Here is a 70322-nt window from a genome sequence, read left to right as displayed (position 1 = left end):
GGGTTTGGGGCAAAACTCTGGGAAAGAAACTGCAGGACAGGGCCAATCTGAGGATACAGTTTTAGCGAAGCTTCAAGCAAAGGGTGACCAAAGGTGCCTCTTGCCCTTTTGTGGGCGGGTTTTGTCTAAGTTATTCATGCGAGTGGATTTTTGCCACACGGGATGGGAACGTTCGCTTCCCGGGATAGCTGATGCCCCTGGATAACCACTGCCCGCGAAGCACTGCGAAACCCCGTGTTCAAAAATGAGAACAAAGGCCGGGTTTTGCCTCTCGGAAGGATCTCTAAGCACCGTCTCCACGTTATTTTCAGTACCTTTCTGGTAGTTTTCTTTCCCCCCACCCCTGTGATGTCCGTCGGGGGGGCTGGCGGAGCTCTGCAGGCGGATGTCATTTTGGAGAAGGCTGGGCTGGTTTCGGGCGGTCCCGGCTGATTTTGGGGAGGGCAGAGATGGTTTCGAACTCGCAGTGCCCGGTGCGGGGCTGCGGCGGGGCCCGGCCCCCTCGTTCTCCTCGGCGCGGCCCCGCCCCTCTCGCCCGCTTTCGCCGCGGCGACGCTGGGGGGCGTGGCCCGGGTTGGCCCTTCGGCGCGTGCGCGGTTGGGCGGAAGCGAAGGAGAACGTTTCCGGTGTGCGTCGGCGGTCGGTACCTGCGACGGTCGGTACCGGGGGAGACGGGGGGGACCGGCGCCGAGGAGAGCAGGAGCGGGAGAGGGAGAGTGGGCGGGCGGGGCAGCGGCGGCGGCGGCAGGAGCGGTGGTGCGGAGGTGTCCAGGGCCAGTTCGGGGGATTGTGGGGTGGCGGGACCAGGCTGGGGGGCTTGGGGGGCGGCCTGGGCCTCTTTGGGGGGGACAGAGCCGAGTAGGGGGTCCTCGGGGAGAACAGGGCCGATTCAGGCTCCCCCGTCCCCCACTGCCGCCCTCTCACCCCGCGCTCGCTCCCCGCAGGTGGCGGCAGCCCCGGCCGCAGCGCAGGGTGCCCGGGGCCGGCCTGGCCGGGCGCTTGGCTCCGCGCTGGGCTCCGCTCTCAGCCCCCCCCCGGCAGGTCAGCCCGGCCGTGCCCCCTTCGCCCGCCTCCAGCCCGCGGCCGAGCCCCCCCAGGTACCCCCGAGATGGGTCGGGGGGTGTCGGCGCTGGGCCCCCTGAAGCGGGGGTGGGTGGTGGGCACGGGCATTGCTGGGAGCCCGTGGGCAGCCCTGGGACCCCCTTAAAGCCCACGGAGACCCCCGGGGCTCCCTTGTCTCCCCCAGAGCCGACGGGGAGCCGTAGCTGTGGAGTCAGCTTAAGGAGTCTGCCCTAAGGACTGCTGCTTTTTGGAGCGTTGGGGGAGGGGGAGGGTTGTCGGTGTGGGGAGTGGAGGTGTGTGGGAGGAGTCCCGTATCTTTGGGGAGCTTTGGGGATGTTGGGGGCAGATTTGGGGGAGTGGGGGAGGGGTCCCCTCCTTTGGAGCTCCCTGGTTCTTTTCTTCTAGACTGTGGGAGGCAGCGGGCGAAGGGGGAAGGCAATAGAGTGGGTTGCTGTACTTCAGTCCTTGGTTGAGAGTCAGCGACTCTGCTCCCTTGCTGCTCAGCAGACTCTTAGCTCCGTGGGGCTCTTTCTCCAGGCAGGCTACGACTACAGAAACGGCCCCACTTCCTCAGAAGAGTTGTCAGCGGTGACATCTCTCCTGGGAACATACTGCCTGACGTTGGATAGACCTGGCACCACGCAGCAGCTCAGAGCTCCACAGCGTATGCTTCCACACTCAGTCCCGTCCCCTGTCTGGGAACCTGCTCTTTCTCGGTCCCTGCTGGCAGCTCCTGTGGAGGCTCCTGGCCCAGGACCGGCCCCGGTTTCCCCACTGCCCCACCAGCAGCCATGGGAGAGCGGGGGTGTCCTGAGTGTGTGAGCACCACTAGCTCTGTTGCTGCACTGGGCCAGGCCTCCAGGATGTCGTAGAGGGAGCTCTGGGAAGAGGAGCTGCTCCTCAACAGGCTGCTGCAGTCCTCCGAGTTGGCCAGCAAGCACAGGCTGCAGGGTGCAGCCGCGCAACCCTGGGGTGCCCGCCGTGGGAAATGTTAAAGAAATAAAATGTTGGTCTCTATCCCTGGTGCTGTAGTTCATCCTGCCATCCCGCGGCTGGGGCTGTGCCCCCCTCAGTGCCCGACCCAGTGGGACAGGCTGGCACTGCGGGCACCCACCAACCTGCTGTTACTCACCCACCAAAGCCTAACCACTACAACTGGCCCTTTCACAACCATGCCTGATGGCAGAAGAAAACTGAAATATCCCCATTCCCGGTTCAAATACAAGGTTTGGAGCTGCCCAGACCCCACGTGTGGGCTGGGCAGACGGGGGGCTCTTCTTCTCAAAACCCGCAGGAAGAGAAAGGGCAGGAGTGTTTTCCCAGCCCTGGAAGAGCTGTGGGGAGAAGGTGGGAGGGAGGAAAAGGCTGCCCAGGAGTGGGGGGTGGGGGAAGAGAGGCTCAAGCAGTCTTTGATGGAGCCCTCCTCCACTGGTTCACCACGGGGTCTTCCCTCATTGTCCCATTGGCCAGGGTTGAGCCAATCAGTGGAGCCAGTGTTGGCCTGTCAGTCACAGCCAGGCAGGGGCGGGGCTGAGGGGCCTGAGGAGAAGAGCGGCTGAGGTGAGAAATGGGTGTGGGGGAAAGGGGGTAAGGGGGTGGCAGTGGCAGTGGCAGTGGCAGTGGCAGTGGCAGTGGCAGTGGCAGTGGCAGTGGCAGTGGCAGTGGCGGTGCTTCAGGCCACAGGAGCTTGACCTGGAATTGCTTGGGTTCACTTGATCCATAACTGCTTCCTGTGTAGAATGGTCCATTAATTTAATCTTGTGTGTATAGGCAGGGCCTTGAGAGTGCTACTGTGCAGGCCCCAAGTCTGCGGGTGTCTGCTTTTCTGCATGTTTGTGAGTGACCTTTCTTCTTTCTTTTAGTCAGGAAAATCTTGATATGCACTCCGGAGGGAACAAAGAAATACAAAGAACTGAGAAAGACAGTGCTGCCAATCAAAGGGGGAGTGTAGGTTAGTTCTGGTTTTAAATTGTCTCAACTGTCTTCTAGCCACAAGCCTTGTCTTAAATAATTGAAAGGTGTTGAACCGCGGGGTATTTTTCATGCCTGCATAATTCTGTATCGCTGTGGGCTTTACCAGCCACAGCCACGGCCTCTGGGCCTGTCCTGTAGGGAGGTCAGAGCAGGTCTTCGGAAGAAATAGGGTGCTTTTCCCAAATGCTGGTGAGAGAGAGGGCAAGAGCTGCTGTAGGCAGGTGGGAATACACAGGGCCGGGCAGTGTCCCTGGGGATGAAGAACAGGGATGCGGGTGCAGGCGCAGCGTGACCGCTGTCATGGCCTTGAGCAGCACGTCAGGGATTCTCGGGCAGCAAGGGGTGTGTGAGCAGCTCCTCCTGAGTGAGCCTGGAGATGGGCAGTGGAGAGGATAGGGCTGTTCCTCTTGCTATGAGCAGGGGACAGTGGGTGGAAGCTGCTCTCCAGACGTACTGTGAAGAGCTGCCATCTTGGTACTCAGTGGGAAGTCCCTCGAGGAAGGAGGCTGCCTCAAAAAAGGCCGTATTAACTGCATGTGTGCAGTGACAGAAACAGCTTCAGGGTGCTGAGGCCACCACTAGTTGTGATTAAGGCGGTGAGCGAGATGATCCTTTTGAGCACTTTCCGAGTGGCTCAGAATGGGGCATGACTGCTCGTAAGGACAGAAAAGGCTGTGGCAGTGGTTGAGCTGCTCAGATCTCAACAGTCCTACTCTTGTGGTTTTTGTTCTCCTTAAAAGAGCAGATGTGTGTTTTTTCACTTGTGCTGGGCAGTGATTAAAAAAAAAAATGAAAAACTCTGGAAACTTCCTGTGAAATGAGGGGTGCCTGAGACACATCACATTTCTCACCTCTTTCACTAACTATCCTGCTTTCTCTGAAACTTGTTTGTATTATTCTTCTAAATGGTTTGCCTTCAGTAGAGCCAGGACACACTAAGATCCTGTTTTGGGGCCGATCGTCTCTTGTCAGGCAGAGATGTCCATGTAGACATTGGTGAGTGGTGGTTTGGAGGGGTTTCAGACTGGTGGTAATGACAGTATAATCGTATAATTATTACTGCTGTAGTCTGAGGGTAGGAGGGAAACAAAGATTTGGGGAGGAAAAAATACTTTGTATTAGCTGTCAGATTTCTTTGTGTTTGTGGGTTGCTGACAAGAGGCTCCTGGAGGTGTTGGCTGAGATTCTGTAATGGCAATTCTTTTGTTCTGGGACTGAAGCCCAAATCGCCCTCTCATGGTCTGCGACTACGTAAGCTCTTCTTAAAAGGGAAGATCATTGCGGTAGCGGGAGAGCCTGTTTGGAAGGTGTAGTAGTTTGGGGACAGAGGCGTGCTGGGGGCTGGGCCTTTGGGGGTGGGGGCTGTTTGTGCCCCGTGCCCTTGCCCCGGCACTCACAGCTGGAACGGGCTCTCCAAAATCCTGCTGGAAGGGGCCAGGTGTGGGACTTGTGGCCAAACCGGGGGAGAGGGAGAACCCCTGGAGCGGCCTGGGGACCTGAGGCAAACCTGCCTTCAAATCAGCTGTTCCCAGGAGTCACTGAGTGCTGTGGTTCTCCTTCAGGAAGCATGGTATGTACCAAGCACGGCCAGAGCTATTCCTGTGCCAGGAGAAGACTTCCCACCGTGCTGGGGCTGATGGTGACAGTTCCCACCAGCTGTCCAGTTCAGGAAGAGGCCGGTAAGATGCCACAGAGGGACCACCGCCTGGCTGTCACTTCTCTCGCAGGTTTAAGAGCAGAAGAGAGGCAGGATGAGAGGGTGCATGAGGTGCAAAAGCTCATCAGACAGCTGGCGCAGTAATGATGAGAGCAGAAGGAGATGCAGGTGATGTGGCTGAGACAATGCTTCTGAGGTACCATCTGCCACACAAACACAGCAACAGCCGGAGACGTTGGGAGGTCATGGAGTGGGTCAGAAAGGTGCCTGGGAGAGGGGAGAGTACGGGGAAGTGGGAGACGGAGATAGAGAGGGATATGGAGGGGCAAAAGCCGGGGGTTGGCAGTAAGGGTGCTCCTGCTGTGCAGGTGCTTGTGAGGTCACTGGTGGATGAGCAGGATTTAAGGCAGGAGAAGGCCTTGGCTTGTGCAGCTGCTTGTGCTGCCACAGCTGGGCGAGTAGGTGATAGTGTAGAAGGACACACCTGGCTTTTTCATGTGCTTGTGCTGTCCCATGTGCCTGAAGAGGTGCCTGCCTGAGGGCAGGAGCAGGACCTGGCTTGCACAGCTGCTTGTAATGTCATCTGTGTTTGAGTAGGTGTTAGGGCAGGAGAAGCCTCTGGCTTGTTGTTTCAGGAATTACGCAGCCGCCAGCGAGACTCTGGTAGGAATTATGTGGGTGCCACCCCAACAGGGCTCGGCCCCAGATTCCCGCTCGCAGAAGACGAGTCGCCAGTCTGCTGAGTAACTCAGTGGTTTATTTACCCGACACGCAGAGCAGCTCGAGCTGTTGCCTCCAGGGAGGGCCCCCTACTGCAGATGTGCACCCCAGTTATACCCTTACAGACAAATTCCCCAGAATATACCGCCCATCACCCAATGCCTGAGTCCAATTGCTTCATTCTGGTTGGTGGTCTCTTGATTTCTTATTGGTTTTCTTCGTTGCTGGGTGGCCTTCTTCTGAAGTTACCTCATTCTCTCAGAAATGTCTCCTTGCTCCTTTTGTGGAAGGAATCACTGATGTTCCCTTCCTCAGCCGGGGTCAAAGGCTTCTTTCCAGCAGTGTCATTTCTCCTACCAGGAAAACAACTGGGCATGAGAATTGCCTTGCCTTGTCCCATCGTTAGGCAGGACACCTGGACAGTGCCAGGGAGAGATCTCCTTTACCCCTGAGGAGGGAAGGGATTCAGCTGAGTCAATTGAGGCACCTTCTCTAGTGTTTTCAGTCCTGGGGACAGGAGGGAACTCGGTTCCCTCCCATGCACACCACAAGAGGTGGGATTCCTCTTGCCTCAGCTCAGGTGTGCACAACACAGCCGCCCTGGTGGAAGCTCCTTGTCTGGGCTCTGCTGCTAATGACTGGAGGTGGAGGGCAGTGGTGAGCTGCTCAGACACAAACACCTGGTGACATGGGAGGTACTGCAGTTGGTCCAGGATAGGTGCAGGTAACTGCAAGCTCTAAGGGAGCAACTCTGAGAGACCGGGCAACATCTGGGGGCATCTCCTTGGAGGTTGTTGGCCTTTGGCCAACTGAGATGACAGCAGATGCCAAAATTTAGAGCAACTGCACCTTTTGCTACTCATTATGTTCAGGGCTCCATCATGTATAACAGTCACTTGGAAGGACAAACGCCATAGCCTTCAACAGACCCCCCCTAACACCTTGCTCCTTCTTTCCCCAACTTTTATTGCTTAGCATGATGTCCTATGGCACAGGATATCCCTTTGGTCAGTTGGGGTCAGCGGTCCCGGCTGTGTCCTCTCCCAGTTTCTTGCCCACCCCCAGCCTAGTTGCTGGTGGGTCAGTATGAGACACAGAGAAGGCCTTGCTGCTGTGCAAGCACTGTTCAGCAACAGCTAAAACTGCGTTGTGTTATCAGGACTGTTTTGGTCACGGATCCAAAACAGGGCACCATTTGGGCTACTGTGTAGAAAATTAACTCTGTCCCAAACAAAAGCAGTGCCGTAAAGCCCATCCTACTTCCACCGCACCAGCCACACACAGCGGAGTGTTGAGGCATGCTGGAGGGGCTGATGCATCCCACAGGCCTTCGATGCCATCTCTCGTAACTGCCCAGCCGCAGCCCACCCCTAAACCCCGGACGGGCTGCCAGTGGCAGAAACATGCTGGTGCAGGGGGCAGATAGGATTTTCAGAAAAGGACTAGGAAGAAAGGGGATGGCTGATTCCCAGGACAAGATGGGAAACCTGTCTCCTCTCTGCCCAGCTGTGCTGCCTCCGTGCAGGTGTCATAAGCCGCCTTCAGGTGATGCAGGCTGATGTCACAGGGAGGTCTTCCCAGCGACGCAGCAGTGCCGGCACTTCCCGGCGAGGCCTGGGCGCTGCTGGGCACTGCTCAGGGGCTCCCCACTGCTGCCCTTTGGAGCTGTTGCACAGCCAGGAGCAGGGTCGGGAGGCAGCAGGGCTGCGCTGGGGGACCCTCGCTGACAGGCAGAGCAGGAGCACGTCAGAGAGGAGTTTTGGGCGAGGAGCTGCAAAAAGCATCCCTTTCCCTGAGCTGAGGGCAAGCGGCAAGCGCGATGGAGGGCTGCTGCACTGTGGCCGTCAGCTGGGAGCTGAGCCGCTTGTTCCCCACGCTCCTGCAGCTCTCCACCAAGGGTGAGGATTCTGGGAGCTCTTTCGTGAGGGGTCGCACCGGGGCTGTCCACTGTGAAAAGCTGTGGCTGCTGGGCTGTGGGGGTGGCTGGACAGGGCTGGGGGCTGCCACCAGAGCCCTCCCTGAGGATCCCATGGGGCCAGGGGGACACTGTGGCCACCAGAACTCCCGGGTCATGGTGCTGGGGCTGCCAAGAGCCCTGTGGCTCCTGTGGGAATTGCTCAGTCCCCTCGCAAGGGGGGCCATCCAGTGCCAGCTCTCCCTGGGAGCTGGTACCTCTCAGGGTTCTGTCTCTGGGATGAAAAGGGGTCCTGCTGGCCAGGGTCTAAGGTGTCCTGCAGTTCTGCCAGACCTCTCACGAGCCGGCTAGAAATGCCTGAAATCAGTCCTTTCGCTTGAACTTGTCTCCTTTGGGAGGACCTCTGTTCCTTCCCACAGGATCCTCTTGTGCCAGCAGGCTGGCAGATCATGTTCTGGGCCCTGGGGTGCCATCCCTTTCTAGGGGTTAGATGGCCACAGCGTTGGTCCGGAGCCCTTCCCACATCCCTGTTTTGCTCCAGCCCTGCCGCGGGAGCAGAGTAAGGCTGGTGGGCGGAAGCTGGGGCACGGCCCAGCTCCACAGCCATGATGGTGGTGTTTGCCTGGGCTGTTTGTGGGTGCCTGGGCGAGGAGCTTGCCGAGAGGCTGTGAGCTGGCTGGCCATGAGCCTGACACCTCTCTCCCTTGTTTTTTAGAGGTTGTGGCTATCTGGGATGCTGTGTCTGCGTACATCCTGGGACAGCTGAAGCTGGACAAGGTGGGCTGGCATCTTAGTCCCCCTTTGCCCTGCAGAGCCTGGGCCCTGGGGAGTGATCCCTCCCTGAGCATCATGGCAGCACACTGAGACAACCCTGTCTGCTGAGAGCTGCTTCTTGGTCAGCCAGGGGAGAAACCAAGTCCAGATCTAGTCCAAGAAAGCATTCAGCACACGATAGGGCTTCAGCCTTTGCTGTGGTCAGAGTGGAGAGACCAAGCAGAGAGACAGGGGATTATGCTGGGTCTGTGCCAAGGTTAATTGCTGGGAATCAGTCCCAGACGTTTTGCCTGTGCTGGAAATGCCTGGGATCTTCTCTAGCCAAGGGCTGTTAGCAAATGTTCTGAGGAGGGGAAGAAACCAAAAGGAGATTGTGGGCCTTTCCAAAAGCTTTCACTTTTGCCGTGGCTGAAGGACTCACTCATCAGCTTCTTTGTCGTTTTCCCGAGCAGGGTGTGCTGCTCACAGGACTCGGGACCTTCGCTATGGTCCAAGAGCGATTCCATGGTGGAGAAGAGGTGTATATAGTTCAAAGGCCAGTCTTCCAGCCGGACAGCGATGCGTTCTGTCTGCAGGAGCTCGTGTTCCCCACAGTGGTTATCCCTGGTGAGAAGGCAGCAGCCACCCTCTACTTACCCGCTCCGTGTCTGGGGAGGTGCCTGGTCTCCACTCTTTGGAAAGTAGAGAGTAGAGTGCCTCCAAAGGTTGGGGGACAGCTTGAGCTCCCCCCAGACAAGCAACTCCCCAATAGCTGTTTTTGTAAATGACCTTTTCTGTGGCATTTTGTTATGAATCTTACATGGAAGTTTAGCCTGCTGTGGTAGTGACGATGTTCCTCCTCCTTGCAGACGATGTCAAGATCAAGCCGCTGAACTACAGGTGGCTATCGCAAGCCACCTCCTTCCCGCGGCACGTGGTGGAGGACTGTGTGCAAGAGACCATCCTCTTGTACTCTTTCCAACTGAGGAACAGGCAGCGCCTCGCCTTTGCCTTCAAGGACATTGGCGTTCTGTCCTGCAGAGATGATGTCCTGTGCATGCGATTTTTTTACGAATGCGTCACAGGGCTGGAGAGCAAGGCCAGCCACATTGCACTGCTTCACACCGTAAGTTGCTGAGGTTTTGAGGCTGCTCCAGTGTTTTTGGGAAGCCTATGGAAGGGTGAGCAGCCCAGTCGCCGTTGGCCAGCCTGGACGTGGCAGGCCAGTCAAATGCCTTTCCCCATGCTCACCCCCACTGACTTCTCCATCAGCAAAGAAAGTTTCTTCTCAGTTCCTGGGTCCTTGCCTTACAAAAAGCCTGGCAGTGTTATTGTGCAATCTCAGTGTTTGCTGGGCAGCTTCTCCAGAGCAGGGCAAGAGCTCTGCAGTGTTCCTGGAGGAGGGTTTGGCAGAGGGGTTTAGAGAAATGGCTTTATTTTGGAGAAGGAGACAGGTCTGCTTCCTTTGGGAGCCAAGAGAAAACTGCCTTGGAAACCTTCTCAGAGCCCTGTGTCACTTTGCAGAGGCTGTGGATGCCAGGTGCAGCAGTCTCCGATGGAGCCACCACCGCTCGTGGGATGCAGGCTGCTCCTGACCACGCGTTCCCGAAGTGAGTGGGGTTCCTCTGCAGCCCTCGACTGAGCGAGCAGACGGCTTGCCAGGTCCTGCTCAGGAGCATGTGTTGTTGGGGCTCAACACTAGGCGTCAAGTCAGGGATCAGCCCCGAAGGGACTGGTTTCTGGTTAACTATTGCTGAGTTTGGGCTGCGCGTGTATTCTCCTGGAGTGACCAGGCATTGTGATTGTGTTTCTCGTGGCCAGCCTGCTGTCATTCCCACCAGAGCGAACCAACTGCACACGGAGAGGACATGGAGAGCCGCGTTTTCTGGTGTTGGGGGGAGATTGCCAATAAAACGCGTGCATGGCCACAAAGGCAGAGGGATGCCACACCTCACACAACAGCCAGGACGATTAGTGCTGGGGAGCTGCAGAGGGTAGGGTTCACCCCTCTTCAAGCCTGTGTCATTTGCTTTCCAGGTTTAAGTTCCTGGTGATCAGCAGAGGGGTCGCCGAGGCTTTTTCCATCTGGCATCACAAGGCTGCAGAAAAGCACAGGATGAGAAGAGGTACAGGAATGGGGCTCTGCTGCCCAGGGGGGTTGTGCCCCACACTGGCTGACCACAGCCCTGTTAAAATGCACTCCCCATGGGGCTGCTCTGAAGAGCTTCCTCCTTTCCCAGGTACAGAGGGGCATCCTGAGAAGCTGATGCAGAGGGGGATGAGGTTTTCCCTCCCCATGCTGCCAAGCCAGAGTCCAGGCACAAGGCAGCAAGACACGGGGAAGAAGCCTTCTGCCAGGTGAGGCCCTTGTGGGACGGGATGAGAGGGATCCTTGCACCCATGTAGGAGAGCCATCCTCTTTGGACACTGCGGCTGTAGGGTCTTGGGAGGTCCCCGACACGTGCCATACGGTTTTCATGAGTTTGTTTATCTCATCGCAGGCCCCTTAGTGGGGAAGGCGGCAGATGCTGAGTGCTCCCCGCATCACTTTGCTTGCCCTAACAGCAGACCTGAGGTGCAGTCCTCTCCCATCCACCTGATGGGGCTCAGGGCTTATCCCCCCTTGCCATGGCAAAAGGTCCCACCTCCCCTGCTTCTTCTGCCAGCCTGGGGAGCTTTGATCCCAGATGTAAACAAGAGGCCAACCTGCCCCGTGCTCACGCCACCTCCTCCTGGTGTCTCTTTGCAGTGCGCTTCCCCCGTGTCCAGGCAGCTCCCCCAGGACCAAGGAGGCAGGCAGGCAGGAGCCAGCTCCTCCAGCCAGGCCCACCGCGGCCCTCCCGTCCTCTGAAGGCTGCAAGAGAGCTCTGCAGGTACGTGCCCTGCCTTGCTTTCACTACTGTGCTGTCTGAGACTCGGTAAACGCCTCTTTGTGCAGAGAGCCATTCTGAAAGCATCCCTTGGCCTGCGTTCATTGTCACCTCCTTCAGACCTGCTTCACGACAAGGAAGGTGCTGCACGCCCTTCCCGCCTTTTATTGCCCCCTGGGTGGTCAGGGAACACCTTACTCTGGACAGGGGAATGGAAAATGTGCAAGTCATTTCCAGGTGGTTGGCAGTGGAGGTCTTGGGTCACTCCGCTGTGTTTGCCAGGACTTGAGGAGCCTGGCATGACTCCACGGCCCCTGATCTGTCAGGGGCAAAGCGCTGCCGACCGAGCGGCTGAGGCAAGGGGCACAACGTGGGTCAGAGCCGAAGGAAGCCCCTCCAGGAGCTGAGACTAATCCCGCCTCCTGCTGTGTTTTCCTCCCCTCCAGGAGGTCTGGCAGCTGTCTGCAGAGTGGGACGGGTTAAAGACCCGGTGGCAGGAGCGGCAGGAACAAGCAAGGGCAGAATGGGCAGCGTGGGAAGCCTGGTCTGCAGGGGAGGACCGACAGCCACCCCAGGTACAGGCAGCCATTGACAGCACTGAGACAGCAGCCACCCTCTCTGTCGCGGCAGCTGGGGTGGCAGGTCTCCGGGGGCAGGAGCAGGACTGACCCCCAGCTGCAGGGCAGGGCTTTGCCTGCTCAGCCCCGTGCGGGAGAGGTGGGCGGCAGTGTGCGACGGGCAAAGCAGCCACCAGCCGTGAGGACAGGCATGTGGTGCCAAGTCTGCCGGCTCCCAGGTCCCGCTGCAGGCTCCTTCCAGGAGGTCCTCTGGGAAACAGCACCTCTGTTTGCTGTCTGGTTTGCTGAGAGCTTCTCCTCCTTGGCAGGCACTCAGCACTGGAGGCACTTGGACTCCCCGCCCTCCAGCCCAGCCCAGGAGAAAGGAGGCCAGCCAGAGGTGGAGGAAGGCTGAAAACCCTCTCCCCGCAGAGGAGATGGCAGCAGCAGCCCAGCTGCAGAGACTCCAACCTGAGTAAGTGTGCGCTGACTCGGGCCACAGTCTGGGGCAGTCGAGTAGCTGCGACCCTGCAAAGATGCTCAGGGGGTCCCTGCGTCCTGGGGTTGCACAGGACACCCTCTGGTGTCTCCTACCACAGGCATGACCTGGGTTGCCCTCCCAGCCAAGGCCCCAGATTTACCCACAGGGTGAAAGGATGGGCGGATGTGGGACCCGGTGGGCACGGGGACTTGAGGTGGCAAGAAGGGGTCTCCAGCAGAGGCTGAGGGATGATGTTGCCCTCTTGTTGCAGCCACCTTTCTCCACGAGCCGCCCAGGTCCTCAGAAGGCTGGAGCCGCATCAGGCACGGAGGAACATATTCCAGCACGTCACCGAGAACAACAGGCGGCGTCAAGAGCAGCAGAGGCAGCTCCCCTGGTAAATGTCTCCAAGAAGGGATGGTGCTTCCCCTGGATACAGGGCCCATCCCTCCACTGAGCGCAGCCCTGGGGGAAGGAGGGGATGTCTCTGACACCACTCGTCAGACAGAAGGAGGTTTTGGAGGCCAGCTTTGGGCTGGACCTCCCTGACCCCCAAGGGGACTGCCTGGGCACCCAGAATTGGCTTTCCATGGGGGCTGTAGAAGTCCTGGCTGAAGGCAGAGGGATCCCTCTGATGGCTGGCTCTCCCCTTTCCAAACCGGAGAGCATGTCATTCCCTTGCAGCATCCTGCCCCAAGATGCCTTGCCCCAAGAGGCACACCTCTATGGGACAGCCAAGGTCTCAGCCCCACCTGACTCAGCCCCAGGCTGACCAGCTGCACCTGGACCTTCTCCTGGGCTTGGGCATCAGGGGCCTCTCCCACTTCACAGACACCTTGAGGCTTCCTTGCAAGCAGATTCCTCCCACCATAGGTGGCCTGAGTGATGCCTGCGGGATTTCTCTGACTTCTCTCTCTCCATACGATCATATGCTTTCCTTTCTTCCTCCCTAGCACTAGATGCTGGTACCGCAGCAGAGGGGAAGACGCTGGGAGCGGCGGGTGTAGCGGTGGCTGTTAGCCAAGGGGCTCAGTGGCTTCTTAGCTGCCGATGTCCACCTAGAAATACAAAATAAAGAGCTCTGGGACTGTTCCCAGCTGGACTGACTGGCCTGTGTCTGGTGTGGATCAGTCTAAAGGGATTATACACACCCCATGTGTGATCCCAGAACTGCTCGTAGGGGCAGGAGGGAGTCGAGTCCACACACACCCCACAGCGTGAACACATGCAGACCCACTCCTGCACATGCCAACATGGCAGAGGAGGCTCTCACACCCTTCCCGGGACACCAGCCCAGCCGGTGCCTCCCTGACAGGCCTGGCACGCTCCTGCACGCTGCGTGGCGGACCACCAGCAGGGCCAGAAGTCTGCGCGTGATTACCAGGCTGTGACCACACTGGGACCATAGAGGTGTGGTGGGTAAATGGCACAGCTGGAGAGCTGCGGTGGAGACACGTGGGCTCTTCAGGAAGGACCATGTGGGAAGGCAAGGAGGTGGACTTGCCTCCTGCTCGGGGTGGGACAGGAGCTGGTTTAGGGGCCAGGGTCAGTAGGCAGACCAACGTGGGTGCTGTGCTAGCAGGTGTCTTCTAGAGACCCTCCTGTTCAGGAGGAGGATGTAGATGAGGCCTTCTTCAGACAAGTGAAAGAAGCCTCACCTTCACAGGGCCTGGTCCTCATGGGGGACCTGAACCAGCCTGGTACCTGCTGGAAGGACAATCCTGCAGCGCTCAAGCGATCGAGGAGATTTCTAGCGTGCATTTCCTGGCACGGGTGATGGAGAGGGGCTCTGCTGGACCTTGCCCTGGTGAAGAAGGAAGAACTGGTTGGGCATTTGAAAGTCAGCGGCAGCCTTGGCTGCAGTGACCCTGAGATGGTGTAGTTGAGGATGTGGAAGGGAGGGAACGAGGCATGAGAAGGGCCACAGCCCCGGCTTTCAGCAGAGCAAATTCCAGTGGTCAGAGGTCTGTGTGGAAGAATCCCTCAGGATATGGCCTCGGCGAGAAGAGAGACAGAGAGGGCCAGAGGCATTGGGAGGTCGTGGAATGGGTGAGAAAGGTGCCCGGGGAAGTGGGAGATGGAGACGGAGATGGAGACGGAGATGGAGATGGAAAAGCCGGGGTGTTGGCACTGAGGATGGCCCTTGCGAGGTCCCATGTTCCTGAAGAGGTGACGGGGCAGGAGCAGGACCTGGCTTGCGCAGCTGCTCGTGATGTCACATGTAGCTGAGATAGTGAAAGGGCTGGAGCAGGAATCTTCCTTGTGCAGCTGCTGATGGTGTGTTGCGTTAAGTGGCAAAGTAATTTTGGCAGGAAATAAACCCCCTTGCGTTCTCACACTCCTCACCGAGGTGGGAGGCGAGGTGCAGCGAGGTTTGAATTCTGAGTGATGCCCAATTCACCACTATCAGCCCAGGCGCGTTTAATATATATTAATCTGTTACGATTCTGCATACACTAATAGTGGACTGCACCTTCAGCCCCGTCGTGCTCATGAACTAACACGGCCACGCTTCGGTAGCGTTCCGTGAGAAACCCAAACGACGAGCTGCCTACACAGTGCAGTTTATTTAAACAACAGAGACACGAGTTCTTTTGGATTGCCGGTGACAGTGACTGTCTGCAAAGCCCGTGCAAATACTACAGATGTCAGTAATATAGCTCGGTTACAAACATGCTAAGCTATAAAACCACTCTATAAAGAGATTTCTAAGTTTCCCGGGAAGCACTTGGTATAGCCAAGTGTTCGAATCTTACCCACGAGCGTCCCTATGGGGGGGAAGAGAGGCTCAGCCCATCGACTGGTCCCAGAAGTCCACAATGGTGTCTTCCCTCACATCCCCCTTTTCTTGGGCTATTTTTATACTATTTTTCATCTTCAAGATGGAGTTTGAGTGACTCTAGTCATAAATACCTTCATTATGATTGCTGTAAAATTTTCTTGCCTTACATTTAAAGGTATAGTTTACAAAAAATTCAGGGCGCAGACTCAAGGACGAGTGGTCGCACCTTGGAGGCGGGTAGCTTTTGAGATGGGGGTGTGTTTTGGTATTATAATGACACTTTAATGAGCGAAGTTCACTAATGGACAGCATTTCATCAAAAGAATGACAGAGTGTTGGTTCAGGGTAACAAGTGGGCAGTTTATCAGTTCCATAAGACCTTCGAGGGCTCCTTTGGTCCCCAAGTTCACAGTTTATCACAGAGTTTTAGCCGTGGTGTCTCCACTCCATCCTTCGCACTGTTTTTCTTCCCTGGTGCCATCTCGTTCCCATGTTTGCTGGATTATCACAGGGTTTGGCCTTGGAGTCTCCACCCCACTCCACTCCCCGTGTTGCTCTGCAAGCAGTATTGTACAGGGAATCGCAGATGTAGCGGATTCTTCACATACCAGCTGCGGCTGTATTCTACCCTAGAAACCTTTTGAGTTTATACCTTTCCTTAATGTGTGACCAATGCTGTATTATTGATCGTTTTTAGTAATCATTCCGTAGTCCCCCACAACCCCCTTAGCCCCCCCATCCGCTATGGCACCCAGAGACCGCCCCATGGGCCCCATGGGTGCTCCTGTCCCCCCCGTTCCCCCCGCCATCAGTAGGGCCCAGAGTGAACGCTCCCCCCCCGTCCCCGCAGAGCTGGTACGCGCCATGAGTGACGGCATTGAGTGGGGGCTCGATGGGGTTGTGCCCCACCTCGGCCCCACGGCGCTGCAGGAAGTTGAGACCCTCCTGGGGGAGGTGACCCTGCCCTAGGCCCCACCCCTCCCCTCCCATTGGCTGTCTCCCACTGGCTGTCTCCCACATGAGCCCCGCCCACCACCCACCTCTGCCTGCCTCCAGGCCCCGCCCCTCTCACCCCCCCCACTCCACCGGCGTGGGAGGGGCCCTGCCCTTCCTCATTGGTTGGCTGAGGGGCAGCGGTGCCAATGCCTGTAGCCCCGCCTACCCCTCCAGTGAGGGGGAGGAGACATGTTAATCGATAGCAATAATCCCGCCCCCCTTGGGGTAGAGCCTTTTAAGCACAAACCCTGCCTCCTCTGCCCTGCCCATCCCCCAATCTCAGCTCTTCCTGTGCCACGCTTGGCCCCGCCCCCTCCCCCTCCTCCTCCCCCCCCCCCCTCGGGTGGGTGGGGCAATAAAGTGGATTTTCCCACGGTGGGGGGAGGGGCTGTGGCCTCGTGTTTGGGGTGGGAGGGGCGGGGATGGGATTGGTGTTGGGGGGGTAATTTTGGGGTATCATGGGGTGGGGGATGGGTTTGGGGGGGTGCAGGGTGTATTTGGGGGGGCATCACGGGTTTACCTCTGCAGGATTATTTTTGCCCTGTTCAAAGACCCTCCCCCACCCCCCCCAGACAGTCCACAACAGCCAAATCCGTGTCACGGTGGGGGGAGGGCGGGGGAGGAGGGAGGAATGTGGGGCCGCTGAGGGGATGTGGGGGGGAGGAAATAGTAAAATAAAGTCAAATAAATAGAATAGGATAGAATAAAATAACGTATAATAAAGTAAAATAGAATAAAATTAAACTAAAAGAAAAATAAAGAATATAATATAAAATAACATAAAATAAAATAACGTAAAGGAAAAAACAAAATAAAATAAAGAGATGAAATAATACAATAGGATGAGACACCATAACGCAGCAGCACACGCCCCACTCATGGCACTACTTTTATTCTCGGCCACTGCAGTGATGGGGGGGGTTGGACTGGATGGACCTTCCAAGGTCCCCTCCCACCCAAACCAGTCTGTGGGTCCATGACTGGAAGTGTCCGAGGTAAGGCTGGATGGGACTGTGTTGTGGTTTGTCCTCAGCCAGCAACAAAGAACCACCCAGCCACTCACTCAACTCCCACAGCTGTGGGAAAAATCAGCAGAAAAAGGCAAAAATCATGGGTTAAAGGAGTGGCAACTGCCCCCCCCACCGCCACTCTGCTAGCTCCTCTTATAGCCAGGCATGCATCACCTGCTATGGAATACCTGCCTCCCCTGCTGGATCCTTGGGGAAATTAACCCCATCCTTGCTGGAACCAGGACAGACTGGGACCAACCTGCTCTACTGGAACTCAAAGCTTCCAACCCAAAAATCCAACTCAACCAACCCAAACCTTCCATGAGTCTGATTGGAGGTGTTCAAGGTCAGGTTGGACGGGGCTGGGACCAACCTGGTCTGTTGGAATCCAAACCACCCAAAAATCCAACTCAACCAACACAAACCGTTCTATGGGTCTGAGTGGACATGTCCAAGGTCTGGTTGGATGGGGCATTGAGTAACCTGCTCTACTGGAAGGTGTCCCTGCCAATGACAGGGGAGGTTGGACAAGATGGACCTTCAAATGTCCCCTCCAACCCAAACCAGTCTGTGGGTCCATGACTGGAAGTGTCTGAGGTCAGGTTGGACGGGGCTTGGAGCACCCTGAGCTGCTTGAAGCTCTCCCTGCTAATGGCCGCCCCACCAGAGGGCAGCAGGTTGGCGGTTGCCGTGTCAGCACGGTCAGTCAATCAGAGATGACCATGTCACCCTGATGTCACAACAGGTGCGTGGCACGCCCACTCAGAGTGGGGGGTACAAAAGGGCCCATGGGGTGGTGGGTCCCACACTTTGGAGGAATGTTCATAAGATGACCTCCAACATGGCTGTTCCCACCAAGAACCGACCCGCCAGTGTGAGGCGGACCAAGATGGACTTCTGGGATGGGATGGAGCACACCTTCGCTATGTCCAGCGTCACAGCTGAAGGTACAGCCAACCGCAGCAACCTGGTCTACTAGAAGGTGGCCCTGCCGATGACAGCGGGGGGCATTGGACTAGATGGACCTCTAAATGTCCATTCCAACCCAAACCATTCCACGATTTTCTGACCCAGCAAGAGCCTGTTCCCCAGCCCTGAACACTCCTTGGTCATCACCACCCAACAGTGGTCAAGGCAGCACTTGGAGGGGTGGGATGGGGCTGCTGGGAACACCCCCATTTCACAGGGCTGGATCTTCTCCAGCTCTTCAGGAGAGCCCCAGTGTGGTCTAGGGACATTGGGACAGCCGTGTGTCAGATGAGGGTCCTGGCACAGGGGGTTTCCTCAGCCTGCTGGTGGCTACGTGAGGAGGCACATGGCTCATGGGGTGGGGCAGAAAGCAGCCCCAAACCCATTGCGTCCTCAGGTAGACCTCTCCCTTTGTGTTCTTCCAGGTGGCGGCTGGTGGTCCCAAGGGTCTCCTCCGCCACAAACCAGCCTGTGACCAGCCAACCCAAGGGCAAAGCCATGCCCAAAGGACAACATGGAAGCAGATCCAAGAGCAGGCAGCAAAAACTCAGCACTATAGAGGAGGAAGAGCAGGAGAAAGAGGAGGAGAAGGAGGAGGAGAAGGAGGAAGAGAAGGAGGAAGAGAAGGAGGAAAAAGAGGAGGAGAAGAAGAACGAGGAGGAGAAGGAGGAGAAAGAGGAAGAGAAGGAGGAAGAGAAGGAGGAGAAAGAGAAGGAGAAGAAGAACGAGGAGGAGAAGGAGGAGAAAGAGGAAGAGAAGGAGGAAGAGAAGGAGAAGGAGGAAGAGAAGGAGAAGGAATAGTGGAGAAAATCCTCACTGAATGCACAGTGCTGAAGGTGGTGAAGGCCGAGTCGTCCCATCCTCGGGAAGCCTCGGCCTTCATAATGCCTGTAATAGCCGTATTATCGGCAACGAGCTCTGAGGTCAGCCTGCTCGAGGAGCCCACCTACGGCGCCCTCCAACGGCCACCACCGAGCCCGAGGCAGCAAAACCAGCAAAGCTGTCCCTCCATGGACACCCCTGGTTTCGTCCAGCCGGTGGGCGAGGGGACCACCTCCAGGCCATTGTCTGGCGTTGAAGACCACTTCAGTGCTCCCTTGGATGTAGAGGCCGTGGTTGGTCACCATGAAGGAGATGAATAAAGAGATGTTGCAAAAGAACATTGACCACCTCCCTCAACAAGCTTCCCCACCTCTTGGAGCACAGGGCAGCGGACAGCTGCAACAAGGAGCTAGTGGTGGCGGTGATGCTGGTGGTTGGCAAAAACACCTTCCCTGATGACCCCGACAGCTTTGCTAGCTCCACCTCCTTTAACAAAGTCCATGACTTCTTGGAGCCTGGGGTGGAGGGTGACTGCTCCAAGGACTGCCTGGTGCAAGCAATGCTCGGGGATAATGACCCCTTCTTTTGGGGAGTGCCAGACACCCCCTTGCAGGACCCCAAGGGGAAGCAGGGTGGGGTGGCGGCAGACCTCCCCATCTGGCTGCCACCAAGTCCCTTGGAGACTTCCAAGGGGAGCTCTCTGGAGAGTTCAGAGAAGACTTTAAAGGACAGTCCTGTGAAGAGTCCCTGGAAGGATCCCCTGAAGGGTCCTCCAGAGAGTCCCCTGCTGAGAACCCTCTGTCACCCGCTTCCAGCATTGGCCACCCCACATGGCCCAACTGTTGGAGGAGCCGCTGAGGAGGCAGCCCTGTGAGGTTTTGACCCGCTCGCTGCTGCCACCAGCCGTTGTGTCCTGCCAGGCTGTGCCTAGATCGGGAGAGGCGGGTGTCAGGCAGGCCAAGTGCCCCACGCCACACGGCACCCCCAGGATGCAAGAGACCTCCCCATGGGACAACATCCCACCCAAGAAGAGGAAGAAGATGGTGGTGTGCCAGGTGGAAAAACACTCCAAACCCCTGTGGAAGGGGACGCCAGAGTAGGACGGTGCCGCAGTGGGCAGCAGCAGGCAGCACATGGGCAGCAACAAGCGGAGGGCATCTGATGGCAACACCATGGCCACCAAGCAACCCATAACCCTGGGGGATGCCGGGGGGCAAATTGCCCCATGCTCCCCCAGCTGCTCTTCATGGGCTGATAGAGAAGGCATGGAGCACGGATCCCCACCGCATGTGACCCGCACCCACCCACTCCAGCCCCAGACCTCTCCCACATCTCTCTCTCTTTCTTAATTCATTAAAAGTTTGATGTTTGGTTCACAGTGCGTCTGCCTGCGGTCATTCCTGCAGTGGGAGGCGCGGGGGTTAACGCAGCCTGTGCCGCATGTGTACATCTGACATTCCACCTCTTCACCCCTGTATATGAGGAATCCCTCAAGATTGTGGATGGAGACTTTTAATCAGAAGCTTAATTCCCAGACTCAGGGCAAACAAGCTAGAAAGAGCTCTCAGAAATCTCTCCGCTACCATGGAAGGCACAGACAATGGCACAGCAGACGCCACTGTAGCCTTGCAACAGGAACACTCTTCTTTAGCTTTGAGAGCAGGAGAACATCATCTAGTACTCGATATACTTACCCTGCAACAAGGAGGCGGATTTTCACTTTCTGAGCAGTTTCATGTGATACAGACCTTAAATTTGCAAAAAAAGTCAATGGAAACTCTTATTATTGTAATATTCTTGACCCTATTACTAAGTTTTGTTTGGATTGTGGTTAAGTGTTGCTTTGCCTTATGCCATAGAACCAAACGATCAAACACAGACAGTGATTAATCTTGTGTTTGCCCCTCGCTTGGGAAAGTCCTCCTCCTCCTCCACCATCTCTCCCTCCACACCCAGACATTTCGCACGTGTAGATGCCAGAGAGGCTCACAGCCTCTCCCTGCAGGGCTGTCACCCAACCGCTGGATAACGCCATTACCCATGCCATCAGGGGCGAGTGTGACAACACGCAATTGGTATGACCTTGTGTCCTGGTTTGAGAGACACAGGACTAATTTCTCTTCTAATGCTTGGGAAAACTGCACTTTCAGAAGACTCCAGTGTCTGAATTTGTGAAAATATTTACTTTACAGCCAGCTATGGTGTGTGGGTCTCAAGGTCTCAGTGTTTTTGAGCTAGCCAGGTGCAGGGATGAGGAGGAGCGAGACCCGGGCACTTGACCCAAGCTGGCCAACAGGATTATTTCATACCATCAACGTCACACTCATTATAAATTAGAAAGTTTGCTGCGAAGTCGCTCTCTCCCTTGATGGCTGCCATCCTGAGAACTTCGTGCCCTGGTGCCGGAGCCCTGAGGCCTTCCCTTCCTCCTGAAGCCGTAGCGCTCGCAGTGTCCCACATTTGCTGTCCACTGCTGGGAGTGCACAGCTTCCTACTGATATAACTGGCTGAGTATAATCTTTGCATATTCCGTATTGGTGTCGGGATCAATATCAGTTCTTTAGTGCTGTTAATGTTAATTATCTAATCTTATTTTATTAAATCTGTTTATACTTCAGCTCTCGGGTTTTCTTGTTTTTCCCGATTTCCCTTTCCCAGGTGGGGAGGGGTCATCGGGTGATAGAATGATTGTCTAAATGACAACAAATTGTTATGGGTCTCTCAAACCATAACACCTTGGGTATGGCATGGGACAGTGGAAAGCGCTTACATACCGTGCTTGCACTGCTCACCATAGCTGCATGGACCCACTCGCACACAGAAACCGGTGACCAACCCTGTAGCAGTGTACATGGACATGTCTTTGTCAACCAGTTGACCATAATAAGACTGAACAGAGAAGGGGCAATCCCATAAGAAAAGCACCCCAACGCTGACTCGGGGCAGCCTGGTCCACAACTACTGCCCAGCAAAGGAGACAACCTTACATTATAATGGAGAATATGAACAATCAACAGTTTCTCCAACTGTTGCTCAAAAGTGGGTAAGTTTAATTGTTAACACCGTTGCACGTTGCCTACATGGCAAGTGAGGTTTCCCTTCTCACTTTTGCTCATGCCTAGATTACTTGCACTCCACTCAGCCTTAATGATATTTATTGTCGTATATATTGTATATATTTATTAAGTCGCAAGCAATAGCTCCCAGTGTTTGGCAAAGAAAGCCGGCAATGCCAGGGCAATCCCAGAGCACAGGGACACCTGGTCATTCAGGTTAAGCTGATGGGGAGAAGGACCAGAAAGCAGACTTTGGCCTCTTCAGGGATCTGCTTGATGCAGCACAGTGGGATAAAGACCTGGAAGGAAGAGGGGCCCAAGACAGCTGGCTAATATTCAAAGACCACCTCCTCCAAGCTCAGGAGTGATGCATCCCGACAAAGAGGAAGTCAGGCAAAGACTCCAGGAGGCCTGCGTGGATGAGCAAGGAGCTCCTGGACAATCTCAAACAGGAAAAGGAAGCTCACCGAGGGTGGAAACAAGGACAGGTAGCCTGGGAGTAACACAGAGAAGCTGTCTTAGCAGCCAGGGATCAGGTTAGGAAAGCTAAAGCCCAGCTAGAGGTGAATCTGGCCAGGGGCATCAGGGGAACAAGAAAGCCTTCTACAGGTATGTCGGTGACAAAAGGAAGACTAGGGAAAATGTGGGCCCACTCAGGAAGGAAAGGGGAGACCTGGTCACCCGGGACATGGAAAAGTCTGAGGTACTCAACAGCTTTTTGGCCTCTGTCTTCACCGGTAAGGGCTCTAACCACACTGCCCAAGTCACAGAAGGCAAAGGCAGGGACTGGGAGAATGAGGAACCACCCACTGTAGGAGAAGACCAGGTTTGAGACCAGCTGAGGAACCTGAAGGTGCACAAGTCCATGGGACCTGATGAAATTCATCCATGGGTCCTGAGGAACTGGCAGATGGAGTTGCTAAGCCACTATCCATCATATTGGAGAAGTCATGGCAGTGTGGTGAAGTTCCCACTGACTGGAAAAGGGGAAACATAACCCCCATTTTTAAAAAGGGTAGAAAAGAAGACCCAGGGAACTACAGGCTGGTCAGTCTCACCTCTGTGCCTGGCAAGATCATGGAGCAGATCCTCCTGGAAACTCTGCTAAGGTACACGGAAAATAAGGAGGTGATTGGTGACAGCCAACACGGCTCCACTAAGGGAAAATCCTGCCTGACAAATTTGGTGGCTTTCTATGACAGCGTTACAGCATTGGTGGATCAGGGGAGAGCAATACGTCATCTACCTGGACTTGTGCAAAGCATTTGACACTGTCCCACATGACATCCTTGTTTCAAAATGGGACAGACATGGATTTGACCAATGGACAGAGGATAAGGAACTGGATGGACAGTCACAATTCAAAGAGTTGCAGTCCACAGCTCCATGTCCAAGTAGCGAGCAGTGATGAGTGCTGTTCCTCAGGGGTCAGTACTGGGACTAGTACAGTTTAACATCTTTGTCAGTGACATGGATGGTGGGATCACATGAACCTTCAGCAAGTTTTACGACCACAGCAAGTTGTGTGGAGTGGACAACACACTGGAGGGCAGAGATGCCATCCAGAGGGACCTGGACAGGCTGGAGAGGTGGGCCTGTGCAAACCTCATGAAGTTCAACAAGGCCAAGTGCAAGGACCCGCACGACGGTCAGGGCAATTCAAGCACAAAGAGACACTGGGCAGAGAACGGATTGAGAGCAGCCCTGAGGAGAAGTACTTGGGGGTGTTGGTGGATGAGAAGCTCAGCACAAGCCAGCAATGGGCACTTACAGCCCAGAAGGCCAACCGCATCCTGGGCTGCATCAAAAGAATCATTGCCAGCAGATCAAGGGAGGTGATTCTGCCCCTCTACTCTGCTCTCATGAGACCCCACATGGACTCTTTGGAGACTTCAGCTTTGGAGCCCTAAACATGGACATCGACCTCTTGGAGCAAGTCCAGAGGAGGGCACGAAGATGATCCGAGGGCTGGAGCACCTCTCCTGTGAGGACACGCTGAGAGAGTTGGGCTTGTTCAACCTGGGGAAGAGAAGGCTCCAGGGAGACCTTATAGCAGCTTTCCAGTATCTGAAGGGCGCCTACAAGAAGGCTGGAAAAGGACTTTTGACAAGGGCATGTACTGACAGGATGAGGGGGAATGGCTTCAAACTAGAAGAGGGGAGATTTAGACTAGATATTAGGAAGAAATTTTGCACCCTGAGGGTGGTGAGGCACTGGCCCAGGTTGCCCAGAGAAGCTGTGGCTGCCCCATCCCTGGAGGTGTTCAATGCCAGGTTGGATGGGGCTTTGAGCAACCTGGTCTAGTAGAAGGTGTCCCGGCCCATGGTAGGGAGTAGGAAGTACATGATCTTTAAGGTTTCTCCAACCTAAACCGTTCTAAGATTCTCTGATGATAAGGAAGAGGCGAGACAAAAAGGAGGACGAGCCCCGGTGTGATAACCTCAGTATCGTTTGTTCACCAAACCTAAAAACTTACATTTCCACAAGAAGGCAACTGCTTAACAAGAGGTGGCAAGATGGCCAACATTTTACTGTGTAAACAGGATATGCATGATTGTGCAGGCAAGGCTAAGCCGCAAGATCAAGTTATGTAGACAAAGTATAATAAATTGTGAAAAGACTTGAAGGAAAGGAGCCTTCACCCCAAGACCACTGGCAATACTAGTGTTTAAGATATTAATTTGTGTAATTTTAAAGGTGTTTGTTTAGTACTGCCAGAGTTTTAGAGATACCTATAGCACTTAGATAAATACTTTGAGAAAATGTTAGATGAAGAATCCTTATAGAATTTACTAACTCTTTAGAAAAAGGGGGGGACTGAGTCAAAGATATAGTACTAATTAACTAGTAGTAATTCATGACCTAAAAGACAGGCCTGATAAAAAATGGACGAAGCGAGAAGTCTTGAGGCATTGCCAAGGACAGCTCCTGATAACGAATAAGAGAAGGCCTTGAAAGGCGGCTGAAACCAACCCTGCAGTCTGGACAGAGACCAAAAAGAAAAACTGAGTCTGCGTGGGGGCGAAAGGTTACTTGAAGTGATGAAGAAGAATTTGCAGCCTTCATCCTCAAGACCCTCAGCGACCACCACCACAAAGCATTGCGCAAGCACAGTTAGGAGGAGTTTATGAAAATGACTTCTTAAAGCTAATTTTAATACGAAGCGGGGATAGGTTATGCATATGTATAGCCGTATTAAGAGATCTTATGATTATGTAAAAAGTACCATATATATTTGAGAAGGCCGCTGCATTGAGTGCGCGCCGTCGGTGGAGTGAGACTCCCGGGCCGCCCAGCGCTGTTTTGCTTGCTGCCGCTTGCTAATAAATACTCCAAATTTTAATTGACTCTGTCTCACGTAAATTTTGTGAGATCAACATATAACAACAGCCAAGCTGAGACTGGGGGGGGGGGGGGGAGGCGGGGGGGGGAGTTTGCCCCATGGCTGTGATGAGGAGAGAAGGGGTGGGTGGGGAGTGGGGGGTGTGGTGTGGGGTTTTTTTGGGGGGTGGTGTTTTTTTGCCAGGCGTCGCTTTACCCAGTGGCTCGGGGAGGTGTTGGCATCAGGAAGTCTGTGCTAAAGCGGGGTGGGGGCCTCACCGCAGTTGGTTAGCAGAGCCAAAGTGCTTATTAATGGTTATTAATGGCACAGTAATTAGGCCTGTGTAATGGGGAAGCTCAGATGCCCCCTAAGCACCCCCCGGTGCTTCTCTAGCCAGGCGAGCGCTGGGCGTCCCCCCCGCAGGAGAGGAGCGCACCTCCGGGGTGGGTGGAAGGGCATCACCCAACGGGGAGAGGACCAAGATGGGGCTTGGGTGTCCCTTGGGGTGGCGGGGTAGGGCTGCTGGGGGCTGCCACGATGAGGGACACCCCCACGCCTTTCTCCATGGCTCCCACAGCTCTGCTCCCTCCCACCCTCCCTCCCACCCATCCAGTGCCACCGGAGAGGTGGTGTCCCCCCTCCCGGGGCGGGCAGGGGCTGTGCCACCCCATCTAACACCTCAACGCACCAAAGCACCTCACTGGGGGAGGGACCCTGTGCCTGGTAGCCCCGTGCTCCCCAGCACTGTAAGGATGGGGCTGAGCCCCCACCACGGCTACCCTGTGCAAACCAAAGACCCCCCCACAGAACCCCCCACCCCCATTCCCCACAGCGCTGCGAGGATGCACAGCCGAGGGGTACGGGGAGGGCTCTCTCCATCCCACAGCCTCCCCCTTCCTCCTCCCTCGCCTCCCGACGCTATCCCTTTAGTTGGACTAACAGAGGCAGAGAGAGAGAGAAAGAGAGGTTTTATTATTCTTTTTTTTATTTTATTTTTTATTTCCTAAAAGCCACCCATTTTTCATCCCAGGCACGGTCAGAGGAGCTCGCCCAGCATTGAGGGGGGGAGGTTGGGCTGCGGCACACAGCGCAGCGGCTCATCAGTTTTTAGAATTAATGTAACCCTAACGAAACTAACGGCGATTTTTAAGTTTTGTAAGGATTTTAATTATTTATTTATTTATTTAATTTCAGAGGGGCCCAGGGCGGGAGGGGGACATTTGTTTTTTAGCAAAAGCCGGCTTTTCTAGAGGTTAAAGGAAAGGCTGTGCTCAGCTGTAAATGCTCCTCTCCAGCGTCCTGGATGGGGGGGATGGATCTCCTAGGGGCCAGCTGTATCCTTGGAGGATTCCCCATTTGTCTCCCCAGACCCTGTGGTTTATATTTCCTGACTCGGTGAGGGTGCAGGATTATGCCCGAGTGGATTACACTGTCTGGGATATTTCCCTCTGGTGGTGCCATAGCAAAGTCTCTGTTGCCAATTTGTGATGTCCGGCGCTCAACGTCACGGGAAGAGTGGTGGGATGGGACTCGGGGCATTTTGTTTGTTAAGGGCCATTTGGTTTTGGTTGTTCTGCACCATCTTGAGATAAGCCCGGGCTGAGCTGTTTTGCAGCTCCCCCCAAGTTCTCTCTGCACAGCCAAGGCACGGCGGGGATGGAGCTGAGTGGGATGGCAGCTCCCTGCCTCTCACCTCTGGTGCTCTGAAACCGGCTTGGCTGGCTGCTCCCACACAGTGTGTTACTGGCTTGCCCAGCAGGTAAAGAACCCAGATTTGGGACGCCACTGGGGTGTCCGTAAGGGGTCCTGGGCGGCCCTTATGGGGTCCTGGGGGGGACTCTTGCAGGCCAGAGGGTGTCTGGGGCAGCCCTTCAAGGATCTGGGGGTCCCCTCTGGTGCCTCTGGGGAGGGTTTTGTGTCTGGAGAGGGCCAAGCTGGTTTCAAGAGGTGCTTCCTCCCTTTCTCCAGCCCACCCAGCTCCCCCGACACCCCCACCCCCCCAGGTTGGTGGGTGCCAGCAGTGCCAGCCTGTCCCACTGGGTCGGGCACTGAGGGGGGCACAGCCCCAGCCGCAGGATGGGAGGATGAACCACAGCACCAGGGATAGAGACCAACGTTTTATTTCTTTAACATTTCCCACGGCAGACACCCCAGGGTTGCGCGGCTGCACCCTGCAGCCTGTGCTCGCTGGCCAACTCGGAGGACTGCAGCAGCCTGTTGAGGAGCAGCTTCTCTTCTCAGAGCTCCCTCTACGACATCCTGGAGGCCTGGCCCAGTGCAGCAACAGAGCTAGTGGTGCTCACACACTCAGGACACCCCAGCTCTCCCATGGCTGCTGGTGGGGCAGTGGGGAAACCGGGGCTGGTCCTGGGCCAGGAGCCTCCACAGGAGCTGCCAGCAGGGACGGAGAAAGAGTGGGTTCCCAGGCAGGGGACGGGACTGAGAGCGGCAGCGTACGCTGTGGAGCTCTGAGCTGCTGCGTGGTGCCAGGTCTATCCAACGTCAGGCAGTATGTTCCCAGGAGACGTCACCGCTGACAACTCTTCCGAGGAAGTGGGGCCGTTTCTGTAGTCGTAGCCTGCCTGGAGAAAGAGCCCCACGGAGCTAAGAGTCTGCTGAGCAGCAAGGGAGCAGAGTCGCTGACTCTCAACCAAGGACTGAAATACAACAACTCACTCTATTGCCTTCCCCCTTCGCCTGCTGCCTCCCACAGTTTGGAAGAAAAGAACCAGGGAGCTCCAAAGGAGGGGACCCCTCCCCCACTCCCCCAAATCTGCCCAACATCCCCAAAGCTCCCCAAAGACACGGGACTCCTCCCACACACCTCCACTCCCCACACCGCCAACCCTCCCCCTCCCCCAACGCTCCAAAAAGCAGCAGTCCTTAGGGCAGACTCCTTAAGCTGACTCCACAGCTACGGCTCCCCGTCGGTTCCGGGGGAGACAAGGGGGCCCCGGGGCTCTCCGTGGGCTTTAAGGGGGTCCCAGGGCTGCCCACGGGCTCCCAGCAATGCCCGTGACCACCACCCACCCCCGCTTCAGGGGGCCCAGCGCTGACACCCCCCGACCCATCTCGGGGGTACCTGGGGGGGCTCGGCCGTGGGCTGGAGGCGGGCGAAGGGGGCACGGCCGGGCTGACCTGCCGGGGGGGGCTGAGAGCGGAGCCCAGAGCGGAGCCAAGCGCCCGGCCAGGCCGGCCCCGGGCACCCTGCGCTGCGGCCGGGGCTGCCGCCACCTGCGGGGAGCGAGCGGTGGGTGAGGGGGCGGCAGCGGGGGACGGGAGGGGCCTGAATCGGCCCTGTTCTCCCCGGGGACCCCCCACTCGGCTCTGTCCCTCCCAAAAAGGCCCAGGCCGCCCCCCGAGCCCCCCAGCCCGGTCCCGCCACCCCACAAACCCCCCGAACTGGCCCCGGAGACCTCCGTACCACTCCTGCCGCTGCCGCCGCCGCCGCCCCGTCCCACCCCGCTCCCGCTCCCGCTCCCGCTCCCGCTCCCGCCCCCCTCGGCCCCGGTCCCCCCATCTCTCCCGGTACCGAATGCCGCAGCTCCCGACCACCGCCGCACAACGGAAACGTTCTCCTTCGCGTCCGCCCAACCGCGCATGCGCCGAGGGGCAGATCCGGGCCACGCCCCCCAGCGTCGCCGCGGCAACGGCGGACGAGAGGGGCGGGGCCGCGCCGAGGACGACGAGGCCCCCTCAGCCCCGCACCACTGCTTCTTTCCGCCCCGGGCACTGCGAGGCCGAAACCAGCGCAGCCCTCCCCCAAAATGCGCCGGGACCCCCATAAACCAGCCCAATCCTCCGCAAAATGAGCCGGGACTCCCTGAAATCAGCTCAGCCCTCCCCAAAATGAGCCACACATCCGCCTGCAGAGCTCCGCCAGCCCCCCCGACGGACATCACAGGGGTGGGGGAAAGAAAACAACCAGAAAGGTACTGAAAATAACGTGGAGACGGTGCTTAGAGATCCTTCCGAGAGGCAAAACACGGGCTTTATCCTCATTTTTGAACACGGGGTTTCGCAGTGCTTCGCGGGCAGTGGTTATCCAGGGGCATCAGCTATCCCGGGAAGCGAACGTTCCCATCCCGTGTGGCAAAAATCCACTCGCATGAATAACTCAGACAAAACCAGCCCACAAAAGGACAAGAGGCACCTTTGGTCACCCTTTGCTTGAAGCTTCGCTAAAACTGTATACTCAGATTGGCCCTGTCCTGCAGTTTCTTTCCCAGAGTTTTGCCCCAAACCCACGCTTCTAGCCCCGCTCCCCCAAGCCCTCCCTCAGGGCCCACCGCCTTTCCCCAGCCCAGCCTGTCCTTAAAGCTTTTCTTTTCCACACACAGCCCTTTCCACTCACCTCCCTCCGGGGCCTCCTCTCTCACAGGCACCTCACAGCCCTGCAAACCTCCTCTCCTTCTCCTCTCCCACTCACGAAAACCCCTTCCCCCTCACAAACACCCATTCCCCTCACTCCCCCCTCACACGCTCACTCCACACCCTCAACCCTTCCCCCCACCATTCTCCCCTCCCCCCTCGACTCTTCTCTCTTCTCTTCTCTCTTCTCTTCTTCTCTTCTCTTCTCTCTTCTTTTCTCTTTCTTTCTCTTCTCTCTCTCTTCTCTCTCTCCTCTCTCTCCTTCTCTCCTCTCCTCCCTCTCCTCTCCTCTCCTCTCCTCTCTCTCTCTCTCTCTCTCTCTCTCTCTCTCTCCTCTCTCTCCTCTCCTCTCTCCTCTCCTCTCCTCCTCCTCTCCTCTCCTCTCCTCTCCTCTCCTCTCCTCTCCTCTCCTCTCCTTCCTCTCCTCTCCTCTCCTCCTTTTTCTTCTCCTACCCCTCTCTCTGCCGTGGGCAGCCCTGGGACCCCTTTAAAGCCCACGGAGAGCCCGGGGCCCCCTTGTCTCCCCCAGAGCCGACGGGGAGCCGTAGCTGTGGAGTCAGCTTAAGGAGTCTGCCCTAAGGACTGCTGCTTTTTGGAGCGTTGGGGGAGGGGGAGGGTTGGCGGTGTGGGGAGTGGAGGTGTGTGGGTCCCTTCTGCCAAAGTGCAGTGAGAACCACGTTCACTGAACCCCCATTCTACATGGACAGGGTCAGTTGGATGTATAGGACCAAGTTGTTGGAATAACCTCAGCTCTTTTATTAGCAATTCCAAGGCATTGGTATGTTGGTCAGTCCATTCCCAGGATTTTCCCTTCCTGAGCAAATCATCAAGGGGCGAGCAATGATGGAAAAGCCAGGGGTGTGTTTACGCCAACAGCTTAAAGTTCCTAGAACTTGCTGTAACTCCTTCACACTGGGTGGATTCTGCCCCTGTTCTGTTTTTTTTAGGGTATCTTGAGGGACCGAAGCAGCTCCTTTAATCCACCAGAGCCCCAGGAATTGCACTTCCTGCGCCGGTCCTTGACACTTGGTGGGGAACGGCCCCAGTTGCAGATCTGACCTTGGGGGATGAAACCAGGCTTGGGTCTAGTGGGAGGTGTCCCTGCCCATGGCGGGGGGGTGGAACTCGATGATCTTCAAGGTCCCTTCCAACCCAAACCATTCCGTGAGTCTATGATGGTGTCTGTCCAGCTGATGAGCTCCCACCCGAGTTTCACTCGGTGAAAAGCAGCAGCCGGTGCTTGGGTACCCAAAGGCTTCTTTTACATTTTCCCTCTTCTTTGTTTCTTAACTTTTTCAACTCAAACCAAAGGTGTTGGAAAGGGCGGCCCCGTGGGCAGAGAAATCATTCCTCCCTGCGAGATGGGCTGTGGCACCACAGGGCCATCTCACCTGAAAGGAGGAAACCCACAGGTCACTCCTTTGGTCCAAAGAGTGGAAAAAAATAGAAAAGAGAACCACCACCACCACCCCCCCCCACCCCCCACCACCCCCCACCCCCCCACCCCCAACCACCAAACCAGCCCCTCGCTGAAGGCGTAAGGTGGGAAATACTGCAACAACTGTATTTTTTGCAACAGCCCCACTTAAAAAACGCTGTAATGATTCATAACGACCCATCCGACTAAAACCAGGAGTAGCGGTGACCTACCCGTCAGCTTTTAGCATCCTGCTAACCAGCTTAAAGGCACCGGTGAGGAGAAGAGTTCAGCCACAACCAGCTCGAAGGAGGAAAAGAGGATCTTGCTTTTAGGGGAACGGCTGTCTTTGCAGAAGGTAAGTGCCCCCGCGGCTCGACCGCCCCTTCAAACCTCGATTTCTCTGGCTCAGTTTTCTCTGTAACTGCTCCCACAGCACCGCGGATCCTGCAGCTTTCCCTAAATCATAATAAAACCTTCCCTAAATCCGGCTGCCGGTTTCTGACGTCTCCAACGCCTCCGAGCATCGCATGGGGATCCCGCACGCCACCGGTCCCCCGGGATTTCCAGGCTCTGACCCCTGGCTTGGCTCAGGTGCCCTCTTTTTTCACTCAGTTCCTCAAGTTTTAGGTAAAAGGGCACTGGGGATGCGCCTGCCTGACCCCACAGACCTGTGCCAGAGGGGGGTTTGAAAGAAATGAATAAAAAAAATACTATATGAAAGATAACTACAATCTCTTTGGATTTAATGTAATGCTAATTAACTATTGCAAATGGGCAAAAATATACCCCCAAGAATGTAGGGAGGAAGAAATGCTCAATTTCTGTTGTGCGCCGGCCCCTCCATCCCCCCCAGTCCCCTTTCTGAGCTCCCTGAGCACCCCACGGTCTGGCAGAGGGGACACGTGTGACACTGCTGTCCCCTCCCTCCTGCAACACAGAGCTCATTGCAATTACTTGCACAGAGAAACAACCAAAATTATATATAAAAAAAACATTTAAAAACCCAAATTAAAGTAAACAACAAAATTTAAACCCCCAAATTTAATAACCCAAATTAAAAAAAAAATAAATTAAAAACCAAAACATAGTTAAGTCATTAAATTTTTCAACCCCCCAAACCCGCTAATTTCAGCCCTTTCCCCAGTCAGCTGGTTCCCCACCCCCAGCCCCAGGCAAATGGGCTTTCTCCCAAAAATCAGTGCTACCCACTCCTCCATCCCCTCCGCCCCCCCCCCCCTCAAAAAAAGCTCCACAGCCCCCTCTGCCTCCTCCCCGCCCTCCCAAAGACACGGCAGCGGCGCAGTGAGACAAACGAGAGGTTTATTCCATTTTTTTTCCCATTACGTTCAATGGGCAACAAGAGAAAAAGGGACGACAGTCCCAGCTCCGGCGGGGGGAACCCCTCAGTCCACAGTGACGCTCCACCGACGGGACCCACACGACGGCGACAGGGATTTGTGTCATTTTGTTCCACAGAATGAACCCAAAATAAATTAAAAAAACCCAATGAAACAAAAAAACTAAAACCAAACACAAAACCACACAAAGATTCAAAGTGATAACTAACACAGATTCGCTTGGGGGATTCCCCCACCCCCCACCTCCAGTTTTATTTACAACACGGAGTGTTTCCAAACTAGATCATCTCTTACAATAAAATAAATATATTTCAGCATCTGCGCAACAAAAATAATTGGTGTATTTCTACATGTAGCGCACTGGGGGGAGGGGGGGGGAATTAAAATAATTAAAAAAACCCCACCCTTTTTTATTACCTTTTTACATTACATACACACACACCCCGCTTAAGGATCTCTTTTATGCGTATCATTTTAGGAAACTTCTTTCGAGGGGCCCCCGGGGGTGTGAGGAGCTGTTTGAAGGCACCGAAGCGCACAGCAGCCCCCGTCCCGCCTCGCTGGGAAGGGGCTTTGCTGCCAACTAAAGCATTGCGGGTCACTGCAGGGATATCTCTTTTGATTCCTAAAGCGACTCCAGCAGCAGCTTTGAGAGAGATTTTTCCTCCCGACTCCTCCCCGTAAAATTCTCCTCTGCACAGGGAAATATTAAATCCTCCCAAAATACAGAGCCGGCCGTGGGATTACGGGGCACGAAGGGGGGGACAGGCGCAGCACTGGGTCCCACAGTCAGCCCGGGGGGTTACCGCCGCCTTTTAGGTGGCTCAGAGTCACGTTGTTAACCAAGGCCTCAGCTTTCATTTAATTAAAAATAAATACATAAATATATAAATAAATAAAAAATCTCACCCTGTAAGCAGCAAAAACCCCCGAGCTTCGAATGCAGAAGAGGGCCGCACCGGGGAAATCTGCTTTGCTTTTTAAGTAAGGACTTTTGGAGGCAGCCGCCAAGGTTTTGTGGCCCCTGGGGAGGGGGGAGATGCAGAGCCGGACTCAGCCCACTCTGCCCCAAAACCGTCCGCGTTTTCCCTCCAGGGTGATTTTCTTCCTTTCTGTCTCTGCCGGAGTGATGCCCGGCACGTGCCGAAAACAATCCCAGGCTCTGGCCCCGGTCCCGGCCAGGAGGGAGTGAAGCTCAGCCCCACTCCCTCCTTTTACAGGCAGGAAAACAAAATGGAAAAAAAAACCCAAATTGCCCTATATTAGAAGTGTATAATTCCATTTTAAGGGCAGGGCAGCAATAGGGCTGGTACCACAGCCCCCAGTCCCACAGCCACTGTGGGTCACCAGTGTAACGATTAAATTAAAGTTTCTTTTGGGAAGGGGGGAGAGACGGGGACTCTCCTGCTCTGGGACCTTTCCCCTCCGGGGAGGCAGAGCCGGAGCAGCGAGCACGGTCCTGCCGGGAGGGCAGCGTGGAGGGGACACGCACGGGCATCCCGGAGGAACAGCAGCAAGGAAACCCCGGTGCTGCACCTTTCCCTTCCTCCAAGCCTTTTTCTTTTCCTCTTTTTAAGGGCTCAACCAGTTTCTTCCCCCTCCGACCGTCACCGTGGGGCACTGGCACCAGCCGCTTTGCAAAACCCCGTCCCGTAAAAGCCGCCTGATTTTGGCCCTGTTTGGGGATGCGCCGCTTCCATCCTTACAGAGCAAACTGATAGATGATTTGTTTTTCTCCCCCCTCCCCATTTAGCAAGAAGCACCAACGTGCCGTTGTCGTTTTGGGTCGGTTTGCTGCAGAAAAAGGCTCCCGCAGGGGACGGGATAAGCCGATGGCAGGAGGGTCCCTGCACCCATCCCACCGCTGCTGGTGGAGGGCGGCAAGGGGACCTTTTCTTCGGGGTTGTCCTCTCCTCCTGGGCTCCGCAGCCCCACGCCGCAGCCCAACGACCCCCCCGAGATGGGAAGAGAGCACGAGAACCATCTCTGCTCAACAGCTTCTTCCTGCAAAGGGGCAGGAAAAAGGAGGAGGAAAAGGCACCTTCCCACTTGCCTCCGGGCTCATCCCACCCTGTGAGAGAGACGCGGCTTTGCGAGGAGAGGGGAGGAGGAAAAAACACCACAGCGAGAGAGCCAGGGAGGGAAAAGGAAGGAAAGCGGAGGGACAGCGGAGGGGCAGCCCGGGGACACAGAGCCCCAGGTCTCGCCTGGCCGCTCCCGCCACCACCCGACGGATTGGAGGGGTTTGATCTGAAGCGCTGCCTTATATTAATTTAACAGCCGGGGGAGGAGAAGGCACCATTTCTGCCTTTTGCAGCTTCCAGGCTGATGGCAGAGCCGAAGCAAGAAAAATAATTATCATAAAACAAACAAACAAACAAACAAAAATTCAAAAAAAACCCCAATGTAAAACTGGAGCGCAGGGAGCAAATGCTTTTCCTTCGCCTCGGCCCAACCGCTCGGGCGCTCCGCGCTGCCCCGCCACGGAGGGCATCCCTCTCCTGCCAGGGAGAGACAGAAGGGCGAACTGAAGGCAGGACCCCAAACCAGACCCAAGAACCTGGTCGCGATGAAGAAGAAAGTGGAGAAAGCGTCACATACAACAGAAACATTCAGAGTTTATTTTGGGGGAACAAAAAAAAAAGAGAAACAGAAGAGGAGGAGTGAGATATTAAAAAAATAGCACTGAACAATGAGGCGGCAGCAGTCCCTCTACTGCTAAAAAACGGCAACAACCAACACAAGAACACACAGAGGCGGAACACCACCGAACTCCCACTGACTGTCATGTGCGCCTCAGTTTGCTGCTCTGGAGAGAGGGAATGCCTGAAGCACACCAAGGACAGCTGAAACCATCGCCGTGGCTTAAAGGGGAATCCGCCAACTGGAAAACAAAATAAAAGCGGTTTCTGCCCATGTCTGCGTGGGCACATCCCCGAGTCACGTTCTCACGCCTCTCCTTCAAAGTCAAGATTCCTACACATGAAAACTGGAGTTGGGGGGAGGGAGGAGAGAGAAAAGGAGGGAGAGCGTCATCAGTGGGGCTGCTGCCCCGCTCGTGGGACCGCGCCGGCAGAGAGGAGCTGGTTCGTGTGCCGCAGCCCTCGCCGCTTGCTCGGCATTGCCGGCAAAAAAAAAAAGCCGTAGGCACGTGCCACCGCTCGCAAAGGAGCACGGCCACGTTCCCACGCGATCATTTACCTCTTTCCTCCCCAGATTCAGACTGTTTCCGTGCTCATAGTGAGAGCCTTCCACACGGTTGTTTTTGATATCTCATCCGAGACATTAATCTCCAAAAAATCAGTCCTGCAATAAATATTTGAGACAGCAATCTGTGACTGTGGGAACTGACGCCACCCAGCGCATCAGCACCAGCAAGAGGAACGGGGGGGAGGAGAACCAAAGCTGCGCATAAGCACAGCGGGTTGGGTGGGAGGAGGAGGTTTGGAAGGCGAGCCGGAGAGCCGCAGAGCTACAGCTCTGTGCAAAGGCTCTGCACAGAATCCCAGACTGGTCAGGGCTGGAAGGGCCCTCTGGAGCTCCCCCAGTCCCACCCCCGCCAGAGCAGGGGCACCTACAGCAGTGGCACAGGACACCTCCAGGCGGGTTTGGAATGGCTCCCGAGTGGGAGACTCCCCCACCTCTCTGGGCAGCCTGTGCCAGCGCTCTGCCGCCCGCCCTGCCCATAAATTTGCTCTTCCCGCCAAGCTGAGTGCATGGCGCTGGGATGCTCAGCAAAGATAAACGTGGAGAAAATTCTGCCAACCCCCTTCAGGCTGATCTTGCCGGGGGTCCTGCTGCTTGGTGGGGCTTTACCTGTCGCTGCTTGGCTTTGGGATATCCGCGCTGCTGGTCTTGCCCAGCTGCAGCCGAACGGAGTTTGCAGCAGCAGCTTCCATCATCTCCTGGGACTCCTGACATAAAAAGGGACAAATCAAAGTTCTCTGTCTATGATCGAAGTGGAGATAAACTAAAGACCCAGCAAAGCCCACGTGCTGCCCTCTCCTTCTGACCTTCTGTTAGCGCAGCCGGGGAAAGACCTTTCACTCCAAACATTTTGGGAGGGGGTTAAAACCACCCTTACGAGCAAATCTTTCCATCATAATTATAATGTTGATTATAAATGGCACCTTTAAAAATTATACCGCTATTCAAGTGTTAAGCTCACTGCTAATTTAAAAACAAGGTTATGATGCGGGATCCAGGCTGTCAGGATCTATTTCTATTGAGTTCGGATCTTCCCCCAACATTTCAAGAGAAGCTGTGACAGAAAGAGGCAATCTCAGAGCCTGAGGGAGACACCCACCCCCGAGCACCCAGCAAGCATCACCTCTTCTTCTTTGGCTTCATTTTTGGCATCGGCCAACTTCTTCCTGCTTTCTGGCATAAGGTCATCCAAAAAGCTGAGCTCCCGCTTTGAGAAGCAGAAGTCCATCACTTTCCGGACAAACACGAGAGCCAAAACCTTCACAAAATAAGAAGGAAGAGGGGGTGAGGTCTGAGATGATGTTACATCTCCGACGCTGCAAACGTCCCGCTGCTGAGCGGCACCGGCTCTTACCATCATGGGAAAGATGATGGCAGCACGGGACACCTTGATGGCCCAGAGCAGGACGAGGCAGATGAGCTGGATCACGGTGAAGAAATGCACCTTCCGCAAGGGAACGTGCCGCAGGTAGATGAAATCCGGCTGGTGTTTTGCCGGCATCCAAAAGAGCTTCAAGCGGTCGAAGAACTGCAAAATAAAAGCAGAAAAGTTACCCCTTGGGGCTGTGGAAAGTTTCTGGCCCTGTTGGGACGTGGAAGGAGTTTTCAGGATCTCACGTGCAGTGAGAAATCCTGGATCCCACTTTGTTCCTCCCAGGAGCAGCACCCGTTTTCCCTTTGCTCCATCTATAAACCAGTGTGTCCATGAGAGCTGCCCACCAAATTGCAATTATTCCACATCCTTCTATTATAGAATCACAGAAGGGTTTAGGTTGGAAGGGACCTCGAACACCAGCCAGTCCCACCCCCTGCCCTGGGCAGGGACACCTCCCACCAGCCCAGGTTGCTCCAAGCCCCGACCAACCTGGCCTTGAACACCTCCAGGGATGGGGCAGCCACAGATTCTCAGGGCAACCTGCGCTGGTGCCTCGCCACCCTCACAGGAAAAATTTCTCCCTGATATCTCAATCTGCCCTCTGTCAGTGTCAAACCATCCCCCCTCGTCCCATCGCTCCCCTCCCTCATCCAGAGTCCCTCCCCAGCTCTCCTGGAGCCCCTTTAGGCACTGGAAGGGGCTCTGAGGGCTCCCCGGAGCCTTCTCTTCTCCGGGCTGAACACCCCCAACTCTCCCAGCCTGTCCTCCCAGCAGAGGGGCTCCAGCCCACCCAGCAGCTCCGGGGCCTCCTCTGGCCCCACTCCACCAGGTCCATGGCTCTCCTGTGCTGTGGTCCCCGAGCTGGAGGCAGCACTGCAGGGGGTCTCCCCAGAGCAGAGCACAGCAGAGGGCACAATCCCCCCTCGCCCTGCCGGCCACACTGCTGATGCAGCCCAGGATGCAGTCGGCCTTCTGGGCTGTGATCGCGCATTGCCGGCTCACGGTGAGCTTCTCATCAGTCCGCACCCCCAGGTCCTCCTCAGACCATCTCACCCCCCCTCCCTGTTCTTCTATAAAAATATATGTTTAATATATTCTATTCTTCTGTTTGTTATTTGGCATTTCTCAGCCCACTGAATCCCCCAGCGAGGATTCCCACCGGCAGTAGAAATCGCCTTCGCTTTGCACTGAATTCCCCCATTTTCACCACACCAAACACTGCCCTGTCCCAAACTGTGACGCAGAGCGCGCTGAACTTGCCTGGTCCTCCTGCCCTACGTACCTCCTGTGCCCCCACCAATCTTCTCCTTATACAAAATACTTTCACTGCCTGCTTTTGGGGAGGTTTTCTCCCACACCACTGCTTTTTTCCTGCTTCTCTGGAGATGACACAGCAGGGAGCCGCACGCTGTAAGAGTCCATACCTGAATCCCTCTGAGCGACGACACACCCATGTAGAGAAAGACACCGTAAAGCACAGGCATGGGTATAAACTGGGAAATTAAAAAAAAAGAATGAAATAATTTATTTTTTTAATTGCTTTTTCAGTATTACTGCTCTCTTCTAGAGGCACTGCCTAAAATTGCCTAAAGCTTTCCAGTTTCCACAGGGTTAGAGATGTGTCACCTCTTAACCCGTAGAGGTTTTGTGCGTGAGAGTGAGTGAGTGAATGCTCTGCTTTAGGCTGAGCTTCTGAGTTACGTTTCATTAGAATAATCCTATTTTCCTGAAAGGTTGGAGGAAAATAGGTCATTTCACCAATGAAACTGTACACCACGTTCTGTGATGGGAGAAGAACATTTCTACACATTTTTGTGGCAACACGCAAAAGCGAAGTGCCTCCTTTTAGCCTTGAGCTGTGGTGACTTTGTGGGAGGAACACACAAGGAAGCCCACGGGGATGATTTTGGTGTGTTTAGCTACTGGGAACGGCTGTTGGGAGGCATTTGGGGGAGCCAATTGCATCCCATAAGGTGCTGCCTGCTTGAAAGAGAGCAGTGTACTGGTCTGAATCCGCTTCATCGTAACCCATAAACACAGGTGGGCCTGAGAGACACCTGGGAATTAAAGCAGTTGTCCTGCTCGCTTGCCTCGAGGACACCAAACTGGGGTGTGAAGGGCTGGAAAGGGTAACTGAGGCTGGTTCCCACTGTGGGCCAAGCCTCAAGGTTTGGGATCGCCTCCTCCTCTGCTCCACACCTACTCAGGCCTGGAGGGAGGGGATGGTTTTTGTCAAACCTCCAAAAAGCTCACGCTTGTTGGGCGTTTTGCATTTTCCTCTTACCTTTAACACCGAAGTGAAGAAGACAGAGCAGCCCATGAGCACAAAGATCATCAAGCCGGTGACTCTCTGCTCTCGTATCCCCAGAAACTTGGGTTGTTCTCCTGGAGCTGAGCAGCCAGACTCCACTTTGAGGCTATTGACGTGGGTGATGGACAGGACAGTCGCAGCCACAAACCAGGGCAGCCCCATCACGGAGCACACCCCGAGCATCACGGCCACCATGAAAAGGTCCAGGTGGTACCCGCATCCTTTCTGTGGGCAGCAAAACAAGGAACAGAGCATCTCACAGCACAAGAGCGAGGACAACGTCGCGACTCAGACTCAAACCCTACTTGGGCACAAGTCACCCTCTTGAAACTTTAAGAGAAGAATTGGCAAAAATAAGGATGGATCCGGTCTTTGCGCAAGCACCTTGCATGAAAATCTGGCAGGGGTTCAGACCAAGTGGATTTGGGAGGTTTGTGCAATAGCTACTTCTCAAAAAAAACCAAACAAAAAAGACTATTTTCATTCATAAAGAAAGTTCTACCACTGGCAAGCAAGGCGTGACCCCAAGTTATCCCTGGCAGCGCGTCAAAACAGATCGTTCCCCCAGCTCCTGCTGGCGTTTTGAAACAAAAACACGCTTCTATAGTGCTCAAAAATTAATTTGTTCCTCCAAAAGATTGCTCATCTGAACTCCCCTCGTTTGCTCCCTGTGACATCACTAATCCAGCAGAGCATCCTGCCACACAGCCTGACATTGTCCCAAACCAACGCCTTCACAAAGCACTTGGCATAGGAGCTTCTCCCCACACCTGCAGCCCAGAGTGGGGTGGGGATGGGGTCAGCTCTTGCAGCCCCTTACCTTCAGCTTGTGCTCCTTCCTGTTGACAATGACAGCCGTGATCTGCTGGTCCATGAATATCAAGATGGTGCAGAGCAGAGCTGGGATGGGCGCAGCCAACACCGTCCACCAAGGGTTGGGCCCTATGGGGTTGACCAACCACCCGCGGTCGTCTCTGGTAGGCTGCAACAAAGCCAAAACACACATCAGGATCAACTCCCAGCCCAGCCACTTCACTGGCTTTGATTTTCCTCTCCATCGCTGTGCCGCCTCATCTCCTGGCCCTGCCTTCGTGTCACCCTCTCCTACCGGGTTCAGCAGTGCCAGCGTCCTCGTCGCAAGCACCTATAGATACTTCTGTAGGTATCAAGTTTTGGGGCTGGCTTCCTCTTTCCAGAAGGAAACAATGCACTCGGAGGTGGAAGAGGAGATGGTAACACCACCAGCATCTCCAGACTCAGCCCTGTCCTGTCCCAGCATCACCTTGTGGCATCCCCAAGGGCTGAAAGCGGCTCCACACCAAAACACCCCATTACCTTGAACATGTGGGGGACGTGGAGCTTCGGCGACGGGATCCCAACCAGGAAGTCAATGAGGACCATGACGACGATGGTGAGGAAGACACCAAAGTCACTTACTGCGGACCGTACCTGGGGCAAGAAAGCAGAGCTGAAAGGGACAGCACAAACGGGGCCATACCGTGAGATGGAAAAGTTAAAGACATCAACAGCATTAAGGCTGGTTAACAAATTCCCACCACTCTGAGAAGATGCAGCCAAATCCCTCGTTTGGATAGTGTTGCTGTGTTTGTACCTGCGAGATCTGGTGTCAGGCAATAAAAAAAGTTTAATTAGGTGGAAAAGGGTGGTTTAAATTCAAACTTAAAAAAAAAGCCAATAAATATTAAAAAATAACGGAACAGACGTCTGCCACTACAGCTGCACTCACAGCTACAATGGGAATAAGGCACTGAGGCATCATTTGCTCCTCAAAAGGAAGAAACGGTGTCTTTTGTGTCTTTTTCTATGGCAGTTCCTCATTTGAATCAACTTTCCCCTTGGGCACACCAGGTGAAAAAAAACACAAATGAAAATACAACAAACAACCAACTTTGGAAGACCGATTTCCCACTGCCTGGGGAAAATACCACTCTGGGGCAGGTCACGAGGCAGGTGGGAAACGCTACGATTGTTTTGCACTCCTGGAAATGAGTGAGAGACATCCAAGTTTGGCCTTCAAGGTCCAATATTTCCCAGTTTGACCAAGCGGTGGCAAACACTGCTTAGTGCTCCGGGAAAGCCATTTTGGGAAATGAGTGTGGAGACTGCTGCTGGCCGCCGTCTTCTACCTACTCTGGTCGGGAAGTAGCGGCTGGTTTTAAACTTCTTCAATAAGCCCGACAGGACAAAGGTGGAGAAGAAGAGGATGCAGCACCAGAAGAGGACATCGGGCATGTAGGGGCCATCGTGTCCACAGGCAGGTCCACGAAACTCTCCATGCAAATACTGACATTCCTGGGGAAACAGAGCATCAGGACACAAAGGTAGTGCACATGCGGCAAGGAAACCTCGGATAACTTGGGGGTTTGGAGGATCTTGCTCCAAGATCTGTGACCTCGGGACTGCTGCAGCTAGCGGAGATTTATATTTAACGATCAACAGCAGCTGAATAAGTGACACATGGAACTACACAGACAGCAGAGAGAGGAGATGTGATGGGACACTGTACCACAGACCTATGGCACATCCTCCGCTTGAACGGCAGGTAACCGTGGCTGAAGACACCAGAGGGGAAGGAAACACTGGGAACTCTTGGGGAGAGCGAAAGAGGGAACGGGGAAGGAGGGCTAAGACAACAGCGACAGGAAAGGAGAAGAGACAAATTGTCCCTTCCCAGGGGCGGGTTCACAGGACACGGCCAAGGGGGGTGAAGATGTCCATAAGAGCGTCCCACCCTGTGCCTGAGCTCTGCTTGCAGCAACAACGGCCCAAGGGGCTGCTCAGACATGCAAGTTTATGCACGTACCTTCAGACAGCGCTGAGTAAGAAAGCAAGGCCTGGAGTTACTAGGAACCAATTAAGGAAGCTAATTACAGCCTTCAAGCATGAACTTAAGTCCTCCAACTTCTCCAATAACCAAAGCACCCACTGAACCTTGCTCCCAGACAGAACCGCTGTCCTGAGGATAACAGTTATTGCCCACCATGTCGGGGATGAGGTGGAGAGGTGGACTCTCCTTCCCAGGCCCAAGGAGGTTAAACACACTGAAGTAATGACTTTTCAGAGCAGCACTGGCACAAGTTGAAGCCCACCATCACCTGAAGGGCTCTGAGCTTTGCACCAGGCCAGTGCCCCTGGACCCCGCGGCCGCAGCACGAGGAAGCAGTGACTCGGGGCACTTACAGTCACCGTGAGGTTCTCCCAGGTGATGCCAGACACATTGATCTTGTTGCTCTCCCAGAACTGCAGGGTTCCGTTGCTGGGATGGGTCGGTGCCTCACACTTACAGCTGGGAGGAGAGAAGCCAAGACAGGGGTGAGGGGAAGGCGATGGAGGTGCAGCCCTGAGCTCCTGCCAAGGGGCAGCGGTGTTTTAGGAGGAAGAAACCCACTAGGAGACGGTGAGGAAGTCCAGCTTGCTGTGCGTGTGCACAGGGTAGGTCACTCGCAGGTGACTCAGCTTCTCCAGAGCCTCATAGATGAAGATGATGCAGATGAGGGAGGCGAAGGCTTCTTCGGTGAAGCGGGTGATGTAGCACACCAAAGAGCTAGCATCAGTGGCCACCAGCACTATGCAGAAGAAGGCGGTCCACAGACCAATGCATGCCCGGAGAGAGAGATAGGAGAGCGCGTAGTCCCTGGGAAAGCAAAAGAAAACGCAGGGTGGAGAGGGCAGCAAGAGGCTCCGAGCCGTGCCTTCCTTCGGGGAAAGTCGGCAGCAATTCAGGAGCGTGTCAAGGCTGCGGATGGTAAATGCAGTTTCCACGTCCTACAACAGACAGCCTCGGGGCTGCGGCGCAGGGTGTGGGCCCGCAGGAGGAGAGGCTAATTATTTAATTATCCTTATTTAACAATGACCTTGTGTTAACGCCTCGGAGCCTAACTGAGGTCAGGTCCCTGTTGTGGAAGGTGGTGTTCTCCCACATCACCCCGATGCCCTAACAGCAAAACCGGCTGGGTTTGCACCCAGTTACCTGCTGCCAGCAAGTTGGGGCTTCATAATAAATTTAATTGCAATAAGGGGGTTAATCTCCCATCACAGTTGCCACAACAAAAAGACTGTCATGGAAAATATCCATTTTGCCTGAAAAGCTCCTGCTTTCTCAAAAATCATCAAAACATTGGACCAGAAAACTCTTTGGATATGTGGGTAAAATATATTTCCACTTCCAGCAAAAATCATGCAAAAAAGTGCCCGAGTTTGTACTGAGAGGAAAGCAAATCTTCCCTCATTCCCAAACCAGAGTCATTTGTCTCATCTTCCCTGTGCAGCCCAGCTCGGGCATCCACATCCTTGTGGTTTCTCCTCCTCCTGCTCTTTCACTTTAACCCTAAAAAACCCGAACCACCCATCCATCCTTCAGAGACCGAGGGCTCCTGCACCGTCACATACTAAAGCAGCAGCGCGTGATGTCTGTGACACAGAAGACAACTTCAATCTACCAACTACCACTAAGAAAAACATCTTTTCTCCATCCCTGCCTTCCAAAGGCGCTCGCAGCACCTGGCCGCAGCAGTCAGCCTTACTTGCAGAATTTGTAGAGGATCTTCTCGAACACGAGGACGGGGCCGGTGCTGCCGAGGATGGTGAGAGGTTGGCCAGCAAAGAGGGAATACACCACGCCGGTCATGGATGCGCCCAGCAGCGACTCCATGGCACTCTGTCCGGGGAAGAGAGGCAGCAGTGAGTAATTAAGTCATTAGAGGGAAAAACACAAGTGCAAATTCACTGCAGCAAGGACTTTTGCATGAGTTTTGTCCTCCCCCATGCCACCCAACAGAGAGAGGTGCTCACTATGTGGCCGTTGGTCGCCTCCCCCAGCAGTCCCCCGAAGGTGATGATGGGGGACATGCAGGCACAGTAGAGAAAGAGAAAGGACGCCAGACACTGCAGGCTCAGACCATCCCGAAAGTCACTCCAGAACCAGGGGGCTTTTCGCTTCACATCCCGGATCAAACCTCCAAAGAGCCTGGAGGAAGGAAAAAAAAAAAACCACAACATTTTCGTGGAAGACCGCGTTAAGTTTTCTTGGCTGAGGAAGGACAATCATAAGCACAGAGTAACTTCCGTTGCTAAAAAGAAGTCTCCTTCTCCCATTTTAGCCCCAGTAGAAACTGAGGCATACAAAAAACCCCTCCAACAAAAAGAGACCAAACCTGAGAGCCCGTCCCCTCTTATTGCAACAGTCCCTCACTTTGAGAAGCAGCAGAGCTCTACCTGGAGGTACTTACACATCTGCTTCCACCCCAAAGCAAGAAAACCTCTGTGCAACCATGCTGCGGCTGAGCCCAGCTGCCCAAATGTCCCACCCACCCAGCCCAGGGGACCAAGCTGGGAACCTGGAGCCCCTTCACTGACCCAGTTCACCCCAAAACTCTGCTAGAAGGGAGGTGCACACTCAGATTTTAGGGGCAAACAGAAAAACACCCCACCAAACTATTTCAGTTCACACCTTCCTGTCCGCTCCAGTTCAGGACCGCTGTGCTTCTCCGGCTTGCTGTGAGAAGCGCTGTCATCGAGAGCTTCTGGCACCTTCCTTTTTTCCTGTTAAAATGGAAATAAGATAAAGATATGTCTTTGCAGCCACTGGCTTGTTTTGCTTTTTGGGCTGGGTACGTGACCTGTGAATTTGGGCCCCTGAGCAGCACCCCCAGCCGTGCTGCCCTCCTGCCCGTCCCCCTCGTGCCTCCTTCTGCTGCAGCACCCACCTGCGAAGGGACGTTTTTCGGGGGCTCAATTCGGATGGAGGGATCCCACTCTCCTGGCGGCAAAACCATGACCTGATCCAGAAACTCATCGATGCCAGCCACCAGGTCAGCCTGGTTCTTGGCTTTATAGGCAACATCGTGGAAAACCTGCCGTAGGAGACAACCTGGTGAGAGCATGACCCATCTCGGATGTCCTAACCAGTGCAATAAGCTCTTGGCTAAATGCAAGGTCATTTCCCCCAAATCGCCTGTTGGAAGTGGCAGGAAATATTCCCCCCAAAGCAAAAATCTGTGCATCACAGTATTTGTAACCATCTCCACCAGGCTCCCGTCCCCCATGGCACACCACAGCCTTCTGCTTCAAGCAGAGAAGTTTCACTGGCCCTGGCAATGCCACCACTGGGGACAGCGTGCTGGGGACCCTGGGGAGAAGGATGAGGCATGGGCTGCAGCCCAGGTGGGATTTTAGCCTCCTGCAGGCAGCTAACAGGGACAGCAAACCCTCTTCCTCACTACTACAGAGACAGGGAGAGGTGAAGAAAGCCCCAAAAAATGACCCGGAGATATCTCTTATCTCGTCACACCTCATCCGTCATGATAGTAGCCATGGACCTGCCGATCTCATGGTACTGATGGGCTTTTCCTCCTGGTCCAAGCAAAACAAACAGGAACCTAGGCAAGAAAACCAAAATGAGAGAGAAGAACATGGCCTCACTCAAAGGGCACCCAAGGAAATCCCTGGGAGCTCCCAGCCCAGAGCGTGGCTCCAGGGGGGACGTGTAGGCTCACCGACTCCGGTGATGAATTTGAAACGCATCAAAACCAAACACAAATTTGAGGTTTGGGCCAACTTTCATTAAAATTGGCCAATGGGTTTAAAAGCTCCAGCAGGGAAGGGAGGAATGAAAGCACGGAGATGTGGGTGGGAGAAACGTGCTTGCTCCCACTGGCTGTGTTCCCCTGGGACGCCCAACTGATGCATGAATTTGGTGTTTTGTTGTGGTGTTTTTTTTTTTAAATAAAAACTTTGCGCTTCTCATTCAGACCTCATTGGGATGGGAACTTCCATCATGCCCGAGAGGAGGACAGCTGGGGTCAGGCGGACAAATGCCACGATGGGCTGGCGAAGGAAATCCAGCTCTCCTACGAGCACGTTGCACGCTTCAGCCCCGGTGGGAATTTTCTTCATGAAGCGCAGCTCCGCCTGGGCATGACAAAGGATTTTCAGGCCATTACCCCAAAAGTAAAGCCCACCGCACTCTGCAGAACACTCTGCAGCCAAGTTTGCAAGAGCAAATCTGGCCTAAAAGCGTAAGAAAGCTACGAGTGTCTCACCTTGCTTAGATCCATCGCATGGCTGTCATGGTTCACCCCATTTTTAGCTTCTGCAGTGGTGGGAGATGGATGAGGAGTGAGTGTTTGGGTTGGGAGGAGAAAGAAAGACACTGAGAAAGACAGGCAAGGAGCAATCGGGACACTTCTCCTTTGCCAGGAGAAGTCTAATGGGGCCAAAGCCCTGCAGAAACCTTCACCTGGTGCCAAAGCCTGGCAGAAACCCTCACCGGGTACCAAACCCTGCAGGAACCCTCACCTGGCTTGTCGAGGGGAAGCACGTCTAACTGCTTCTTGCTCACGTCAGCAAACGAGCAGACGATGGGGAGAAGGTTGTTTCTTTTCTTCTCGTTCTGATGGTGATGCTTCTTCAAAAGCACTTCTCGAACTTTCGCCTGCGTGCGCTCATCAAACTCCGTGGACTGCTCTTGCTGGCCCAGGATCATATCTGGAGATGGCAACGGGAAACGAAGCCATCAGAGCAGAAAGTCCCCAAGCCCCGACCCCTCAAGCCCCCGGCGAAGGCTGCGACATGCAGGATACCCTAACGCGGGCTCAGCCTTGCTTAGCAAGACGTTTTAATGCAGTTCAGCCTTTGCAGCCAAAGGAAGAATTCTCTTTTGCTAAAAGCCATCATCAAAGTGCTTATTCATCACTCCGCTCAGATAATTATTCCCCATCCTAGATAATGTGATTTTTTTGCCCGATCTGGCGTTTCTAGACAGACTTTCTAGACTCGACACATGTCAACAAATTATAAGCAATCTCTAGCACAGACTTTCCCAGAGTTTCCTTTGCCCATCGACTGCAATTTGCCAAGCCCAGGGAGAAACGTGCTAAGAACGGCTCCGACTTCTCCAGCTCTTGCAAGGGCTGAATGGAGACCTGCCAGTCAAAGATAATTTCTCCAAAGCCGCTTTTTCAATTAACTTCAGTTATCTTCCCCACAGAAATATGCTGCTTGGTCACCTGCCAGATAAACTCTGCCTTTAAAGCTCTTAAATCCTGGATGTTAAGGCAATAGGAAAAAAAAAAACCAAGAACGGGAAGAAACAGCTTGTAGTAAGTAGCTTATTTAAGGAGGTTCAGCTCTTACGCAGACTCCGTGTTCCTGAGAGCAGCCTGCCAAGCCCTGACACTCCTTTCTGGCCGGAGAATATTCTCTAATCGCCTCTCTGACCCCACAAATTGCTTTCAAAAGGCTCCCATACTGGGAGAAAAAGCTGATGTGACTGTTGTACACCCAGTCTACATCCAAAAAGCAACCCACGATTTAAAAACACAGTGGAGGTTCTGGAAAAGGACGTGCCATTGGGGCAGGGTTTGATACGGGAGTGAAGGGCACCGCGGCAAATTGAGCTCGGCCGTTCCCAGCGGGACGCAGTGCGCTCAGTACCTGCGATCTCTTCAATGCTGTTGGCACAAACATCCAGCAGCACCATCCCGTTGCTGATGCAGCTCCGCAGCTCGAAGAGGCTGTGCAAGGACAGCGTGGCCACGTAGGGCTTGCTCCAGCGCTCGCCGCCATCTTCCACGTCCTCCTCAAACTTCAGCCACCTGCGGACATTGGGCACGATCAGCCCCGTTGCAAGAAAACAGCCTCAGCTCTGCAACCTCTTTGGTGCAGCTATGGGGCGGCAAGAGGAGAAGGCTCCGCGCATTGGCACCTGCAGCTGCAAAGCTTCACGTCCCAGAGAGCGGAAGGCAGAGCCCACGGCCGCCACCGCAGCCGGCGGCAGGGATTTACCTTGCCGTTTCCTTCCACTCGGCATCTTCACCCGCCTTCAGGAAGATCTCATCCAGCTCAGTGAACAAGTGGTGGGGAACATGCTGCTCGTCCTCCTCGGTGCTGAGGATGAACTGCACCCGCTGGGATGGGGTGTCTGGGGGCAGAAGATAAATCCCGTTACCACACCTGCATTCGACCCGTCACGCTCATACGCAAAGTGGCCATTGATCGGCACCAGTTCAGCCCTAAATATTGGGCTGGCCCCTCTCCCCCGGGTCTGGCCGGGCTTGCACAGAGCCACGGAGAAGGAGAAGCATCTATTGCACCTCTGCATAAGGACGGGCCACTTTCCTTCCCCACGTTTCCATTTTTAATGGCAGGATCCCTCTAAGGAAGACCAGCCTCAATCCATTATGCCTTCAACTGCCTCCCAAATAATGCCACTTTCCCTCAGAAGAACAGCAAACCACACAAATCAGCCACACAGACCTGCTTGCAGAGGATCCCGGCACCCACACAGCCCCGAGAAGGCTCGTGAACGCTGCGGCGGGACTTACAGTGGTAGCTCCATTGGGGCACAGTCCTTCTCCCGTTCCTTCTTCCGATGCTTCTGGCGGTGGGGTCGGTGGTGCCGGTGGCACCGGTGGCTTTGCCTCACCAGCGGCATCCGCACGCCCACGGACAGGGTGCGGTGGCCTGCGAAAAAAGCAGTGTTCGCATCACTCTCGATATTGTGGAGACGGTTGACACCGCTGCCACGATTAAACCAGCGCATCCATCCCAGGAGGAAACACCAACTTCTCTTCATTTTAGTTTCACTGCATCCCTGAATGTCAGAGACATCCTTTTTTCCAAGCCTGTTTAACTTTGCAACAATAGAGCAACAACAAGCGATGGCTCTGGGTCACCTAAAAGTGCCCTGAAAATATCAACCCTTGTCTAAAATTCCAGCTTTGGCTGGACAACACTCAGACCTGCTCATTAAGCAGCCACAGAAGGTAATTATTTTTAAAATCTTTGTATGGCACAAGGCAACAAGAGGAGATCCAATCAGTCCTGTGATAATGAAGTCTGGAACAAAAAAAAAAGAAAATCACAGCCCTGTGTCTGCAGCCATCAACTTATTCTCCTGACCTCTCCAAGCCAAGAGCAGCCTCTGAGAAAACAAGCTGGGAACTACCCAGCTCCATGGCCAACGCTCACACCGCAGATGCCATGGGGGCTTTTTCCCCTCTGTCTAAAAGCCATAATATTAAAACAATGTGAAAATAACTGTGCTTGTTTATTTGCAGGTGATGCATACGCTGAGCACAGGACGCGGCAGGGACTTTGCGCGACGGGAAAACGCGTGGGACTGGTGGCACCTCTCCCGACTCACCTTCCAGCTCCTCCTTCTCATAGTGAATAGTGACAGCAGTGCTTGTTCTTCCCTGGTCAATCACCGCCTCCTCGTCGTGTCTCTGTTTAGTGAGGAGAAGAAGATACAAGTTGGGGCCGGGTGAGGAGAGCTCCCTTACGTCCTCCCAGTCATCACCCATCCCTGCGGCCACGCGAGCCCAAGAGCATCACACCTCTGTGTGTCTCCTCCTCCAGGCACAGCCCTAAAAACACGGACTTGGAGGTTTTTATTCCCATACCCAAATAAAACCACCTGTAATGTCACCTGTATTGTATATACCGTGAGTCTGGAAGGATTTACTAAAAGGGGAGACAGTTGAGTGTTTCAAACCAAAACCAAACCTCCTGCTTCGTTCTTGTGGTTCCTTTCGAAAAATTAAAATTAAAAAAGGGATTTCCAAACTGGGGTGGAGTGGGGTGGGGGAACCCAACTCCACACTTTTGAGCACAGCCAGTTTCATTCTCCAAAAGTGATACCTGCAGGACTCACTAGATGGCACTTGGCCACAGGACATGGCCACCATCAACCTCCAAAGGCCCTCAAGAACCTGCAAGGGTGAAGCTTCGACTTCAGCCCAACCAGGCTCGGGCTTCTCTTGCTGCAAGCCCGCTTTCCACACAAAACTGCGTTTTTCTCCTCAAAAGAAAAGCCAAAGGCTAACAGCTAATGCCCTCCTTGGCTGAAATACCACTGCCAGTGCTGCACGAAGAGCATCTGTGCCTTAAAAGCCAAAGGAGAACTACAGGCGTTCTCTTCTCCCCTTGTCCCTGGGCTGGGGAAGGGCATCACCGGGATCACCACGCTCAAAGAAATAAAAACCCAACCACGTCTCACACTCAAGTCGCAACTGCAACTTTGAAAGGGCCTCCAGGAAACCCTTCTCTTTAGAGAAGAGCAAAACACCAGAAATCTGCTTTTTATCCCCCAAATCCCTGCTTCGACTGAATGGCATCACCTGCCGCCGCGCAGCAGCGACGCTCGGGAAGCTCACACCTCCCGCTCACCAGTTAATTTAATGAGCAAAAGGAACAAACGTTCCCATCTGGGAATGAGTTTTTTCTGGCCCCCGAGTACTAATTTCAAAGCCGACTTGCTGCGACCTCCCCGCCACCTCCCGGCACTCGCCCGCGTCACCCGGCAGCCGGATTATGACGCGCCTGTGGCTTTCCCGTCCTCTCTCCCACGCTGATCTCCACCACCCTCCGTCCCTTCTTAGCAATGCGTCTACTCCCCTCCAGATTTACCGGAAAAAAAACTCAAAAACCCAAACCCCATCCTCAGAAAAGGCACGGGACAAAAGGGGCTTAATCAAATCGCTTTAAATGGCAATTTTAGTAAAATCATTACTTAAGTAAAACACCAATTTGAATTAAATCACAATTTAAGTAAAATCGCCACCGAAATAAAACCCCAATTTGAATTAAATCACTGTTTAAATTAAATCGCAACTTAGATACAATCACAATTGAAATAAAATCGCAATTTAAATACAATAGCGAGCTTGAGTGTGTTACAGGGGTGTCAGAGTGGGAATAAAGGGAGCGATTTGGGCATCACAGCTCCCCAAATCCCCCCCGAGCAACATGGGGAAAGTCTGCTTCTCTCTCAGAAACCATTTTGGCTCCGTGCTCCCACCCACGATGCTAAACCTGCCCCCGGCAGGGCACAAAGCATCGTCCCCCCGCATCCTTCCCTGCTCTGGCGACATGCCAGTGGGATTTTGGGAAGTCTCCCCCCCTTTTGGGGGGATGCGCAGCCCCTTGGCACAGCCCTCCCACCTGTAACTCTTCCAGAAGTGTCATTTTGGGACCCTCCTCCTGCTTCATCCTCAAGTCGGTCACCGGTTTTGGGGGATAACTGAGCCTCCAGATCAATCAGAGGACCAAACCCTCCGACTGCAGCCCAGTGACTCCCAGTCTGCACCATCTCCAGCACATAAACAGCGACCGTTGCTGGGATCGGAATGTTCAGGGTGACCCCGGCAGTTATTTAAAGCCATACACCCCAATACTGATCCCGCTTGGAAAACTTAGCGGATGGGGAGAAACCTGCTCTGTTTTGAGGAAAAACTATCCAGAATAGAGAAAAGGGGTGGAAACACTGCATCTCGGCAGGGCAAAAGGTGTTACACAGTGTTTGGGTGTATTTGAAAGCCCAAACTGCCAAAAGACCACGTGAGGCACAAACCGTTGGGGAAATGCCCGTTATGGGGCAGCCCTGATTTTCATCAACATTTCCTGCATCAAATCAGGGTGTTTCAGGGAGGTCTCCCTTCGGCACGGCCTCCGTCCCTTCTCGGCTTCCATAAACCCTCGTTAGCCAGACCAAGTCCTACGCCGTATGGAAATGTCCAGAGAAGCCCCATGTTTTACTCTCCTCGCTTCCGCCAGCTATCTCCAGCCCTACTTTATGTTCCGAGCGGAGCTAATCCCTCATTTCCAGCCTACAGATTCATTTGCTGTCATGAACTTCCTCCCCGGCACTGCTCAGCACAAAGGTTAACGGCCCCGGCTCGCCCTGAAAGGTGACACGGGGTGTAAAATAACACAGCGAAGGAGGGTGACAACGAGGTCTAATCCGTTAAAACCCCATTGGGATCCAAGCTCAGATCTCTGCTGCTTTTTTATTATTTAGTATTAAAGCTTCAGGCGCAAATACAGGAGAAAGAAGCCAAGTGGGTCCGTGGCAAGACACTCCGAGAATCCCATCGCCCTTCCCCAGTTGTTGCAGCAGAAATCGCGGCAAACCTCGCACAGAGATGCCACCGAAGGAAACGGTGCCACTCAAAACCCTCTTTTTCCCGATTAAGACACCCAAATGGACCCAGAAAGGTTATTTCATTGAGGAAATCGCTGGAGGATTTAAGGATTTAATAAGTCTATGGGATCTGTGGACGCGTGGGCTTGGGATGGGATGGAGCAGGATGGAGAGATGCCTCCAGAAAGCAAATTATCCCATCCCAGGATGGGTACCAGCACTTGCAGACACTTCGCCTTCCCTCTTTGTCCTTCTCCGCTGCTGCCAGGCGCCTGGAAAACATCAAATCATCGAAACTGGGCTGGGAAAGGGGATGGCAAGCTCACTTTTGACTTTCGGAGCAGAGAGTGTTGTTCCCTCTCAAGAAAACTTCTCCAAATTATTATTTTGCTGCAGGGTTTTTTTTGTCCCAGCAGGAGAGAGAGGGACTTTTGACTGTCCTGCCTCAGTTTACCTGTCTCAGTGCAACTCCTCCAGTTAGAAAGAAAAATCTTTCCCTGGGGAAGCTTTGGTGTAATTGAGGATGAGGAAAAGCACAAAGCAGAGGTTCAGGTCCGGCTTTGAGTCCTCCCGGTGCCAGGGGAGGCCAAAAGCATCGCACGAGCAGGCAAACTTCCCATCTCAGCCCCCTCATCCCGTCACTCGCAAGCTGGACTGGCCACCAGCAGCAGGAGGGAGGATTGATGTAATTAATCTCGTGCAAAGTGTAATTAATAACACTGATCCCAGTGTTATAAGGGGATGAGGGGCCAAACTGGGGGAGCTGCTCTGGTGGCGGAGCAGGAGACCCCCCTCCTCGCCCCTCTCCATCTCCATCCTACCCAGACGAAGCCACCGGTCCTGTGGCTCCCTCCTTTGCTATCGTGGGGGTCAGCACCATCCCCTGCAGGGACCCCTCCGGCTCCTGAGCCAGGATTTGGGCTGTGACGGGGACTGGACCCGGGAGAGGACACATCTCCAGAGCCCCAAAGTGGGGCTGTGAGGGGGGGACACACGCAGGTCACAGCTGAGCATCACCAGGACGTGACCGTCTTCCCTTGCTGGCAGAGACGCAAATTCCTCTCAGTCTTTCCTGTGAGCTGTAATTTCAGGGCAGATTAATTAATTCCCCACCTCTCGTTTGCCCCCGAGAGCACCTCCTGCAGCTGGGTCCCATGGGTGCAGCGGGGGGGCGGACAGGCCCTCCCCCGGGCCAAGGAGATGCAGAAAGAGGGGGGGACCACCCAGCCACCTCCTGCCTGCACCCCAACACCAGGCGCATCCGTGCAAGCGCCCGGTGGGACAATAGCTGAGGTGACCGGGTGGCATGGGGCTCTGTGGGGACAGTGGCCTTTGTCCCCCTGCTCTGAAGGGCCACAGCATCACCAGGGGGTCACATCGAGATGCGGAGGAGGGGGGGTCTGGTGGGGAGACCCCCAACAGGCATTGCCCAGGTGCCTTCCTCCCCTCCTCACATCCCTCCCGCACCCAACTTGGGTACCCCTCGCCTCCCCCTTTGAGCCCCCACCCCTCTGCCTTGCAGATGCCTTGCTGATGCCTTACACCCCCTTTCAGCGGCCTGCTGTCCCCCCTCCTTGCACACCCCCAGCACCCTATTTTAGACACCTACCACCCTCCTTACCCCCTCCAACCTTGCAGATGCCCTTCACTCCCCTTTCCATGGCCCTCACAGCCCCTTGCAGATGCTTTGCCTCCCCCATTCACCCCCACCCCCTGCTCCCAACGTGTTTCCCCCCAGCCATGAGAAATGCCGCAGTGAGCAGCCATGGAGCATTCTCCAGCCACACCGTCGGCATGGCCCGCCCGGGGGTACCAGGCATCGCCCTCCCTGCCCTGGTGCCGCTGCCCCCCACCTGACAGCTGAGGATCCCATCGGCCCGTTGCTGCTGGTGGGCATGGCGGGGCTGGGGGGGAGATAATTGCTTGATAACGATACTCTTAAGACATCCAAACAAAACACAAACAAAAATCACTACGATCACAAAAATTAGTAGGTTTCACAATAGGCTTTGCAGCTGTCAGCTCAGGGCAAACTCAAAGCCATGCAAGATTTTGTTCAACCATCCGACTTCTATTGCCTCTCGTAGATTTCTGCCATCCAAGTAGAAAACAAATTAATTTTTCTTATTTTCTCTTTTGACTGATTCCCTGTCCAATCAATACACCAAGGAGGAGATCGCGTGTAATGCCATTCTCCGTGTTCTGCCGTCTTCCAAACTGAAGGGAACTGCATTCGAGAAAGTGCTCGAAAGCCCAGCAGTTATCACCTCTGTTTTGGACCCGCGCTTCAAGGAGATGCAGTTTCTCAGCCCCAGCCTGAGAAGCGAGTTGCACCAGCCAGTGAGAACCACGCTGTTGTGGGTTTGCAACCACCAGTCCCCATCTGCCACCCAGTCTGGGGTGCCAAACTCAGATTCCAAAGCCACAGGCGCAGATGCCGGCAGCCAGCTGCCTGCTCGCAAGGACCCATGCGCCAGCGCCCCGTCTCAGAGTAGCTACGACATCCTTCTGGGGTAGGACCCGATGGAGAGCATGCCCGAGATCCACCAGCAACTGGAAAACTACATCCTGGAGCCCCTCTGCAAGCACAGCACCAGCTGGTGGAAGAAGAACGAGCATCGCTTCCCGGCTGTGGGGCGGCTGAGCCGGCAGTACCTCGCCATCCCCGCCACCGCCCTCCTGCCAGACCAGGCCTTCGCTGCTGGGGAAAGCGCCCTGGAGCATCGGTGCACTGTCCTGGTGCCGGAGAATCTGGTCCAAATTCTGTTCTTGCATCCACATTCTGATTTTTTAGAATCAATGTGAAACAGCAACAAGACTTGGAACAGGAACTGGCACGTGGAGCCCTTCCCTGGGTCAGTGGGGGGTTAAATCGACCCGCGGGGTTTTGGACACCACAGTTAGATAGGGTGCCGGGTATTTTTCCCAAACTCCCGCCTTTTTGGCATCGCTTGGGCAGCACCGGCAGTGAGGAGCAGGCTTAGGGAAGAGGTGTGAACACGCCGATGCCTCTTCTGACTTTTAGGGTAGTTTTTTTATAAATACAAGTGATGGGAAACAAAAGGAGAATGTTCGTACCCGCTCTGCAAAGCGGGCGCTTTGGGGAAAGAAGTTTACCATGGCCCAGACCTGAAGATCAATCCTTTAAAGACAAAACAGAACCAAAATACAGATTTGCTTCAACCGGGCGGGAATATTCAGCCACACAAAAAAAAAACCAAACCAAAACAAAAACAAAAAAAAAAAAAAAAAAAAAAAAAAGCAAGCCATGAAAATCAGGTGGCCTGGCAACGAAAAGTAAACCTTTTCTCCCTCCCGGTACACCGCCAGCAGAGACCAGCCCCCTTCTTTAGATGTCATTCCCTGAACTAACCCAACCACCATTGTCACTGCCAAACGCTGCGTTATTTGTGCAAACAAACACCGATGGGCGCTACAGCGCAGCACGAAAGGCCAACGCCGACTCTGGCAAATAACCAAGAGGCCTCGCGGCCATCCAACACCTTCACCCGCCCCAATCCTGCTGCTGGCTTTGTCATGGCAGTGCCGCTGCGCTCTCCAGTGGGAAAACCAACCCGGGAACAGCACTGTGTGGCGCAGGCCCAGGTTCTCCTTTGCTTCGCACCACCAACCGCACAGAACGGGTTTTGACGGCTTCGATTATTTCTGGCTCAAACCCAGCAAGAGCAGCCCCAGGACTTGAACGTTCAACAGCTCAATTTAATAAATTGAGGAGAACACATAAAAAAAAAACCTTACTCCTCTCAGAAGAACAACAAACCTTACTCCTATCAGAACAACACTAAAGCCTAAAACTAAGAGCTAAAATATGCCTAACTAAGACCGAAAATCTACACGTCACTATCACCTAAGGGGGAAACACTATTAAATACAATACCTTATTCTCTGCTGTTCTTATCTTCTGGGTCTTTCTGGAGCGGGGGTGACCTCGTGGTGGTGGACCCTCCGCAGAGCTCAGGCGCTGCTGGAGGCGAGAGATGGTGGGTGGGGTTTTCTTAGTGGAGGAAAGGGACCTGGTTGCTGGGCTGCACCGGCAGTTGCCCAGTTGCCAACGGGAGGAGGTCACCCTCTGGGCTTCTGCCGGCTTCGCCGCCCTTTGAAGACGTCCCCAGGGCCTTCCGATCCTCCCGTGGGCGATGGTATTTCACATGCGCGTTCCTCCCGTTGACTGTCCCAAACACCCTGGAAGGGAAAAAACAAACGGGGATTTTTAACTCCTTTTCTAAGAAAAAAAAAATTGTTAGACGACGTTTCATTACTTCTAATTTTGTGAGTTTCTTGTGCGTTTTGCTGCGTGGTGCCACACAGTCTCTGCCGGTACCCCCGGCTGGGTGGGACCTCGTTGGTTAAACACGGCAGATCATTGGGGATTAAAATAGGAGAATTAACATCACGATGGATCAAAATCGGGTCGGACTGAAACTCGAGTGGCTCTGCGTGGCACGAGCAATGTCGCTTGGCACGAGCGACTGCAGCGTGGGAGCCCTCGGGCCGCAAACCGCAAGAAGGAACTTCAGTGGAACCTTTTTCTCAGCCAAACAAAGGAGAAACGCTGGGATTCTCGCCCAAGGAGATGAACCGCCCCAGGCCTGTAATGGGAGGAAAGGGCCTTCAAAGAGAGAGAGAGAAACCGTTGTGGCTGCAGTCAGCGGGAGACGGAGGAGCCCCGAGTGCAGGGGAGACGGGAGGAGGATGGAACTGAGCAGGAACAATCCCGACAGGTTCGTTGCTCCAACAGGCGCAGAGGAAAAGCGGCTATTAAACAAATGGTGGTGACAACACGTGGCCATGTGCGGCATGGGACAGGTGCCCCAACACCTCAGGGAAGAGACCGTGAGGCGTTCAAAGGCACAGGAAAACACAGCGGTTTCAGCTAAAAGTCCAACAAAAGCAGCAGGTGGCGGCGGGACAGTGGGAATCCTCCAGCTGCCCTTAGTTCTGCTCCCCCCCGGCCATCTCGGAGAGTTTACATCTGTTTGAGCCCAAAGCAGTGAGTTTCAAGAAGAAAAAGCGAGCAGCTCACCTTCCACACTGCCCGCAGGGAAACCCAGCTGCATCGCCTGCGCCTCCAACCCCGCGCGGAGCGTCCCCGGGATGGCGGGAGGGACTGCCTGTGCCACGGGGCGTCTTTTCGCTGCTCTTCTGCTTCTTGGTGGGCCCAAGCCGGCGCCTCTTCTTTGGGCTGCAACCAGCCTGTAAAGCAGACAGCTTGTGCTCATTTCTCCTGCTCCTCAGCAAGGGGGACAGCTAAAGCGAAAAACTGGCTGGAAACATCCCCAAACGGCCTAGGCAGTGAGGGGTTTATTTGTGTGCTGGGTGGAACGCGTTCTATCAGCCCCAGCCTGCCCCGCTGAGCTCCTCCAAACGCTAAAACAGCCAAAACAATGCTGAAATTCGACGGGGAGGATGGGGTGCAAAGACAGATGGTGAAAGAAAAACCATATTATTTCTACTGTCCTCAGCAGAACAGTAGAATTACAGAGAACTGAAGGGACATGCTTACCCAGTGGCTGCCATCAAAAAAAAACCCTAAATAATATGTATTTCTGTGAGCCACATTTCTGCTTCCTGGCAAGGAACATTTTGGCAAGACCCACACAGAGGCGGATCACCGGCAGTTCCTGTGACGGAGCACTGGGACGTCATGAAACATCCCCGAAAATCATCAGAAGCAAGTTTAATGCGAAGGGGATCGTTTCCCAGAGCCCGAGACAATGCGTCCATGGGGCATCTCGCACCCACCCCCGGCAGTTCTCTTACCTTCTCTTCAGCCGCCTCCACCTCATCCGTGCCTCGCTGGAGCCTTTTGGCTGTCTGTCCTGGTCGGGTGGCGCCAAACCTGACGTGTTTTTTCCAGGTGTAGTAATATTCCACACACTGGGCCACGGTCTTCGTCTGAATCTGTCAGGAAAAAAACAGAAGCGATCGATGAGGGAAATACTGCAGGAAAACACTGAAGGCACAGACCCACAACAAATCTATCCAGTGCTCTTTGTCTGTCCCCCCCTCTGTCTGCAGTCCCCACAGCACAATGCACAGGTGAGATCAGGCCGAAAACGAGCCCCCTTCTTCTGAAAGGGCCGTAAAGAAGCCTTGGGAGGGCAGAACTGTACGTTATACGCCGATGGTCAGCGGAATGTGTCATTATTCTTTTAATATTTCCCATATTTTGTACCGGAGAGATTCAATTTCTTTGGTAATTACACATTAGGAAAATTATGTTTCGTACCGGTGTCTTTTTAGCATGAAGCTGCATCCCAAGGACAGGATTCCGACACGCCGTTCAAAAGATGACTTTTCTGGGTTAAAACTCCCCTCCACACTAACAACCCGCAACCCGCCTTGGTCTAACGGCTTTACCTTCTTCTGGATCAGGTGGAAATTCTTCTTATGCACATAAAAAGCCTCTTTAAACAACTGCTCCTCCAAGGGCGTCCAAGTGTCTGAGCCTGGGAAGAAACAGCCACGTGCAAATGATTAGACCACTCGCAGCCTACCTGAAATCCACACAAGTTATTCATCACACATCCACATCTCTCCTCCTGTGGAAAGTGATTAGCAAATGCCGCAGGGAGATCGTTAGCACAAGCAGTTATGGCTGCCAGCAGAGCTGCCGTGAAGCCGGCATGCAAAAGGAGGAGCGTACAGCAGCGTGGGGCATCACTGTACAGGACAGCAGTGGGCTGGAACACAGGGACAAGGCACTCCCCATGCCAAAAGACCCCCGGAACAGATTAAAACAACTATTTTCCCTGCCCCGAAGAACATGAACCGTTGCTCGCACGTTTTTAAAAATCACTTCTTTCAATCAGAACAAAGGGAACGGCAGTACCCGCTCGCATTCCTGGAGAAGCAACAAGCTCTGCTTCCACTTTACCTGCGTAATGATAATCAGCCAGGGGATGGGATTCAGGTCGCTGAGGTGCCCCAGACTGCAGCATCTCCAGACCCTCCTGCAGGAGTTCAGAGAACAAGACTTAGATTCCCCCTCAGGAGGGACCTCAACTCTTCAGCCCACTGTAGGAAGACGGTGCTCAGTCGATGCTCAGCAACAGCGCGTCGGGGTCACCTCCGCCCACGGCAGTCGATGGGAATATTTCCTCAATCCACACTGATGTGTTTTAAGAAACCAGAACCCGCGCAGATCTCCGGGGACCAAGCTGTGGCACCCCAACGGCCACTGCTTGCTGCTGGAGTCCTTCTGGGCTCGTCCCCGCTGCAGGCAGAGCTGCCTGCAGGAGTAGGAGGACTTCTAGTCTCCAAATTGTCAGAATTGACAAGAGACAGAACAAGGTCTTATTGATACACAGGGTCTGTCATCCCACAAGACCTTAATGCAGACGGCGGCCAACAGGCAGCACGCAAGAACTCTGCCCCTTTAGCAAAGGGATTCGAGCCTGCGGAACAGAAAACTCAGGAGCGACTCCCAGCTCACCCCAGTAATTAAGTCTGTCCTACTCCAGCAGGAATTCGAAAATAGCTGCTTCTTACCAGGGCTTCATGCAGGCGGTGCAAGGCGTGCTCCAGGTTGCCTCTTCCCCCCGGCACCACATTGGAGCAGGCGAAATTGAGCAGATTTGTCACTAGAAATGCAACAAAAAACAACAGAAAGTCAGTTCCCATCAAGAAAGAGGAAAAGGTACGATACAAGGCCGAGGACAAACAGAGCACACAGACTGGAGACCCAGAAAAGCCACTGCAAAAAAGGCAGGTTATCCACTATCGCTCTCTCTCCCTTCAGAGCAGCTTTGGGACCAGAAGCTCCAGAGACAGATCTCCCCTCTACCGAGGTCGCTGCAGTTGAGGTGGGACAGCTACAAACACCCCTGACCGTCTCTCCCAGAGGATGCGACTGAGAGTGCCACCAGTTATCTGTTCACTGTCCCATCAGATCTGAGCACCCTCGGGTGCTACCAGCCACGAAGGCAGTCAAGGAAAGGAGGGAGAGGGTCCCAACGGACAAACAGCTGCTGTGAAAACGTGCAGTTTTCGACCCTTAGTATCTCGGGGGGGAACTGACAAGAAAAGCGTTAAGAGAAACCTCTGTCCTTTGTTTCCAGGTTCGTTGCGATGTCTCCCCAGGGCTTCCACACTAGCGACGCTCCCTCCTCCTCCTCTTCCAACCGGGATCTGTCCTGCAGGTCTGGGATCTCGGCCTGAAAGTCGCTGCCAATGTTGACATGACTGAAATTGTTAAGGCAGAGGAGGTGAGGAAGGAGAGCTGGGAACAGCACGATAGCACGCACCCGCTTCGAAGGAGGGGACGTGTCAGGTATGGCAGTTATTTCCCAGCACAGCATCACCAACTGCCCTCTGACAACTCCCACAGCCCCTTCTCGCCACCAACAGCATTACCGTTCCACCACGTGAGCCCTTTTGCGCCCCATCGGGCAAGAAAATTGCCGCTTCCTTCCTCAAACGCTGAGCAAACTGGCGAGGTTCACTCTGAGACTGACAGCCAGCAGCAGAAGAGCTGCGACGGTGGGCCAAGACCACCGTCGGAATGTTGTGTAGAAGGCGGGAGGCCGGCAACTGGCATCATGAGGTCAGCCTGAGTGGCAAGCCCAGCCTGGGCTAGCACTGGCCATTTCTGGCCAGCACAGGGGTATACTCCAGCCAAAAATAACCCTCCATGACCCTCCGCAGTGCTGTGGGGCAGTGGGAGAAGTGGCAGATCCACAGGGAGAAGGTCAACGGCAACAGCGACGGCTGGCAGAGCCCCGGCGCCGAACCAACCACGCACCCGCTCCTCAGCCCCCTTTCCCCAGGGTTTGCGGTTATTCTGACCGCTGGGCTGGAACTCATGGCCCAATGCGGATTTTAGAGTTGACCTTCATCGGCCTAAACACAAAGTCCCTGGCCATTCTGCCCAAAAGATATATGAAAAAATCCGCTCACGGTAAAAATCATCAAGACCATCCTTTAGCCTTCCTCGCCACCCTCATCATTGCACCACTCCCCATTCTCCCAGAACTTCCCTCTTTTCGGGGAAATCTCTCACTGGACACGGAAGGTGTGGAGATGGACCCTCCGGATCTCCTGGCACAGCTGCCCCTCACCTGGGTCACAGTCGGCCCCACAGGGATTGAGCTGTTTCGGGCTTTTTCCAAGCCAAAGCCAGGAGCGGAGCAAAACCCCGGTGGGCTGTTTCCATCCCCTCTGACACAAAAGCAATCCCAAAGGAGAAAGGCACATCCTTTTTCACTTTTCCAGACTTTCTTTGGAAGGCAGGAGTCTTTTAACAATATAGTTTAATCACAGTCAACGTTAGATCTGCACTCGCATTCCCTCCGTAGAGCTCACTGCCTGTCTAGCTGGAAAATCTCTGCCGCTCAATTAGCCGCAAAAGATGGGAACTGGAGAAAAATCCCCAGCGGGACATCAATCCCTGGCGTTATCAGGATACAGCCTGAAATAAGAGAGGTGGTTAAGATCCCTTCTCCTTCCAGCGACTACGTGAATTGCACCCATTGACAAATATGTACAAATATTTGTTTCAAAGTTACAGACGTCACTTTTTAATTGCGACACCAAAAAGGAATGACCTGCATTAAAAGTTCCAGGAGCGTTTTCTTCCCATACCGTGCTGGAATTTCTGAAAAATCCTGTTTCCTGCACAGAAAATCGCATCATTTGTGGACAACAAATGGCAAACTCAGCGTTTGGGGAAGGTGAGCTCCAAAGTGCTGAGGATCCATCTCTCCATTCACAGGAGGAAGATAGCAAAGGCAGTCAAAGCTTCCCAGCACAGCATCCTTACTGCCTGCCTGTTCCTATAGCCCGGGAGATCCTCGGAGCCTTCCCACAGGGAAAGGGAGGAGGGGACTGACCACTAAGGCCGGCTGGACTGGGTAACGATTGTCACCATATTCATTTCTTGCCAAAGAACAATAAAATTCATCCATCTAACAATATAGCAGGTCCCTTCCCTGCCATGGTTCCAGCGCTGGAGGAAAGGTGCCTCTCCCGAGGCTGCATTGGGATGGCAGTGCTGCACAGAAGGACAGAGATTTTTAAATCTCTTTTTTTCCTTCCAGGGAAAAACTTGCTTTCTCATTCAGTAAAGGACAAGCTCCCCAGGCCGGGCAGGAAGGCGGCACAGCCACGATTTACTTACAGAGAAAGGACCAGAGGGGTGTGCGGTCCCTGTGCCCAAGGAAAGCGGCCATTGCCAAAGCAGAGGGAAGGACGTGTCTCATCTTCAGCAGAGAGAACCGAGTCACAGACTCACTCTAAAAGAAAAAAGCATTAACCACAAAATTAGCTAATGGCTTCCCAAACCTAAACTCAGGGCCTGTCTCTGTGGTTATAATGCAGTAACGGTCTTAACAGGCAGGCAGCTCACCAGGAATGAGATGGAGAGTGACCCCCGTATTCCCCTGGAAACCCTTCGATGAGGCAAATCCCTGAACGCCCTCCCAGATTGTCGGTTCTTTACCTCCACGGGGAACTTGTGGCCTTTTATTGTCATATTGGGTGACCAGAACAAGCCCCGCCATTCCTTATTCCAGCCTTAACAGCCTTCAGCGTTTCACTCCGGTCACCTCCCTGTCCCACTTCCGTCCCTGCACAGTTTTTAAGACGGCAACTGAGAAATTAGGTCTTGTGGTTCCCATTGAAACACCCATTAATTCATACAACCAAAAGCTAGGCAAATGAAAAGGCCGTGTTAAACCTCAGCCCCCAGGGAAAAGAAATGCGCCCGACGAGGTGCTAAAAGGCGCTCTGGCAAACCACCCCCCTCTCCAAACTGCAGTTTGCTCCAGGAAACTGACAAGTTTTCTTCCTCTGCGGCCTTAGCCAGGCTATAGAATTTTCCCACCCTGCAGGGAAAGAAACAATCCTCAAAAGCAGATGTCATTCTGCCTGCAAGGAAAGCTTTAAAATAGGCATTCTGCCTTGAAAAAAAGAAAAATAAAGGGAACATCTGAGCTGGTTTCTCCATGAAAATAACACTTTGCACTTGCGCAGCAAAGCAACGCTCATTAACCAATCTCGTAAAGCTTCACAGGCATTAAGAAACACTCCAAGTAACACACGTGTGCGCACCCTGTAAGCACACGTGCAAAGAGGAATCCCCGTTTACGCACCCCGGCTATATCAAACCGCACTATTTCCCTCACAAGCCGTGATGGAAATGGGCCACGCTCCCATTCCTCAGCTCCAGAGCTCTGTCGATGCCGGGATCATGCCGACCCTCAGCTGCTGCGGGCATCAGCTCTGCTAACACCCCGCTGACGGGTCAGCAACAGGAATCTGGGAGCAGGAAGGGGATTGTACCACCCAGGCTCCCCAAAATCCCCCGCACTTAAGAGGAATGCAAATCTCAGGCTCCCCATAGCCAACACATTTCTCACCGTGACCGCCGCACTAACACCCAGAGCAGTTTTTAAGCAGCACACACTGGGTTTAACCTCTGCACTTGAGAAAGCCCCTGTCCTGAAGGCTGCCGGTCCCCTCGGCCCAATGCAGGAGGCAGCAGCAAACCCCTCCAGACAGGGCAAGAGGTGCTTGGAAGAGTGACATCCAGCTAATAACCAAAGAGCACTTAAACCAATCCCAAACTTTGGAGACTTTTAGTCTCGGGCCGGCAGCAGCATGTTGCTCAGTAAGGCACACTTCCACGACTCCCCTCAATTAACCGTCACCTCCAGAGCGCGACCTCTGAAGGTGAGAAGTTCCTTTAGGTTGACTCTTGATGTCCCTTTCCCTCCCACAGGCAATGAGACCCCAAGTATTGCCACTTGAGAGTGCGGTTCCCCTTCCACGGGCACCCAGCTCGCTCTGCAGTTTTGGATTATCACCGACCTCTGCGCCAGCTCCACCAAGAAGCCAGGTGAGAGGCTCCGAATCACGTTCCTAAAGATCCCAAGGCTTGACCTTGTTCCATTTATTTCTAAACCTTTGGCCCTGGATTAATGAGTTCATTGTTTTCAGGGCGTTCCAGATGTAAGCGCTGAGTACTGTTATTGGTGAATCCAGAACTGTCAACAGTGATAAAAAACAGTGCAGGAAGACAGTAAGGCCTCCGAGTCCCAAACTCAAATAACAGATGGCTAAAAGGGAAGGAGGAGCACACAGACATACTCGAATCCTGCTGAAAATAGTCAGCCATGGCCAACAGGAGCCGAGGAGGCAGTGGCCATGGCCACCTGGCTCGGGGGAGCCGCTCAGCTCAGCACGTATTTCGAGAGCTTTTCAGAACAAGTAATAAAAGCTTGACAGCAGCAGGGAGTGCGGGAGTCGCGGCAGCAGTTGCATCGATAAGCAATCTGTGCAACACTTCCTAAAACAGGGGCTGCCCACAATCAGAAGTTGACTCTTTGGTACAAACTCCCTCCACACCAGTCATCACACAGGGGAAAAAAAACCAACCAAGCTATTGTAGGGCTCAGTATTACCCATTTCTCTGCAGCTGGACAGAAATACACACTTCTGCGGCTTTTCCCACACTGGAAAATTCAAAGCACCCAAACAGGGCGCGCTTTTATAGCCATCAGCAATTAAGTTCTCTGTCCCCTCCAGAAAAGCCTTTTCCTAAAGGCGTTCTCCTCCCAAGGGCAGACCCACAAAAAGAAGCCCTCTCTGCTTAATCCATTTCACAGAGAATTTGAAATGCAAACAAGAATTAAACAGGACGTCTTTTCCCTGCTTCAGGAAAAGCCACTAATATAGACCTCGGCAACATATTTAGCAAATCTATCATTGTAATGCCTTTGCATTGCCCATTTCCACCTGGAGAGCAGGCTGAAAGGACTCTTATAAAAAAACCCAAGCCAACCACAAAACATATTCCTGTCTAGGGGGTAATTTTATGAAACGATTTGAACACCTTAACGATTTGAACATCTTTTTACAGGTACAAGGCAACAAGAAACATTCTCGAGGTGAAAAAAAAAACAAACCACCTTTTCACCTCTTTACCCCAAAGATCTTTTCACCACACGGATTCCACCACCAATACACAGCTGCTAAATATCCCCGGCTGCTGCCAATCCGTAAGAAACCCTTCAAAATACAAGAGAATGCCAAGCCTGGCGCGCTGACGGTGCTGCCGGGGCTGTGAGTCAGAGCCCCTGAGGACGGAGTCGCAGCCCCTGAGGTTGAAATCAGCCCCACACTCAGGCACAACCCGGGGTTTTAAGCCTCGCTACAAACCAGCCCCCCGCTTCTCAAGAAAAACAGGGAGATTCACCTCAAAATAAACCACGTTCTCGATGCCGAAGGGGCGCTGGTCCATGGCCGCCGCCGCCCTTAGGGCCAGTTCCATGGGGCTTCGCTTGACCTGGAGCAGAACTCGCGGGCGTGAGGACAACGAGCCCCCTACACAAAATCTGAAAAAAAGGAAAAGTTCAATAAGATTTGCTGTTACTCACCCACCAAAGCCTAACCACTACAACTGGCCCTTTCACAACCATGACTGATCGCAGAAGAAAACTGAAATATCCCAATTCCCGCTTCAAACACAAGGCGTGGAGCTGCCCACACCCCACGTGTGGGCTGGGAAGACGGGGGGCTCTACTCAAAACCCGCAGGAAGAGAAAGGGCAGGAGTGTTTTCCCAGCCCTGGAAGAGCTGTGGGGAGAAGGTGGGAGGGAGGAAAAGGCTGCCCAGGAGTGGGGTAGGGGGAAGGAGAGGGCTCCATCCATGGGGGAAACACCGTTCCTGGCCACACAGGCGGCTGTGGGACCACCCTGGGGATGGATTTGGGGGCTCCCCCTGAGGGAAACACTGCTCCCAGCCATGCAGGAGGCTGTGGGGCCGCCCCGGGGATAGGTTTGGGGATGAGGGGGGATCTATCCCTGAGGGAATCACTGCTCCCAGCCATGCAGGAGGCTGTAGGGCAATGACAGAGATGGATTTGGGGACTCTCCCTGAGGGAAACCTCATTCCCGGACACACAGGAGGCTGTGGGGCCGCCCAGGGGACAGATTTGGGGGCTCTCCCTAAGGAGAGCCTGTGGGGAGGAGGGAGGCGGGGGCCGCCCCAGGGCCGGGGCCACTCCTGGAAGGGGAGGGGGGGATCTCCAGCCGCCCACGCGGGGCTGCCCGAAGCCTGAGGAGATGAAAAGAAGAGGAAAAAAAATTCCTTCACCGCCATCGCCTCTCACAGCCCCGGCCCTCCCCGCCGCGCCTCATGGCGGCCGTGTGCGGTGTCACCTGAGCGGGGGGCGGGGACTGAGGCAGGAAAAGGCGAGAGGGGGAGGGAAGGGCCATTTTGAATGGGAGGAGAGGGGAAGGGGGGGCGAAAGATGGGGGGAGGGGAGGAAAAAGGAAGAGAGGATGGTGGGGGGGGTGGGAGCGAGTGTGTGAGGGGAATAGGTGTTGCGTGAGGGGGGAGCGAGGGGGGAATGGCTTTTCGTGAGAGGGAGGTTTGCAGGGCTGTGAGGTGCCTGTGAGAGAGGAGGCCCCGGAGGGAGGTGAGTGGAAAGGGCTGTGTGTGGAAAGAAAAGCTTTAAGGACAGGCTGGGCTGGGGAAAGGTGGTGGCCCTGAGGGAGGGCTTGGGGAGCGGGGCTAGAAGCGTGGGTTTGGGGCAAAACTCTGGGAAAGAAACTGCAGGACAGGGCCAATCTGAGGATACAGTTTTAGCGAAGCTTCAAGCAAAGGGTGACCAAAGGTGCCTCTTGCCCTTTTGTGGGCGGGTTTTGTCTAAGTTATTCATGCGAGTGGACTTTTGCCACACGGGATGGGAACTTTCGCTTCCCGGGATAGCTGATGCCCCTGGATAACCACTGCCCGCGAAGCACTGCGAAACCCCGTGTTCAAAAATGAGAACAAAGGCCGGGTTTTGCCTCTCGGAAGGATCTCTAAGCACCGTCTCCACGTTATTTTCAGTACCTTTCTGGTTGTTTTCTTTCCCCCCATCCCCGTGATGTCCGTCGGGGGGGCTGGCGGAGCTCTGCAGGCGGACGTCCGTCTCATTTTGGAGAAGGCTGGGCTGGTTTCGGGCGGTCCCGGCTGATTTTGGGGAGGGCAGGGACGGTTTCGAACTCGCAGTGCCCGGTGCGGGGCTGCGGTGGGGCCCGGCCCCCTCGTTCTCCTCGGCGCGGCCCCGCCCCTCTCGCCCGCTTTCGCCGCGGCGACGCTGGGGGGCGTGGCCCGGGTTTGCCCTTCGGCGCGTGCGCGGTTGGGCGGACGCGAAGGAGAACGCTTCCGGTGTGCGTCGGCGGTCGGGAGCTGCGACGGTCGGTACCGGGAGAGACGGGGGGGACCGGGGCCGAGGAGGGCGGGAGCGGGAGCGGGAGCGGGAGAGTGGGCGGGCGGGCGGGCGGGCGGCGCGGCGGCGGCAGGAGCGGTGGTGCGGAGGTGTCCAGGGCCAGTTCGGGGGATTGTGGGGTGGCGGGACCGGGCTGGGGGGCTCGGGGGGCGGCCTGGGCCTCTTTGGGGGGGACAGAGCCGAGTGGGGGGTCCCCGGGGAGAACAGGGCCGATTCAGGCTCCCCCGTCCCCCGCTGCCGCCCCCTCACCCCCCGCTCGCTCCCCGCAGGTGGCGGCAGCCCCGGCCGCAGCGCAGGGTGCCCGGGGCCGGCCTGGCCGGGCGCTTGGCTCCGCTCTGGGCTCCGCTCTCAGCCCCCCCCGGCAGGTCAGCCCGGCCGTGCCCCCTTGGCCCGCCTCCAGCCCACGGCCGAGTCCCCCCAGGTACCCCCGAGATGGGTCGGGGGGTGTCAGCGCTGGGCCCCCTGAAGCGGGGGTGGGTGGTGGTCACGGGCATTGCTGGGAGCCCGTGGGCAGCCCTGGGACCCCCTCAAAGCCCACGGAGACCCCCCGGGGCCCCCTTGTCTCCCCCAGAGCCGACGGGGAGCCGTAGCTGTGGAGTCAGCTTAAGGAGTCTGCCCTAAGGACTGCTGCTTTTTGGAGCGTTGGGGGAGGGGGAGGGTTGTCGGTGTGGGGAGTGGAGGTGTGTGGGAGGAGTCCCGTATGTTTGGGGAGCTTTGGGGATGTTGGGCAGATTTGGGGGAGTGGGGGAGGGGTCCCTTCCTTTGGAGCTCCCTGGTTGGTTTCTTCCAAACTGTGGGAGGCAGCGGGCGAAGGGGGAAGGCAATAGAGTGAGTTGCTGTACTTCAGTCCTTGGTTGAGAGTCAGCGACTCTGCTCCCTTGCTGCTCAGCAGACTATTAGCTCCGTGGGGCTGTTTCTCCAGGCAGGCTACGACTACAGAAACGGCCCCACTTCCTCAGAAGAGTTCTTAGCAGTGATGTCTCCTGTGAACGTACTGCCTGACATTGGATAGACCTGGCACCATGCAGCAGCTCAGGGCCCCACAGCGTATGCTGCTGCTCTCAGTTGGCTCCATCAAATCCTCCGACCTGAGAATGCCAAAGGTACAGAGTTGAAACGGGCAGTTCCTCACCTGCTGAGTCAGATGAACCTTTTTGTGCCCAAGTCAGCTGGGGGCTGCTCCTGACTCACCGCCTTCAGGCGGAGCATGGCTGTGAGCAGGGGAGCTCAACACACAGTGCTTGCTGATTGCAGCCTGCTCCCTCGGGGGAGCACCCGCAGCCGTGGGATGGGAGGAGGAAGGACAGCACGAGGGCTAGAGACAAACATTTTATTTCTTTAACGTTTCACATAGGGGGTACCCCAGAGGGGTTCCTGGCCCCACACCCCACAGCCGCTCAGTATTTGGGGCACTGTTGGTCTTCTGGGCCTGGCGCTGTCACCACTTGCAGGGCTGGCAGAAGCAGACACGGCTAGTGGCATCTCCACCAGCCCTTCAGGTAGTCCCACAGCCAGGCGCAGCCCTGCCGCGGGCACCTTCCTGCCCTGCACAGCCCTGGGTCTGCCTGGCCACACTCCCTGCCCGTGGTCTTGCAGGACTCCTCCGTCTTTGCCTTCAAGTCCTGGAAAGTGCGGGTGATCTCCTGCACCCGCTCCACCTTGTCCATGTCCATGGCTGGGGGCCTTCCGGGGGACAGGTGCTCGTCCGTGGGCCTCTGTGTCCTGTCCATCCCCTACCTGGGAACCCACTCTTTCTCGGTCCCTGCTGGCAGCTCCTGGCTGAGGACCAGCCCTGGTTTCCCCACTGCCCCACCAGCAGCCATGGGAGAGCGGGGTTGTCCTGAGTGTGTGAGCACCACTGGCTCTGTTGCTGCACTGGGCCAGGGCTCCAGGAAGTGGTAGAGGGAGCTCTGAGAAGAGAAGCTGCTCCTCAACAGGCTGCTGCAGTCCTCCGAGTTGGCCAGCGAGCACAGGCTGCAGGGGCTCTTGCGGTGGCCCTCGGGGGGCCCAGGAGCCCGGGGGGTGCCTGGACCAGAAGGAGCTGTCCCCACTGATAGGACCTATAGGCGGCAGAGGAGGGCAGGGGGACCTGGGGGCTTGGGGGGGGGGGGCAGGGGGTAGAGAGAGGCATCACTGCTCAGATGGTATATGGTTGGCAGGGAGCCCAGTGGGTCCTGTGGGGCCCGGTGCTGCCTCCTCGCTGCCTCCTTGGTTGCCCTGCAGAGGAGGAAAGAGAAGAGACCCGCTGCACCCCGTCTCCTCCGCTGGAGCCCGCGGGCAGCACCCCCTCCTCAGCAGGCGGGCAGGGCTGCCCAGCGCAGGCAGGGCAGGGCACGGGCTGAGGGTCTGGGGCAGGATCTGGGGGTCTCCCCCACACTCCCTGCTTCTCCTGTGTCGACTTGAGCTCGCATCCTTCATCCGCTAGCCGAGAAGCTGCTGAGGGAGGGGACGGAGTGAGCGGCCGGCAGCCCCCGGCACAGCCCCAGCTCAGGGCTGCCGTGGGGTGTGGGCTGTTTGAATGGTGCTCGGTGCCGGGGCCACTCACTGCTCTGCTCCTCTGGGCGGGCTCTCGCGTCCGTCGTCCCTTGCTTTGGCTTCTTCCAGTCCCTCTGCAGGACCCCGGGAGCTGGGTGAGACGGGAGCAGCTCCCAGCCCCGCGCCGCAGCCCCCCACACCACCCCACGCTGCGGCACAGTGCGGTGCAGCAGTCGCCTACCTGGAGCCGCTTGGTCCGTAGCACAGAAGAGACCGCGCTGAGCCCCATCAAAAGCATCACGCGCGGAGCCAGGTGAGCTGTGGGGGGGACGTTGGAGTCCCTCCTGGCACCAGCTGCGGTGCAGCCGCGCAACCCTGGGGTGCTCCCCATGGGAAATGTTAAAGAAATAAAATGTTGGTCTCTATCCCTGGTGCTGTGGTTCATCCTCCCATCCCGCGGCTGGGGCTGTGCCCCCCTCAGTGCCCGACCCAGTGGGACAGGCTGGCACTGCTGGCACCCACCAACCTGGGGGGGTGGTGGTGTCGGGGGAGCTGGGTGGGCTGGAGAAAGGGAGGAAGCACCTCTTGCAACCAGCTCGGCCCTCTCCAGACACAAAAGCCTCCCCAGAGGCACCAGAGGGGACCCCCAGATCCTTGAAGGGCTGCCCCAGACACCCT

General features: G+C 55.0%; 1 pseudogene across 1 annotated transcript; it reads right to left on the bottom strand.

Annotated features, from left to right (window-relative positions):
• Positions 1-35313: 35313 nt before the first annotated feature.
• On the bottom strand, positions 35314-49235 carry LOC309685784 (electroneutral sodium bicarbonate exchanger 1-like; annotated as a pseudogene). Its single transcript has 23 exons — positions 49154-49235; positions 48333-48471; positions 47794-47929; positions 47443-47603; positions 46306-46494; positions 46050-46159; positions 45761-45918; positions 45299-45386; positions 44715-44861; positions 44459-44550; positions 43801-43975; positions 43533-43666; positions 42398-42643; positions 42190-42295; positions 41140-41301; positions 40324-40437; positions 39809-39970; positions 38962-39213; positions 38102-38170; positions 36657-36830; positions 36426-36560; positions 35912-36009; positions 35314-35401 (listed from the first exon to the last, which is right to left on the bottom strand). The product of its transcript is annotated as an electroneutral sodium bicarbonate exchanger 1-like (transcript).
• Between the last annotated feature and the right edge of the window lie 21087 nt (positions 49236-70322).

This window comes from Vanellus vanellus, assembly GCF_965231255.1.
Source record: "Vanellus vanellus genome assembly, contig: HAP1_SCAFFOLD_113, whole genome shotgun sequence".
NCBI classification, from domain to species: domain Eukaryota; kingdom Metazoa; phylum Chordata; class Aves; order Charadriiformes; family Charadriidae; genus Vanellus; species Vanellus vanellus.
This window is presented reverse-complemented; position numbering and strand designations above follow the sequence as displayed.